We start from the raw sequence: 72089 nt of genomic DNA on the forward strand, positions 1-72089 counted from the left end.
TCTGTCATCCCCAAAGCAAAATTAAGATCTCCGCCAATTATAAGGTTTGGGTGCGCCAAAAAATATTTAGCGGAGAAGGGGTTCTAGAACCTCTCCCGATCCAAAACAGGACCATAAACATTAAGAATAAGAAAGGGGATGCATAGTTCATTGGAGTATAGTTCCACAACCAATACATTTTCCGATCCCCAAGAGGAGATCTCTCGAAGAACCTTCGCATTGAAACCCAGAGCCACCCCTCCCGAATGACCATTAGCATCTATGACATGAAAGCTCCAGCCCAGAAGAAGCTTAACAAGGCAACCTGTAACCTCTTCCCCCTTCCCCAGAGTTTCTTGGAGAAGAATAAGATCAGGTTTGTTGGACCTGACCAGTTCCTTCAGAGTTAGATTTTTGGGTAGATTAGCTAGACCCCTACAATTGTAGGATAAGATGATCATCATAAACTCGCAGATGGTGTCTTCTTTGTTCTAAGCACCCCTGGCAGAGACATCTGCTTCCCGTTAGCAATATCGATGACAACCTTCAACTGTGCCTTTGACAAATTATATTTCCTTCCTCTTAGCTTCCTCGGGCCTGTTGACACCATATCCAGCTCCAGACCTCCCACAAAAATACCTTTCTCCTTTCTGTTGGCCAAAGGTCTAAGATTATATGGGGGGTCAGGACTCCAGACATTAGGAGGAACTGAAAAGACAACGTCCATTGGAATAGAGTTCATCAAAGGGGAGGAAGGAATGGCCATGATAACACTGTCTAAAGAGGCTTGACCCTTCCTCAGATCCGACATATTGTTCAAGAGCTTCCTGAAAGGGCCAGACTCATCACAGCAAGACTAAGATAAAGCAATAGGAGAGCATAAGGAGAAGGAAGGGGAAAGAAACAAACTCGCCTGAGCCACCCCTGCCCTTTTAGAGACTGCTGAGGGTCCCATGGAAGTCATCGTGGTTGTGATAGATTCACTCGCTGCAAACCCCGGCTGTTCCTGATCATCAACCTTCCCTTGCTCCGGAACCAATCCCTGAGCGATTGCCTTGAGGTTGCTTTCCTTGGTCTGCGCCTCTTCTTCCTGTGTGAACACCTTCTAGTTTGCCTCCAGATTATTTCCACTTCTCCTTTGTCTTCGACGAGGACGGTGTCCGAGAGGACACTCCCGGGCCAGATGTCCATATTGATGGCAATGATGGCATCTGAAAGGGAGGTTTTCATAGTCTAGGGTCTGAATAAACTCAAGAACTCGATACTTCAGGTTCATAGCATCCGCCAGACCTTCTCTGGGGTTTAGACTTACCAGGATACGAGCAACTCCCCAATCATGAGTTCGCAGATATGATCTGTCAATGTTGATAAAATTCCCCAGGGTATTACTAATTGAAGTGAAGGCCGAGTCAGTCCAGAATTGCATAGGGAGACCCGGTAATTTGACCCAGACTGGAGACTCCACCACTTTTTCATTCTGGGCGTCAAACAGGGGCGTCCATCTTCTGAGTAAGATTGGCCTCTTCCCGAAGCTCTAGTTCTTTCCCAGCACCCAATCGACATGCTCCTTTTGTCCAAACTGAATGCAAAACCAACCTCTGTCCAAATTCTTGATCTGTTCTGGCTGACCCAGTGCTTCTTTCCATTCTGACTGTTCCCAAACCTTGATGTAGTCTACCGAGAACTTTCTTCCACGGACTCTGCCAACTAAGAAGGTTTTCGAGGCTTCCATCACCTGATCAATATGAATATCCACTCCAAAAACACAGCTGGGGCGCTCCTCCTTTATTCTGATAGGTTTTTTCTTCTTCTGCTTTCCACCCTCGACATCCTTTTTCGCTTCTCCCTCTCCTGTATTATTTTTAGCAAGAGCATCTGCCTTTTCTTCCCCAAGAAACTCAGTTCTTCTTTCAACAGGGTCTTTGTTGCCTTCTTCCGCCTCCATTGCCGACCTATTTACCCCAACGCCTGAGGTGGGGGCCAGTCTTCTCACTTGTCCCTCTTCTCTAGATACTTTCGGCTCCCCTCCTACCTCTTCATTGGACGAAGCCTTCGACAGGATGAGAGGAAACCCTTCCAAAATAAGATTTGAGACAGGGACCCCTTTCTGAGCTCCTATTTTCAAACCCCCTTCTCCCACCACCTTGTCAAGAAACTGAGGGTACACTGCACTATTTGGGAAGAAGTGTTGTATATTTTTCTCGGATACGTCATGACCCCAGCAAGCGATAAGGTCTTCTAGCGCTAGTTCTATGTCGACGGACTCACATTCAGAAGCCATCTCCCATTCTTCACATCGACCTAATACCACCATTTATTATTCGTTGCAGAAATCTGACTTGACAACCTCCAAATTGCGTAGCCACACCGATGTTAAACCCCAACACTCTACCTCGAAACTCACATACTGCTCTGCCTCCAAACTGCGATATCACTGTCATTCGAAGCCCTAGCACTCCGCCTCACTTTTTGGCGTTGTTGCCGGGGAAGCGTCAAACTATTTTGTGATTACTTCTTTCTTCTATTTTCTATCGCAACATTCTGCTAAGTAGTTTATTTTAGCAAAAGTAGACTAGTCATTTCTTTCCGTTTTTGCATTTCCTTGCTTTCCTTTTCAATTCTGCAAATTTCATTTCAGCAAGTTCATTTCAATTAGTTGTAATTTGTGTTCAATCCATTTCAATTTTGCAGGTACAATCAATGAAAAAAAAACAAAAACCAACCAAAAATATTTCCTTTCATGCCTTGTAGGAATAGAGATAATTCAGGAAAATTCTTGCCCAACACCCCCACTACATCACACAGCCAACCTTCTCTCTTCTTCGGTGGCAGTGATTAAGAAGAACCTTTAGGTGAACAACCAAAGATATTTGAAGAACCTATAGGAGAAGAAGAAGAAGAAAACATCCCTCCTGAGCAAATGGCTAAAAATATAAATGCTAGGGGAAATGGAGAGAGAATAGAGGGTACCTTTCCCATTCGGGAGACCAATGCGGACACCAAAATGAAGAATATAAGTACTTCAAGCCTACCTCACTTCCATGGTTTAACTACAGAAGACCCTGACACCTTCTTGTTTAAGTTTGTTGTCATCTGTCGAACCTATGACTATGCAGAAGATGAGAAAAAGTTGAAACTATTCCCTTCTACTCTCAAGGATGCAACATCGCTGGTTCATGGGGTTACCTGACAATAACATAACAAATTTGGCTTAGATGCAAAAGGCCCTTAATGACAAATATCGAGACTACTGTAGGTCAAAATATACCAAAGAAGAAATCTTCCGAATGACCATGGGAAGTGATGAATCCTTGGAAGATTAGGAAGAGAGGTTCCAACTTAGTTACAAAAGGGCCAGGTGCACACTTGACCTTGAATCTCTGAAGTTGGTCCTACTCAGGGGAATCTCGGAAGACCTTATAGACACCATCCATCTACTGGCCAGGGGAGACATCTACCAACTATCTTATGAGGACATAAAAACTATTTTTAGAAACCATTCTAGAGCAGCTAGAAAGAAAGGTAGGGGGAGTCAACCCATATACAGTACCTCCTCTCCTAATTTATCCATCAAAGGCGAACTTGGAAACATGCTGGAAGACTTCAAGAGTGAGATGTTGCAGACTCTTGCCATGCAAATGGATACCTTGCGTATCAAAAGAAAACAAGAGGAAGCAGAGATGGCTTCGGCCATCTTTTGTCCTAGATGCACCAGGAGGCATCCTAGGAACGAATGTCCATTGAACTCTGTTATCACAAAATCACTACTGAGGGCTGCAACCAAGCAAGATTTCATGTAACTCTTTCAACCTATCTTTAGATCAAAGCTTAGCCTCTTTGATCAGAGAGGGCTCTCTCACACACTCTTGATAAAAATCATTCACTACAAAAGATGGCTAACTCTTGATTCATTCATGAAAGCAAAGCTGGTTGGAAACATATTAAACTAGTTCTCATTGGGCTATGGAGTCTCAAATATTAAGTAAACAAGGAAAACATAGTGATCTCATGGAAATCAAGGCTCTTTGCATTTCATGTCAAACATACTCCACCAAAACATAGCTTGCTGAACACACAGGAAGTCAGAGCATATGATTATGAATTCTGAGTGATTGTATTACAACAAGACTATAAAAGAACATAAAGTATAAAACACCATCATTATATTTGAACATGACAATCCATCGAGAATCTTGAGAAGAGAATAACACAGTTTTACTATTACTGTCAAAAAAGGTCTTACAATGGCCCAAAACAACTCTGTTTTTCTATAAAATATCCAACCTTTTTTACATAAGAGTTATTCCTATATATAGCCAATCAAAACACTACTACCTGAGACTCCTCAACAAGCATGAAGGGAGCTCGGAATTCTGTCATTAATGACCTTAACTATATCATAAACAAACTAATTGATTACAAGAGATATGGTGCTACGAAAACAGAGGACTCCATCACATTGGCACTTTAAGTCTATCTCCTCGTATACTTTGCTGCGTTCTTGGAGCTTGCCACCTGTAGCATTACAATAATAACCAAACCAAACTGAAAGCACATTCAATGTATGAACAGCTTCGGATGCCTGATGCATAGATGATTCATCAACCAATAAGAATATGAAGCCTATATTCACGGTTGCTGCCTCCCATCAGTGTTCATGTATTAATGATCGAGTTTCAAGCCATTTAATCCTTGGATAGTCCCGTGTGACTGAAGAAAACTAATGATCTGGCCATCCCATAACTAGACAGGTGTACCACTTAACACCTCGGCAGCTCTATCATAACCCTAAAAACTCGGACATAAAGTGAAACTTTCAACAAAAGACAAAACTTCACCTTTTCTTCGAATACTTACACCTGGCATCCTTTTTTAAACATCTGACTGACTTTCTATAGTCTCCATGCTGGCATTAAGTCATCTCTTTAAATATTTGCTGACCTCAGCATTCAAACTCAAGTTTTCAACATAATCAGTCATCTACAGCAGTTTCGTAGCGCGCTACGAAACTGCTGTAGGTCATCAAAATTAAACACATGAACCTTAAAGCAACAATAACTCAAGTCTGTGATTTCTTCAGTCATTCTACACAGGTGTAAGGACATCAAAAAGTCTCAAAAAGCTTTAAAAAGATGATAGCCAAAATATATCAAAATTTGGAAAACACATTCCTCCTTGGATCATTTAGCTAGTTTGTCTAGCTTCCCTTTCAGGCTGATGACTTCTTCCTTTAACATCTTGTTCTCTGCTCTTAAACTTGCATTCATTTGTTTCATAATCTTTGCCTGCTTCAGAGCTGGCACTGTCCACACATAGGCATCAGATACCGAGCTAGCTTGACTGATCAAACTTGTTTTACCTTTCATTACAGCTTTCTTATAACTTGTATATCTTACTGCCTTTTCTTTAAAAACATTTTGAACCTGAGGTATTTCCTTAGTTTCTCCAGCTTGTTTCTTAATAGCAATCACATTTCCACTTTGACTGATAACAACCTTATTATCCTTGTTCTTGCTTTTAGCTGCTTGGACTATTTCAGAGAAGATTTCAAGTGCCTCTGTCCTAGGCATTTCCGAAGGTGCTTTCTCTTTCTGAGCTTTCTCCACTTCTTTCATTTGCCTTCTAGTCACTGGTCTGCGTGGTTTAAAGGCATACTCTTCACTTGGTTCTTCAAACTTTAACCTTTTAGAAGCCTTTGACTTTTTAGAACTTTCAGGTGAGGATTGTGTTAGATCAATATGCATTGGTGATACCAATTGATCTTGCTCAATTTCAAGTGGTTCAATTTGGATTGGATGATCTTGCTCTAGTTCAATGGCTTCAAGTAAGTCATTTAAACTACCCTTTGAAATAGGACTTTCTTCCACAGGGGCTGACTTTCCTTTTTCTTTGCTTAGTTGGCCTCTAGTTCTCACCCTTGAAACCCTTTCAACTTCACTGGATTTAGCTTCATCTTTTCTTTTGTGAGTCTTCTGTTTTGATGACTGAGGTGTTTCCTTAGGAGATGACTTAGAGGTTTCCTTTTCAGATACTCTAGATGATTTTGAAGTTTTATCTACTGATGCTTCAGGTATTTCTTTAACTGCTGGCTTAGGAGTTTTCTTCATTGATGCTTCAGGTGTTTCTTTAACTGTTACAGACCTCTCTGATTTCTTTGTTTTAGCTTTGGGCTTCTTATGGTCTGTTATTTCTCTCCTAATTTCAGCCAAAGTAGTTTCCTCACTCCTTTCTTCTCTTTCTCTTACAGGTAATGGAGTGAGGCCTGTTTTACTTGGGAAACCGGCCATAAACACAAATGAATCCCAGTCTTTACCAATTTTTTGTAAGCTATCCAACACCAGCAATTTTACTAGACCATGATGAAAAAGAGATGTTTCATAAGCATCTTTCTTTAACTGAATCTTATCACACATTTTGCTAATACTCCTGAACAAGTAAAAAGGTATGTCTATTGAACTCTTACCAGTGAAGTGTAACAGCAGCTTGAAGTGGTATGAGTAAACTTTGTTGTACCTACCCTCACATGTCAGGTACTTCTGGATACATGTCAATAGCATAGCATAATTCTCCTTTAGATAGCTCCTTGGGATAGCTTTAGTGAGATCTTCATCTACATAAGGTGCCTTCAAGAACTCCTTACATGGACCCATGTCAAACTTGAAGTTCTTGAACCATTCTTGGCCACCCCTCGGGATTTCTGTGACAGTAGAAATAACTTCAGGGGACACCGGAAACTCCAACATGGCCACCTTCGAATTCAGTCCAGTGAAGTTTAATGCGAAAGCCTTGGTCACTTCTGCATGTCCACCCTTCAATTTTTCACAAAATCGCCAGCAACCAGCACTTCGAAATGCCTTTGCTACCTCCTCATCCCTGAGAGTTACATCTAACCCCTCCGGCTCTGTTCTCACACATTTACCAGAATGGTGTTCCTTTCTTTCCATGCTTCTTTGAGTATTTTTACACAAGGGAATGATGGTGGTTTGCAGCACGAAAACAATCTTCAGATTTGGAGAGCAGGCTCGCTTGCAGTAGTCCGTTTAAATCAAAGCTCAGGCTTTTCATATAACAAACACATTCATATGATATGAAGAACTCATTATGAAATGACCACCTCCTATAATGTCCTCCAAACTGACACACAACTACATGACTTCGGACCTTATGGCAAAATAATGGCTAATCATGACATAGAGAGGGTGTGAAAAGACAATCATGACCGGATTTGTGACTCACTACTCTCGGATTAGACATTCAGAGGAAAACGCTGCAAAAAACCCTGAAACCCCGATTTCGTAGCGCGGGCAGTTCAAATTTAAGAGGATGCGCTACGAAATCGCTGACAAACAGAGCGCTACGAAAACACGAAAATATTATTTCGCAGCTAAACTAACCAATCACACCCGCGCTGCGAAACTGCGCAAGTACCAAAAACATCATACCCGCGCTGCGAAACTGCGCAAAGTACCAATGACATGACATGCTTTAACTAACAATGATGGAGGGTGTCTAATAATCTTTCCTTTACACGAATTCTCATCAACAACTCTTGAATTTCAAATTTGAAATTGACATATACTAATAAACCTATTTACAAGACCTCAAGACTTTATAAAAACTTATGGATAATCTTATATACATGAACTATAGTTCCTAGTGATAACAAACTCTATAGAGGTTTGATTAGTCTGTGAAGAAGATCATTCTACAAATAAGTGCCCTTCCTTGCCCAGACTTAATGTTGTATACCAAGGGGCCGAAGTAGCCACTGAACCACTCTATTTCATGAACCAAAGGAGACTGCATGGACCTAGACCATACCAGCAGGGGATGCAAGGGACATCTCAGGCATACTACAACCCCAACCAAGTCACTTCTAAGCCTTCTTGGGGCCATCCTGCTCATCCTTCCTAGTCCATGCCTCCTCCTTGGTCCTTTCCATCTCAATATCATGCCCAACCAGCCGCTCATTCATTTCAATCCTATGCTCAACCGCAACCTCAGTGGAATGCATCTCATCAGTGGAGGTCCCAGTACAACTCTCCTTCTGCCCTTTTGCCTCCACCACCCACTCAACCACAACCATTACCTCCTGCTCCACCAAGGCAACCCCAAATGCCTGCCCATTTGAACCCGAACCCGAAAAACAGACAGGCTCAACAAGTATATAGTGGGGAACCATCATGCCCAACTTATGCTGTGGAGATTCAGGAGATTAACCTGTGATCTAGGAAGGTTCTCCCAGATAGCCAACCTCCACCTAGGGAGGTTGAGGAAGATAAAGAGGAAAGTGAACCTAAAGCAATTCCACTCTTTCCTGAGAGACTATCTGGGACAACATAGCCTACTCTAGAAGAAACTAAACTTCTGGGAGAATTGAAATAGTTATGTGTGAAGATACCACTTATCCAAGCCATAAAAGATGTGCCCATATAAAATAGGTTGATCAAAGAGAAGTGCTTTAGACATCTAGGAAGGCGCCAGAAAGATGCCCCAACCATTAATGTCATAGGACAACTGTTCGACCTGATGTTGGGGCAGGTAATCTGTCCGAAATATCTGGACCCTGGAATCCCAGTAGTTGATGTCCACATCAATGGCACCATGATCCCACATACCTTGATTGATTTTGGAGCTACCATTAATGTGATGACAAAGGACATGATGCTCAAACTTAACCTCCAGGGCTCCTTGAGGAAGACCATGACAGTACTGCAGCTAGCAGACCGCTCCATCGTGACCCCTAAACGGATTGTGGAAGATGTGATGGTCTCCATTGATTCTTGGGAGTACCCTACTGATTTCTTAGTTCTCCAGCTGAAGGCAAAGCTCACTGGGTATCCTCTCATCCTAGGAAGACCTTGGTTGGCTACTGTTGATGCCTACATCAACTGTCGAGCTGGGAACATGACCATAAAGAATGGGCATATGTCCAAGCACTTAATCCTATACCCTCCTGCTCAACCCTTGCTCTAACATGATCTACCTCTCCGGTTGGAGGAGGAGGATGAGGATGAGGTCTATTCTGCACCACTTTGTGAATTAGAAACTTCCATGGGGGGAAACTACAAGATGAGGATGATATGATTGAAAGCTTGATTCAGAATCCACCCCCCAGTATCTTACCATTAGAGGACATTGTGAGATAAACCAAAATCAACCCCTTAAATGATCTCTGTGTGGCCGACCCAACCTCTCTCCGTGTTAAGAATATAGAGCTTGGCCTAGAAAGAACCTTGAAAATCAATCCATCCCTATCCATTTCCTAGGAGAATGAGTTGTGCAGCTTATTGAGAAAACATTTAGATGCCTTCACTGGGAGTTATAAGGAGATGAAGGGAGTGCACCCTTCAGTATGTACTCATCATATATACATTAAGGAAGATTGCAAACCAGTCAGGCAGCCTCAAAGGAGGATGAATCCAGCACTTAAAGACATTATTAAGGAAGAATTGCAAAAATTACTTGATGCAGTATTCATCTACCCCATCTCTGATAGTGAATTTGTCTCTCCTTTGGTGCTAATGCCAAAGAAAAATGGCAAGTGGAGAATCTGTGTCAACTATCGAGGATTGAACAAAGCCACTAAAAAGGACCATTTTCCTTTGCCTTTCATAGATCAAGTGTTAGATGGTCTAGCGGGGAAAAAGTTTTTCTCCTCCCTAGATGGGTTTAGCGGGTACAATCAGATTCAAATCAGCCCAGAAGACCAAGATAAGACCACTTTCACTTGTCCTTGGGATACCTTTTCATACCGGGTCCTTCCTTTTGGTTTGTGCAACGCTCCAGCCACTTTCCAGAGAGCGGTATTGAGTATATTTTCTGAATTGGTTCATGATGCAGTGGAAATATATATGGATGATTTTACTCCTTATGTTTCTGACTTTCTGGAAGCTTTATCTAACCTAGGAAAAGTTCTAGACAAGTGTATTGAGATGAACCTATCCCTCAGTCCGGAAAAATGTGAATTTTTTATGACTGAAGGGACCGTGTTAGGTCATGCAATATCTCAACAAGGACTGCAGGTGGACCCCAACAAGATTGCCATCATCCAAAGGGTCCCACCTCCTCAAAAGGTGAGAGATGTCAGAAGTTTCCTAGGCTTAGCTGGATATTACAGAAGATTCATTAAAGATTTCAGTAAGCTAGCCTCTCCTTTGTTTGGCCTTTTAGGCAAAGATGTTGAGTTCATATGGTCCGAAAACTATCAAGAGGCCCTAGATACCCTGAAGAGCAAGTTAGTAACTACCCCAATTCTCAGAGGCCCAAACTGGGCTCTACCCTTTCACATTCACACAGATGCCTCGAACAAAGCAATAGGAGCAGCCTTAGGACAAATTGATGAAAGGTTACCTTATGCCATATACTTTATAAGAAAAAATTTGTCAAAGGTAGAGTTAAACTACACAGTGACCGAGAAGGAACTCCTAGCTGTTGTGCATTCTTTAAACAAATTCAGACATTATATCGCAGGCTATCAAACCTTCGTGCACACTGATCATGCTACAATTAGATATTTAATGAACAAACCATATGTAAATGCTCACATTATTAGATGGTTATTTCTATTACATCAGTTTGATTTGACCATTATTAATAAGCCTGGTAAAGAAAATGTTGTTGCTGAGTTTTTGTCTAGAGTAAATTTTCCTGCAGGTGAAGAAGGAATGGTGGATGACCAAATGCTAGATGAACATCTGTTTTCTATTTCAGTACTCTCTCCATGGTTTGTTGATATAGCAAACTAGTTGGTTTCAACATAGTTTCCACCACACTTGTCCTCAAAAGCGAAGAGCAAGATATTAAGGAAAAGCGCCCCTTTCACCTGGATTGGGGGTAATCTCTTCAAACTTGGCCCAGATCAGATCTTGAGAAGATGTGTCAGGGAGGAGGAAGTCTTTGACATTCTCTTGACCTGTCATGACGGGCCTTGTGGAGGTCATTTTGCAGCAAAGAGAACTGCCTTCAAAATATTGCAAGCAGGCTACTATTGGCCCACTCTTCATCAAGATGTGAGGAGATACACCAGCCAATGTGACTGGTGTCAAAGGATGGGGAAACCTACTCCAAAGGAGGAGATGCCCATGCAACCTCAAGTGACCTTTGAGCCATTTGAGAAGTGGGGCATGGAGTTTGTGGGTCCTATCAACCCTCCTTCAAAACAGAAGCAATACATCATTGTGTGCACTGATTACCTGACAAAGTGGGTAGAAACAAAAGCAATCAAAGCAATAATAGAGGAAAAAGTAGCTAAGTTTTTGAGAGAAAACATATTCTACAAGTTCGTATCCAAGAGAATTGGTCATAGATCAAGGCAGTCAGTTCACTTCCAATTTGATTGAAGACCTGCTCACACATCATAAAATCAAGCACAGGACTTCCACCCCTTACCATCCACAAGCCAATGGGTAGGTGGAAGTCACTAACAGAGCTTTGGAAGGAATTCTGACCAAGGTAGTGAGCAGCAGTAGAAAAGATTGGGCGAACAGATTAGTTGAGGCCACCTGGGCCTACAACACAACATGGAAGACCACCACAGGGTTCACACCCTATGAACTGGTCTATGGGAAGAAGGCTTTGCTGTCAATAGAATTTGAATTCAATACACTAAGGATGGCAGCTTAGCTGGACCTAGACCTCAGCCATGCACAGAAGGAAATATTACTCCAGCTCAATGGATTGGATGAACAAAGATTGCAGGCCCTTCTCCACATAGAGGTAGTTTAGCTTCAGAGGAAGATATGGCATGACAAAAATATCAAGGAGAAGTAATTCCAAGAGGGAGATTGGGCACTGCTCTATGATTCAAGGTATAAAGACTTCAAAGGCAAGCTGAGGACAAGATGGTTGGGACCCTACACTGTGGAAAAATGAAATGTCAATGGTTCAGTTCTGATTAGAACCATTGATGAGGAAGCCATCCCCATGCTTGTCAATGGACATAGGTTGAAAATTTACAAGAAGCCCCTCTCCAAGAGAGAGTTCATTGAAGATCTGAATAAGACAATGATGGTAGTGGAGCATGTCTTAGCCTCCACTTCACCCACTCACCGAAGAAACAGAAAAGAGAAATAAAAAATAAGGACTCAAGTGAAAACCTCCATGAGGCACTTGAGTCCCATCATTGGGTTGAAAACCTCTTTTTGAGGTGGCCCAGTGATGCCAAAAACAAAAAAAAAGAGAAAAGAAAAAGAGAATAAGATCCTTGGGTGAAAATCTCCTTTGGAGGCACCCAGGGCAGGAAATTAGGGTGAAAATCTCCTTGAGGCGCCCTAGTTGTTTTCAAAAAAAAAAAAGAGAAAAAGAAGAAAAAGAAAATTTAATTTTAATGTGCATTGCAGGTTTGCAGGAGGACCACAGGGAGCAAGAGAAGATGCCACAGAGCCCTGACACTCTCACCAGCACCTATTTCATCTCCTCCACACTCTTCTCCCTCATTTCTGACCTTTCTTCCACCCCACTATGCTATTTTTTCAGAAAATGTGTGTTCTACAGGAGGCTCCTGTAGGGATTACAGAGAGCCAGAAATGGTTCCAAAAAGCAGTTTGAGGGGTAGGGAAGCTTTATAAAGGACATGTAAACCCTCCTACAACTATCAACCCTCCTTGCCATCCATTCCACACCTGCATCACATCATCATCATCATTTTTTTCCTTCCTGTCATAGAAAAACACAGAAAACCAGTTTTTAGTAAAAAGAAAAAAACAAAAATAAGAGAGGAAGCAGCACCTCAAATCTCACCTGAAGCTTACCTAGTATTTCTCCATATCCATCTGCATCTCTAGCATCATCCTCATAGCTCCCAGCACAGAAATAAGCTGAAATTTCAAAGGGAGAAGCAGCTACAGGAGCTCCTGTAGGAATTCATGTAGCAGCTAATCCCATTAAAATCAAGCTACAACAGTAAAAGAAGTGCAACCATGAGGATTGAAGGAGACATCTGAAGCTTAGATCTAGCCAGAGGAAACCTGCACAAGGCAAATAGCCACACATTATAAAGTAGATAGCATGTGGCAAAGGAAATACAAGCATGCAACAGTAAAAGGAGCCAAAATACCTCACAGCACATACATTCGACTCACAGGTAAGTGACTAACCCGCTCCTCTGTTTGCATTTGTGTAATTGAAAGATATGCATGAGAAAATGAGATGGTTGAGGTTGAACAAGGAAAAGGTGGCCAGTTAACTTGGCCTCCTTCATCTAGTTCACTGCACTCATCCGAAGATGTCACCCACACGTGCGCATAGTCAACTCAGAGAAAGATACCAAGGACAGGTAGTGGAGGGTATGCAAAATCCAATGCAATAATGAGAGGTGATTGCGGGAAGAAACCATGATGACAAGGCAGGTGGGGACCAATGGTCCAAATATGGCCAACGTACATTTCTGCCAGCTCACCCCCATCACCGGAAATATCTAAAAGAAGTAATAAGTACTCCTCCTCGAGCACTCTCACCACCTTTTATTTCATTCTATCCTCGTCAACTTAGCTGCAGCAAGCTCCTTGTCACCCCACAGCCTCGAAACCATCATTCTCCATCGCTCTCACCCATCCTCCTGCTCTCGGCGTTGTCTACAGGAGCACTTACAGGTTCTACAGGAGCACCTACAGGCAGTTCTACAAGAGGGGTAGTGAGATGTTTTTAAGAAAACACGGGTTTTTTGCTCGATTTCTGGCTTGAGGAGGTAGGTTCCATGCATACCCACCTTGATTATCAATATGTGCAAGGAATGATATCATTTTAAGGAGGAATTGAGTCCATAGAAGAAGAGGAATTACATAAAAAAATTCTGCCTGTTTTAAAAAAAAAATCATAATTTTCCTCTGTTTTCCTGTTTTCTTCAAAATTCTTGTCTCCATCTCTACATTTGGTGTTCAAAAGGGGTATAAGCACAATGATAGGAGGATTCATGAGGAAGGAGCCCACTAATTCAACCAGGCTCCATGAACATCCCCAAGTAGTAGCCATATTCACAAGGGCAAATTGGATGACCTTTTTTGAGAAATTCCGAGGGTTTGATGAGGAAATTGCTAAGGAATTTGCCCTTTCTTTAGTCCCTCACTCAAGAACCCATGCCACTGTCACTTTTAGAGGTCTTTCCATGGAAATAACCCTAGAATTTATTAGTAGGGTTACTACCCTTCCTCTTGGATTACCTTGGAGCAAAGATGAAAAACCAATTGGACAGGCTGCCAAGAAAAACTTCTTCCAAAACAATGAACATCCTGTAGAAGATAAAAATGGCATTAGAAGGACAAGCATACCCTACCCTTGGGATGAGGTTAGTTACCAAATCATCAAATATATTTCCTGTGAGGGGAGGTATAGCATAGTCTATGGCTACCATTTTAGAATCCTTCATGAGCTGAGATATGGCATGGACACTCCAACACCCCAGAAACTTAGCATCCCCTATTTCCTCCTGCAGTCCCTCATAGACTCCAGCATTAAGTTTAAGGCAGGGAGTCCAGATCAGCTAGCTCACCATGGGTTAATCAAAATTTTAGTGGAAGAAGCCCTCCATACATTCACACTCCCTATAGCATGGGAAGTCTTCAGAAACATGACAGCAGAAGATGACATAAAGGCCCTCACCTATGATATCAGTCCTTTTGACAGTGAGGAAGAAGAGCAGAAAGGGGGAGAAGGTGAAGCAACTGATGACTCAGCAGGACAAGAAAAGGAGGAGGAAGAAACTAAGATAGAAGAGGAGAAGGATGAAGAGACAGAAAAGGAAGAAACAGAGCAAACAGAGATAAAAAAAAAAGAGACAGAAGGAGGAGAAAAAGAGGCAGCAGAGGAAAAACAAAGAGAAGGGTCCCCTGAGACTCTGGAAAGAGAGGCAGCAGCTGCCCTCACTGCCCTGAGCACACCAATTAAACCAAAATAAAAGAGAAAAAGGCAGGCCTCCATGTATTTCAAGGCCAGGAAAAGCACAAGGATAAAAACAAGAAAACCCCAGCCATCTTCAACAGTGCCCATTACAATTGAAGATTCACCCACTGTCAAAGGGGAAGAATCTCCCTCTAAAACCCCTATCACATATGAAAGAGGGACTCCTAGATCTTCCACCTGGAAGGAAAAAGTGCAACTACAGGACCCAAAAATAGTCCTACAGGAGGCACAGACAGTTCTACAGGAGACACTGTCAAGGCTACAGGAGACCCAACAGCTTGAGAAAACAATGGAAGAGCAGCCAAAGGGGAAGGAGGAAGCTACAAAGCCACAAGAACCTGATCCCCAGCCCAGCCTTGCCTCCTATTACCATTTCCTTGAAGGAGGAAGGATAATTCCACAAACATTTGCAATCCCACTATTCTTTGAATTAGAAAAGGAAAGAATAAGAACACATAGGTGGATGCAAATAGCCAAATCCAAGGGAGTTGAGGATGTTGGCCACATGGAGAACAAGCTTAGAGAAATGGGCAGGGAGTTAAGTGTTGTCAGACATAGGGAGGCAATTGCAAGAAGCCAACTCCAAACTGAAAATGAATTGCTAAGAAGGCAGCTAAAGGAGAAAGAAACCCAGCTAGCATGTATGGCTGGCTTATCCATGGAGGCACTGCAATGTATAACACCAACAAAATCTTATGGATTATACCTCAAGGACCAATGGCTACAGTTTCAGATAAAGACTTTGGCACAAAGAGGTACAATGCCTTTTAAAGATTACAGACAATTTATGGACCTGTGTGACCAAAGCACAGTAGAAGATAAGGCAAAAATGGCAGAATTTTACCTGCATAATATGGCCCTCACAGACATGAATGTGTGGGATCCCAATGCTAGGCTAGGGGACCTACAACTAATGGCCATGGATTCATGGATGAACCATGAGGAGTTAAAGGCAACTGAAGTAAAAAGGTTGATGATTAGAGAGCAGAATGAGCCACTAATGATCAGATCTGAGCCATCAGATCCCATGGCTCTCATCAGCACACACCAGTTGCTTGCAAATAATCCTCAAATTTCCCCTAGATATATAAGTGATCAAGCACAAACCATTGCACATTTTGAGGACATGGAAAGGTTACTTGGGGATGACTGTGTGCATGCATGTATGAGGAGATGGAACACCTTACCACACAGTCTGAAGATCAGGGAATATCATTCCCCAATGAGGATGAAGGAGGCACTAAGGAGAGTGCCAATGTACAAGCACTCAATGCAGAGGCTGCAGGTCAATTGGATTGGCCTCAAACTGAGTCCACCACTGCTGTTAGGCATGCTAGAAGGGAGAACCGAAGAAGAAGAGCAGAGGCAGTGGGAAGAGATAGATAGAAAAGCATGCTTCTATGACAAGGAAGAGGAAACAACATCAGAAGCTTGGGATGCTAGAGAGGCCACCAGGGCCATCAAAGATGAGGAGATGGACTAAGTTGCTCAGAGGATGAGCAACACCTTCAGTAGGGGGGTGATGATAAGCCCCATAAATGGGTCATTATATGGGCTCATTTTCCCTCCTAACATAGTTAAATCGACCATTCTCTTAGCTTATTGCATGTTTTTTTATTATATTTATGCTTATGGAGTGAGTTGAGTTAGTTATGATGCCATGAGGTCTAATATGTGGTTAATGCAGATTTTTGTTGAATTTTGAAGACAAAGTCAAAGATTCAATGGACAATTGGCAGCAATAATTCGAAGTGGACAAAGGAGAGGATTTATAGGAGGGAATCCCCCACATTTATTACTCCCCACTTCGAATTCCCCTTTATGCAGCTCGGAGTACAAACAACGAAATCAATGCACTAGGAGGCAGCCGAGCAAGTGGAGGATAACTTATGTTTATCTCGAGTTTTGGGAGCCAAGCCTCCCTGATTTTTAGGAAGCTATTGGGAGCTATAGTTGTATAAGTAGATAGGCCTAGGGCCTCACTAGGGTCGAATTTTTGTCGGATTTTTGTTGTACTTTTGCTATTGTAAAACTTTGCTCAACTTCGAGCTTACTTTTGGTGACAGTTTCATGTAATCCTATTACTATTTTGATAATAAAGATGAGATCCTTTTTGAGATAGCACTGAGTTACCTTAGAGGGCTGAAGCTCTTGAGTTAGGGCCCAATCCAAGCAGCCAAGCTCCTCTTGTTTGTATTTATATGCTTTGTTTTAGTTTATGGATTAGTTGTTGTTAGATGAATTTCTTTCTTGGTTAAGAATAGGTTGCTTTTGGTGATTTAGAAGGTTGTTTCCATTTGTGTTTTCTATAGCAGATTAAGCAGTGATAGAAAGAAGATTAAAAAGGCTAGCAATAGTGCCTGGGCCTCTTTTCCTCCCTTTGGGACCATGAACTGAGGCAAAGACCCTCTTGTTGCCCCAAAAACACAGATTTTCCTTCTCCATAGGATTTCTAGTGTTTGTAGTTTGCTAGAAGGTTAATGCTTTGTTTTAGATCTCTTCCACCATGCTCATTTCTGTCTTTGCAATAAGTCTTCTTCCATGCTTTTTCTCCTTGTAGCATTTTTCAACATTTACTTCCATAGCTCATAATTTAGACTAGCTTGATGCAAAATTCTATTTTTTGATGTACACATTTCCTTGCTTGCTTGATCTCATTGGTTGACTGTCAGTTATTTTGTAGCAGATCTCTTTCACAGTAGGTCAGCCTATCAGCCATCACATTCTCTCCCTGATCCATGCCCTACAAGTTGCCCAAAGTTCACCTCAAATCTGCCTTATTTTTCTGCATTTTTCCATAAGATTTCTTCCTCTCTCCCAATCATCTTTCCCTCTCCTAGTGATCCTTGGTGGACCCCAAGTGCCCTAACACATCATCCCAACCTTCATCTACCTTTTCCACCCACTCTCACACCTTCAAAACCTTCAAAAATGCTCTCGGCATCCTCCTATAGACCTCTTGTAGATCCCCTGTGTCCTCCTGTAGATTTTCCGGTAGGCTTTCTTTTGAAGGCCGAGTGTTGGAAAAGCCTCCAGAAGGCTACCCGAGACCTCCTAGGACCCATCTACACCATCCTACATCTCCTAAAACCCCAAAGTCACCCTTCAACACCACCTATTCGCTTCCACCTTCACACACAATAAAATACATGCATGTCAATTTCACATAAAAATACATAAAAATCCAAAAAGATGTTTTTTGCTCATTTACTTCTAGAAATAGCTTGAGTAGATGTTTTTTACTTCCTTGAGTAGGTAATGGCATTCATTTCATGATTTCATAGTGCTTTCTGCAAAAGTAGGATTAGTTGGTTAAGTAGGGTTTGCTAGGTTTACTTTACATTTTAGTCTTTTTCCTTTCTGCAATTAGAGTAGCCTCTGTAGAGTAAGCTTTCCTTTCTTTCATCACATATAGAGATTCTTCTAGAATCCATAGAAGTTGGCTTGAGCTCCTAGTGATCTTGCGCCAGCTAACCAAGTGACAGCCCGCAGTAAGAACTAGTACTTGTGCATACAGCACCGTCGCTTCCAAGTTTGTTACGAACTACCGGGATGATAAGAGTAAAGTAGGAAGCCCAGGAGTTGCAGCATTATTGTTGCAATACTGGTGCTCACCAATAGCCCTGGCTCCCAAAGGAATTTACACTAGATCTCACCCTGATCCCAACCCTGCTGAGATTGTAGACAATCCTGAGAAATTGGTGAGAAAGAAAAGCTTTACCGAGAGTCAAGGTAGTATTAGTCCTCTGTCTAGATTCAATTCTCTCCCTAAGAATATTCCTTTGTCAAGGTCTAATTCTCTCCCAGAGAAATTTGAAACTTTACAAGATATAGAATTTGATTTATCTTTCTAGCAAAGTTTGTTTAGATCAAAGTTTGAGGCTTTTGTAGATCAAACTATCATAGATAAAGCCATACTGCAACCATATATACCCCAAACCAACTCCTTGAAACTGATCCTGATGTTGAAACTTTACAACAATTTGACAAACTTCAAGGTCTAGTTTCAGTGTTGGACCAAGCTATTGAAGAAGCCTTTATTCAACAGTCAGTTGAATTTTCTTCTCTAACAGTTGCAGCAGCATCTTTGTCTAGTTAATCCTCCCAATCAGTTCATCTACAACATCTCGGTCCTACTCACTCCATAGTATCAACCTCTTCACCTTTGGTTTCCCAAACTGTTGTGCCTACTATCCCTATAGTTATCAAAACTACACCTACATTAGGTCCATCTTCAAGTCAATATTCCAGAATAGTTATGGTAGGAAGGTATGCACCTTTGGTGTTGCTAGCCCAGTTGAATGTTATGCCTGGAGATTACCAATAAAAAATTGTGACCTTTGATAAAACTGGCGCTTATACTGCTGAGTAGCATGCAGATAGGATGAATGATGTGTTTGACCTTTAAGAAGTAGTTGAAGTTGATGTCAAAATGAGATTGTTTGCCCAAAGTTTAGGAGGTGATGTCAAGAAATGGTTTAGGGGTTTACTTGCAGGAAGTATAGCCAACCTTGATGCTTTCCATCAAACTTTCTTAGCTAGGTGGGAGATCAAGAAGAATCCACTTCAACTCCTAAATGAATATAAAAGACTAAAAAGAAAGCCACATGAAAGTGTGGAAGAATATTGTGAACGGTTTAATACTGTTTGCAATGCCATTCCACAAGACATCAAGCCCTCCCTTGGTCTAGCTCCGATTGATTTTCCAGATGGTTTCGATGTAGATATGGAATATCAACTTAGAGAGAGAGACCCCGCAACTTTGGAAGAAATGCAAGCAAATGAAATTAAAGTTGAAGCTAACATCCTGGCCAAAAGGGCCAAACTGAAGTCTGAGCGTAGAGTTACCATAAAAGAAGAACCTTCTACTTCTACTGTGGATCATAAGGTTGATAACTTAGTCAGAGTAGTGAATCAAATGATGCAAAGAGTGAACATTATGTTGGGTGTGGAGCCTGATTATCTTCTTTATTCAGAGGTATGGTCGCATTGGACCCCAGTTCGTAATGTGCCGCTCGTAAAATGTCCTCTGCCAGGGTGTTCCAAGCGGGGGGGGTGCGACGATGATTATTTGGAGCCCCCTCCTAATGGAGGATCGGGGGCAATTCCCTCGAAGCTAAAAATAGATGTAAAATTGCCTTGTAAAATGTTTTAATTTCATAGTCAATCTAGGCCATTCATTAAGCGAAGATCTGACGATAGAGCTTATGTTTAATGTAGGGTTTTTTTCCCTATAACGCAACCCATCACTATATATGAGGGAATTGTATTGTTCTATGTAGATCTGTATTCTGAGTGAGAAAGATAGAGGAGATTGTGTGAGAGAAAAGAGGGAATTACATCGGATCTGTTGTAGGTTGTATCTCTTCAGTTTGTTGGATAATATAAAAGGAAGGACTGGTTGTTTCTCCATGGACGTAGCCCAAATTGGGTGAACCATGTAAATCTGTGTCTCTCTTGTTTTATGTGTTTTTCGTGTTTATATTTCTGCAATATATTTTATGTGTTCCATTGCTCTGTAATATATAATTTTCTAACACATTAATGACCAAACTCAAGCAAGAGAAAACCAAAATGTCCCTCAAACTAGAAACTAAAACTTTAGAAGGAATGTTCCCCAAATTAAAAAAAGACAAAAAAAGGGTCCAGACCAATAGGTTCAGCCTCCTTTTCAGGAAGATTACACAGATGATGAGGGGAATATTGTGGAAGATTTGGATGATAATCAAATAAATTTTCTAGTGATAAATGATGATGAAACAGTTTTCCTCACTCGAGAGGAGCGGGAACTTTTTCTCATAGCCCAAACTGAATTGAATTCTGAAGAGTCAGATGAATATAAACAAGGATTTGAAAATGCCATAATGGAAGTCCATAGGCAGTACAAACTTAGAAGCAAAAAGAATACAGACACTCCCAATGTCAAAATCTCAGAACAACTTGCTAAGAAGTCATCTGAAAATGAACATAGGAAAACCACAGATAGTCTTCCTAAGAAAACTGTGGATAATTTTGGTAAGAAAAAGGTAGAAATCCCTGTCAAAAAGATTACTGGCAGCGTATCTAAAACTACTCAAACAGATTTCCCAACCACCAATCAACACAAATATCCTATCACAAAACAAATTACAGAGCAAGCTGAATTTCCCATCTTAAGTAAGAATCAAGAATTTTTCAATATTGAGAATGAATTGGCAAAATTGAAAATCCTTATTCCTCTCACAGAGTTAATGAACAAAAACATGTATAGAACCCAAGTAATGAAAGCCTTGAACATTGGGGAAAACAATGACTCTGTAAATTTGAATGATGATCAGCCTGAAGTCTTATTTGGGCCAGAAGTTGAAGGCAAACCTCAAGAAGGAGGAGTCCCTCCATTCTATGTTAGTTGAATATTCATGATAAAATTCTCCATAATGCTATGCTAGATTCAAGTGCATCCCATAATTTAATGCCTAAGGCTGTGATGGAGAAACTAGGACTTGATATTACTAGACCCTACAAAGACTTGTACTCCTTTGATTCTAGCCAAGTTAGATGCCTGGGTCTTATCAAAGACCTATGTGTTACTTTATCCGAAATCATTGCCAAAAGTCTAGTGATGGATATAGTGGTTGCAGATATTCCCCCTAAGTATGGCATGCTCTTGTCACGCTCATCGAGAGAAAAATTACAAGGAACCCTACAAATGGACATGACCTTTGCCATCATCCCAGTTTTTGGGTAGAAAAGGAGACTGTATAGGGAAATTTTAATGAAATTTATGGTGAGTACTCAAGACAGACCTCAAAATTATCCACTATACTTTGTGCATTCAAATTTAGATTCATTTATTCTTTACAATGATGGGGATATCAACAATCAAGTAATCACTATTGAGAATGAGGTTCCTAAAACAGACCTAGCCCAAACAGAAATAACATAAATGAAAACTCCTCCTGAACCTCTTTGGAACCTGAGTTTTGATGGCTCTTGTAGCAAAGATGGTGTTGGGGCAGGAATTGGGGTGGTTAATACCGGAAATAATCATGCTGAGGGTCACTCATATAGGCTAAAATTTCAATGCACTAATAACATAGCAGAGTATGAAGCCCACATTCTAGGTTTGCAATTGTTAAAAAGGTTAGGTGCTAAGAAAATTTCTATTCAGGGAGATGCCGAATGGATTATTAAACAAATTAAAGGATAATATTCGATCAAACATCGTAGGATGAGAGCATACAAAAATGTTGTGCTGGACTTCCTAGAAAGTTTCCTTGAATATGACATTTCTGCAATTACTAGGAAACAAAACATCATTCCAAACAATCTGGCTTTTTCAGCTAGCTCTTGTAAAATTCCTTATCCAAATCAAGAATATGTACTGGAGGTAAAACACAGACCAGTTGTACATGATAACGTAAGATATTGGCAGGTATTTGGAAATGATAAGCAGATTGAGAGTTTCATACAATCCAAAGATGATTTTCAAGATGTCAGTATTGATTTGGAATCTGAAGAAGATAGTCAAATTATTGAACATTTTGATCCAGAAAGGCAACCACATAATTTAGATGTAAATACTCCCTTAGATAAAGCTGTAGATAAACTAGAATGGCTTGAAATTGACCCAGAAAAAGAAGTGTTTGAAACACTCCATCTTAAAGATAATATTTTTCCTAGGGTTTTAGCTCCATTAGAAGAACTATTTGATTTCAATGATGTGGCTAAAAAGCCTAAGATTGAGCCCTTAGGAACAACAGTTGAAGATTGTAATTTAGGTACTGAAAAAGGCCCAAAGATTATAAAACTGTCTAAATCAATCCCAGTAGTTGAAAAAAAAAAGTATATTGCTTTATTCAAAGAATTTACTGATGTTTCTGCATGGAGCTATGAAGATCTTAAAACATACAACATTGAAATCATACAACATAAAATTCCAATCAAGTAAGATTAGAAACCTTTTAAACAAAAAATTCGTAGGATAAATCCGATTATGATGCCTTTAATTGAGAAAGAAATCAAAAGGTTGTATGATTCCAAAATCATAGTTCCTCTTAGGTACTCTAAGTGGGTTTCCAACATTGTACCAACTAGGAAGAAAACAGGTGAAATCAAATTGTGCATAGATTTCAGAAACCTTAACAAAGTTTCCCTAAAAGACAACTATCCCTTACCTAAAATTGATCATATTTTGCAAAAGGTAGTTGGGTCTTCTAGGCTTTCCTTATTAGATGGATTCTCAGGTTATAATCAGGTCTTCATTCATCCAGAGTATCAAGAAAAAATAGCCTTTACTACTCCTTGGGGTACCTTCATGTATGTGAAGATGCCTTTTGGATTAATGAATGTTGGAGCCACTTTTCAAAGAGAAATGGATATCTCTTTTGCTGATGAAATTGGCAAATTTATTGTGATCTATCTAGATGACATAACTGTATATTCTAAATCTGATGAAGAACATCTTATGCACCTTACAAGAGTTTTTTAAAAGTGCAGAAAGTTTGGGATCTCATTAAATCCTAAGAAAACAATGTTTGGTCTTGAAGAAGGAAAACTTCTTGGTCACATTATATCTAAGGAAGGAATCAGAATTGATCCCAAAAGGATTGAAGCTATCCTAAAAATAAACCATCCAAGGAATATTAAAGAGCTTCAATCATTTATTGGGAGAATAAACTTCCTAAGAATATTTATCCCTAACCTTGCAGAACTTCTCAAAAATATCACAAACATGCTAAAACGAGACTCTGAAATTAGGTGGAACATCGAAGCTAGGGAATCATTTGACTAGTTTAAAAAAGCATTAACAAAATCACCAGTCCTTATTAGTCCTGATTTTACCAAAGATTTTATAATTTTTTCCTTTTCCTCTATTGCAACTGTCCTTTTGCAGAAAAATGTTGATGGATATGAACAACCCATTGCTTTCTTTAGCAAAGCTTTAAGGGATGCTGCACTCAAGTACAACATAATGAAAAATTAGGATTTTGCACAGATAAAACAATTAAAGATTTTAGGATATACATTCTTCATTCCCATATAATTGCTTATGTACCTAATGTTGTTGTTAAATATATTTTGACACAGAATGGACCTGATGGAAAAAGAGGTAAATGGATTGCCATCATTCTTGAATATGACATGGAAATCAAGCCAACCAAGCTCATCAAAGGACAAGGATTAGCCAAATTGATGGTTGAATCTAATTTTAATGATTTAGATATTAACTTTGTAGATGAATTGGATGATCAAGTGGAACAGGCGACTCCATAACTTGATGAGGCTTTCTTGACCTCACCCTAGTATGCAAACCTTATTTATGTTTTATTTAATTTAAATGCTCATCCTGGTCTGACAAAAACAAAGGCTATATTTCTGAAACTAAAAGCAGCTAGATTTTTCATCTTAGAGAATGCTTTATATTGGAAAGATGTTGGTGGTCTTCTGCTAAAGTGTCTTTTGAGTGATGATGCATAAAGAATAATGGAGGAATTACATGAAGGTGGTTGTGGTGGCCATCTCTATTGGAAAACCACTGCCAATAAGATCCTTAGAGCTCGTTTTTACTGGCCTACACTTTTTCGAGATGTCCATGAGAAGGTAACCTCTTGCATAAGTGTGAAATATTTGAGGGAAAAAAGAGAAATTTTACATTTACCTTTGAAGCCCATATTTGTTGAGAGCCCTTTCCAGCAGTGGGGATTGGATATCATTGGAGAAATCCATCCTCCATCCTCTGTTCAACATAAATGGATCCTTACTGCCACTGACTATTTTACCAAATGGATTGAGGCTATTCCTTTAAGACTAGCCGCAGATGTTGTGATTATCAAATTCTTAGAAACCAACATCTTGTCTAGATTTGGTTGCCCAAACAAACTCATTACAGATAATGTTGCAGCCTTCAGGTCTAAGAAAATGATAGATTTCTGCAATAAATACCATATTACCTTGGGGTATTCAATTTCTTATTACCCACAAGGTAATGGGCTGGTTGAATCTTCCATCAAACGTAGCTGCTAGAAGAAAACAAGAAGTCATGGCACAACAAACTTATAAATGCACTTTGGGCTGATAGGATCACTACAAAGAAATCAATTGGCATGTCGCCATACCAATTGGTTTATGGAATGGATGTTGTTTTTCCATCATCTTTGGGAGTCCCAGTCATGAAGTTGATTTAGGAATTACAGGCTCAGCCCAATGAAATTCAAAGAAGGATTGATCAAATAATCCATTTGCAACAATCCAGAGAAGAAGTTTATAGCAAGGCTCAAGTCATTTAGGAGAGTATTAAAAAAGTTTTTGACAGAAGGACAAAGGCATATGATTTCACCATTGGTGACAAAGTTTTAAAGTGGGATTCAAGAAGAGAAGATAAAGGGAAGCATGGAAAGTTTGATAAACAATGGATGGGTCCTTATGTCATTTATGCTTTCAGGGGAAATAATGCATTCTTTATCAGAAATATGGATGGGACAGAATTACTTGGTGGACATGTAAATGACAGGATGCTCAAACATTATTTTTCTGAGCATTAGACATTTTCTTACCATTTATCATTGTATATATCATTGTCTTTATTGTATGGATTGGGTAACCTGTTAGCAAAAGTTGAAGCCTGCAGAGAAGGACTCGAGCTTCTATTTGATGAGTTAGCTTTAGTTTGGTCATACTACATAATGATGACTAGACTTCTTTATATTTTTTCAAATTAGATAGAGAATGAAGGTTTATCCAACAATTTAACCTGGATAAATCATTAGTTAGGTAGAAAATGACATTGACCCAGCTATTTAATCTGGGTCAACAGGAGAAATAAGGGATAGGTTAGATAGTTTTTATTTCTACATAAAAGAAAATAAAAATGGGTTTGCTAGTCTAAGTGCACCCTAGAGATTAAAATAAAAAATGCTAGTCTAGCTAAGGGTAGGTAGATTAGGTGGGTTACTTAAATGTCAACATGCATAAATTTTATCCTAAGTTTGAGGATAGGGAAATAGGAGTAAGTGAATGCTATGCATTATCTATTTCAAAAAGTTTATTTTTAATCCCTTATCCTAAGTCTAGAGGATAAATATGTGCAGGGATAAAGTATTTCATTTCCCTATTTTTTCCCTTATCTTAAGTTTGAAAACAAAATTATGTGAGCGCAAGCGAACAAAGCATTTTGTCGTTTGTGGTGAAATTTTCGTCACCTTCGACACTTTGGTATCAGGTCCCCTACTTCATCCACAACCAACATTCATTTTCGGCCCCCCCTTCGCATTCTCCCTTTACCGCCAAAGGGGGGGGGGGGGGGGGTTCGGAAGACAGTTTCTTCTGTCGGGCCCTACTCCCTACGTGGTGCACCCCAAAGATTTCGCACCCCCCTTGTTGGTACCACTTAACACCCTTCACCCCCTCTGGAAACTTCTTGTCTTGCATCCGCTCCTGCCGCACCCCCACCACTCCTCCTCTGCCACTCTCTGCCCACCACCTGTCCTAACCGTTGCTCCAATTAAATGCTTTCCCGCATGATACTCATTCCGCATTTAATTTTCTCGGTAACCGTTCAGTAACGGCCCCGTGCCATTTCCTACGGAAATGTTCCTCTGTGTTTAAAATATCCAGAGCCCGTCATTTCCATCTTTCGCTTCTCATTCTCTTTCTTCCATTCATGATTGCTTTTTGCAGTCTCTATCAGAGTGTCCTCGCCACTAGCATCCCAACATTCTCCGATCTCCTTGTTCTCTTCACCTGACAGACTATTGTTTCAGAGCCCAGTAAGCCTCCTTTGTCTATCCATTTTGCTCAGAAACTGCTCCAGCCATGCCTCCTAAAGCCAAGACCCAAGACCAAGCAATTAACCCATTGATTCTGCCTTCTGTAGACCTGGATCACACACCATTGTTAGACATAGATTACTGGATCACTAAGACACTTTGTGACTGTGATTTCCTCGAGTTATACTACTGGTTAGAGGAGAAACACACTGATAAAACATATGAGATAGGACTCTGGGATTCAAACCTTCCCCACTATATCTTTCCTGTGACCTTTCAAGCCCCAGAATTCAGGAGGATATGCCAAGCTTGTTGTGTCCTTGCTCAAAGAGCTATAATTTCACCTACAGGTGACATCGTTTCCACCATCACATCCAAATCAATTGACCAAATGATGTTGGCCCCTTCTATGGAAAATGCTGCCCCTTTCTCCCTAGAAGCCCTCACCCAACTTTATCAAAAGTTGGATTTTGCCACCAGAGCTAGGATTTTTGAATTTTTCCTTCCAGAGAATGCCCAATTGCCCAAGAAGAATCCACCTTATCCTTCTTCCATTTTTCCCACAGAGAAGGTGTTCAGCTACACTTCAGTTTTGATTTACATGTTCATCTATTATCAAGAAGACAAGTTTACTATTGCATTGCAGAACTAGATGATGCAGATGACCAACAACCAGTGATCTTTTGGACCTCACTGGTCATGAAAGAACAACAAGAATTCACCTACAAGCAATTTATAGAAGACTTTGTTCATTCATATATGAACATTCTCTACAGTACAGTGCAGCCCAGGATCAATGAGGATATCAGATGAATACTACATCTATTAGACCAAGCCAAGACCGGAGATTGGTACCTGTACCAAAATTATATAGAGATCAAAGTCTATGGATGTGAATTGACCCCCTAAAAGCTTCCCAAGTACCTCCCAATAAGGATCTTTGATTTAGAATACATCAGGAAAATTTTAAACTCAGATGAAATCCATTTTGTAGTAGCAAAGAAGAAGGCACAATTTAGGATTAAAACATAGGTAGGCCCATTTGTCTCCAACACAAGAACTACAGGGGAGGAGGTAGATAATATATTGATGGAGATGAAGTTCAATTTGAGATTCACATGTTCTTATGACCCCTGTGGCATTATTTCAAAACTCAGGGTGGACAATAAGGATACTTCTAGGCTAGAGATAGAACAATATGAAAATTAGTTGGAGTGGGTAGAAAATACCCTGCAAGAAGTTGGAGAGCAGCTGGTTTCCACTTCCACTTTACAGACTCCTGTTCCTCAGGAGAAATACAAAAAAGACAGAGAGAGGAAGGGTCTTCATCTATAACCGGGGGTGAAGCTAGAGAATTTAGAATCGGTTACAGAAAGAGGGCCAAGGTGACTCATAAACCAAAAATAGATAAAGAAATGGAAGGTAGCTATCATTATCATGGATACTCCACTAGAAACCATGAAGTTCACTACTTCTCCTTCTAAACCTTAATCTTCACAAGGTCATAAGGAGACCAAGCTGGAAACACATATTGTCCAAACAGAAAAGGAGAAAACAATGTTTGATAAGTACAAGGAAATAAAGCTCAGGAATGAGATATTGAAGAACAACACCTACAACCAATCTGGAAGCAAACTTCCAGTTCACAAAGTAGACTTCTATCAGTATTTGATACTGAGCATGGCAAAATGCAGATGGACTTTCTTAAGGCCAAGGCTTCACAACCTAAATCAACAATTGACTACAAGAGCACCACCTTTGAGTTCAACACAAAAGACATACATCCCATTGATCAAATGGAGATGCACAAACAAACTGGTGAGATGATATCCTCCACTCTCACTAACACTGCCATGTCTTTATCCAAATTTCAGGTTTCTTTTGCTAATGTAGAGTCAAATTTGAATATGTAGAAGGTCTCATCCTTGGCCAAAGACAACGGGATCAAGTCTTTAGAAGACTTGGTGATCAAGATAGGGTATGACCCTAAGGATGTTATTGTTGCTGAAGAAATTATTAAGAAGAAAAACTTGGACATTGCAGCATTGAGGAAACAACTCAAGTTGCCAGCTATAGAGGATCCAATGACTAAGGACATTGCAGAAGGTGAAGCTCAGAAAGCTGACATGATGAAACTACTTATTGACCAAAACATACAAATCAGGAAGATGGAAACAGAGTTAGAAAAGCTGATAAAGGAGAAGGAACAAGTACTGCACCTTTTAATTCTACTCAGACTCCCAGGGCTGAACAAGTAGCATAGACACTACAAAACAAGTCCTTGCAATCAAAGGAGATTGAGACCTTACAGAGCCAACTTAAATCTATGGAAGTCCAGAAGGCCAAATTCGAAACCGCTCGGGCTATCGAATTGTACAAAAATCAAAGACTTCTGGAAAAGCTGTGCCAGGTAGAGAGAGACACATCTATTGGCCAGACCTTGGACCACACTAAGGAGACAATTTGGATGAACATACTTGACTTAATGAATAAAATTTTTCCTTCCATTTATATTATATGAACAGAAAGAGTTAATAGAGAATGTCACTGAGACCATTGTATAAGGAAAGAAAAAGCTAGGAGAAATGCCAACTGAAGCTGAAAATATTATTAGTTTCTTAAATTCGAAGTCCAGATATGAGCTGGAGGAAGTGGGAGTCGGTGACAAAATACCACCATTCTGGAGGTCAAGAAGGTCTTGACTAAGAGAAATCTTATTGACCAGTTGGAGGAAAGGTGTGAGACCTTGGAGCTGCAGGTAAACAGCTACACAAATAGGATTGAAGCCTTGATGCAGAAAGGATTGTCCAGTATTCATGTCATCAATGACAAGCTGATCACTCAGGATTATTACATCCAGAAGATGAAAGAGGTAGCCAAGAGGAGCATCAAGTTCAGTGGAATCAAAGCGAGTATGACAACAAAATATTTTCTGGAGACCATGTCAAATCACTTCCATGTGTAGAATGAGGTAAAACACATCTTTACCGTGAAGCCAACTTTTGCTCAATATACATAGGTAAATGAAATCTACCGCAGGGTGATAAAGCTAACAATTCCATATGAAAAGAGATGGGAAGAGTTACTTGATTTACTAGACTAAGCAGTAACTCAGGATCAGTAAGAGATTTTGCCAACACAGTAGCCAGTGCAAGATTCAGTTCAATATTGCATTCTGTTTTGAATGACTCAGCAACAGAAACCACCCAAACAGGGCCACCGCTTTCCTCAACAACCTACGTGGCCTATTATTTTGCCAACATTAGATGATATTAGTTTTTAATTAGGCTATTAATACACTGTGATTTTGAAAACTGCTTTTGTAAAGGATTATTGTAATTTTTATTATAAATACTTCACTGTTTGAAGTATTAGTTGTTGATTTTCTGAATGTAATTTTTGCTACATATTGTAATTTTGAAGTGTCAGAGCATCAATAATACAGGGATCTTTTATAGGATTCATGTTGTGTCTTGAATGGTGATGTGTTTCTTGTCTTTATCTATTTAAATATTGTTATTATTTTCTTATGTTTTTCTAAATCTGAGTTAATCAATAGAAACTGTGATAAATAGGATTCGTTGTCAAGAGCGCCCTATTTTGGTTGTTTTTAATTTTAATGTTTTCTACTGAAGTTAGGACAAATAATTATAAACTGCTATTTGTCGTCTACTGAACCTTACACTTTTTCTTTTCCACCATCCATTTAAATTATGAAAAGATCCCTTTACTACAACCTAGCTTGCCCTGTGAGAAATCCTTTAAAAATTGATGAACAAACTCTAGTTTTAATTTATAGACTCCACAGCCCAATGGAATTATAAAACTCAAATAAACCAAATCAATCAATCAAAACCACAAGTACAATCATAGCTAGCCTAAAATTTATCCATAAAACAAAGCTAAATTAAATAGAGAGATCCTTCTCTGAAGCTCGCAAGGCTAGATCCCAGCTTCCAAAGTGGTTTTCATGTTGTCCTATGTGTTTACTCCCTCAACCTAAAAAATACATAATGACAACACTCTCTAGCAGTAGGATTCTCTGAGGCGGTTATGGACAACACCTGCTCTTTGGCCTCCTGCAATGTGTTCTCTACCCAATCCTGTTGATTCATGTATTTCTCAATCTCTGGTTTTTGGGTATGTACATAGGGGGTTGTCTTTTGTTTCACCCTTTGCTTAGAAATTACCCCAAAGGGGTCATATGACCATGTGAAGCTAAGCAAAGAATTCATTTGTTTTAGTAGGAGGTCTGCATCCTCTCCTGTTTCTCTATTGTTGCAGATAAATGGCCCTATATGTGTTTTTATTCTGAACTAGGACTTCTTCTTGGCTGCCACAAAATTAATGTTATCTCATTGGATTATTTTCCTGATGTATTCTAAGGAAAATATCCTCATTGGAAGGTACTTTGGTAGTTTACAGGGTAGCAACTTGGAGCCATAAACCCTAATTTATGTAAATGACTGGTACAAATACCAATCTCTTGTCTTCACCTTCTCACTGAGATTCAACAACTTTTGAATGTCCTCACTAATCATGGGAATCTGCTAACCACTCAGCAAACAAGTTGTTGGATATACAAACTGATCTATAAAATCTTTGAACCTGTACTCTTATGATTGTTTTCTAATAATTGAAGTCCAAAATATTATGGACTAAGGATATTCTTGTTGATTGAGTTTCTGGAATGCAAAAGGAAACATGTATGTTTGGAAGAAAATAAACATATGCATAAGAATGGAAGAATATCTAAACATTCCTTCAGTTAAAAACTGAAGGAATTGTTCATGTATTACATCTACAAGAAAGTGACCATAGTCAAAGATGACTGGCAATCCTTCATCTATGGAAAGGGTGGATAGAAAGGCTAAAATAGGCTCGTCTACCCATTCATCTGAGAAGTACCCAAGTAGGCAAGACAAGACATAGATGATCTGGCTAGTTCTTTGGGGGAAACTAGAAGAGGGATAAGGGGGGTTATTCTTGGGCAATTAAAAATATTCTCACAGGAAAACTTAAAAAATCCTTGCTCTCCGGGGAAAAGTAAGCTTTTGGTAATTTTCTTTAAGAGCTTCAATGGAAAGGGGAGACAAGGATTCACTGTGTGGGACCTACAACATCAAGTTATATTCTCAGGGGTAAGGGTGAAAAGGATTTCACCATTAGGGGAAATGATGGCTCTTTTTCTTGAGAGATAAGAGGCATGGAACTTTAGGAAGAATTCAGGGAAACAATAGGATTGGGGAGAAACAAATAGGGGCAGTTTAGATTGCCATAGCCCAATTTCATCTGACTGGTCAAGATAGGTGTCACGAAACCAGCAGTGTAATTTGAAGAGGTTGAATTCACACTGTATTTCATTAATTTTATAGTCTCTGTCGGCTAAGGGAATGTGGTCTAAATCCACAAAGGGAGAAATCATTGGGTTTATCACAGTGGTATCAATTTTGGTTTTGGGGGCCATTGTGATAACAGAGAAAAATTGTAGAGGATGGCTATTAATTTCGCGAGAAAAAGAGCTTGTAACGAATTTCTCTGTCAGCAAAGTTGATAGGCAAGAAGAAATAGAGGATTGATAGCATAGTGAGAGTAGGAGAGTGAGGAAAGAGTGTAATCGAGGGTGGGAGTGAGGATTTATAGGTTCCTAGAGGAGAAGGAACGTTTGGCTGAACGGTTGTTTGGGAGGAGCATTTACTCTGCAATGGAAAATCGCAATTGGAGGAAGTGGCGAATGGGAGGGTGCAATGGTTAATTGACGTGGCGACCAGCGGTAGATGGAAGGAGGCACGGGACCGTTGGTGGGAAGGAGATACGTGTCAGTAGGGGAGTGGAGGTGGAGCAGAAGTGGAGGGTGACGTTACTGGGAGTGCGGATTATGGTGAGAGTGGCAAAAACCCGATTTCAGAGGGGGGTGGGAGTGGTATATGGTATTAAGAGGGGGGGTGCGAAATGCCGCAGTGGTGACACATAGGGGTGGGACCAGTAGGAAGGAAACCACTTTTCGGAGCCCCCCACTGCCGCTAAAGGGAAACATGGATGGGGGAGAAAAATTCCTGGGAGCCAGCAGATGGAGAGTGGTCATGATCGGGAGTGGGGAAAAGCGTGAGGTTTAACGCCAACGACAAAAAATTTCATGCCATGCATATATTTTTATACAATAAGGTCAGAACTTTGGACAAATCACACTATTACATATAGCCTTCATTATGATAATTTCCATTTTCCCCTAAGCTAATCTAACTATTACATTAATCCAAATTACACAGTTGGATTAATTTATTCACCTAATCTACCTAATCTACTCTTAGCCAAGATTGCACTGTTTGGCTAAGGTATTCATTCTAATCTAATTAACATAAATTGAAATTTGCTTGAACATGATTAAACAATATGTTTCAAGCAAGAGGAAGTATTGTGGAATTTTGAACAAGCTGCACACAATTTCATGAATTTATTCTCCAAAAATTATTGTACTATCAACGACACTTCAATTGACATCACTTTCACATTTTTTCTTTTCTGTGGGGTTCTTTTATCATTTTTTCTTTTCCATTTTCTTATTTTTAATATATATGCCCTCTTTTCATTTTTTATTTTTATTTATATATTTTTTTTTGGAAATCACTTGGAATATACATATTATTTACAATTTGAAATAATGAAAGAAAATATCCAATCATCATTTGATCCTATGAATCATAGGACCCTAAAAAATATGAGGTTATTTCTCCTTGTATTTCTATGAGTATTATACTGGACTATATGTGGTTTATATGGCTGTGATTTCATCAGTATTTCTGTTGCTATTATGTTGGTTATGTATGTGTTTTATGATGGTATCTTAGATCTCGTCATGTTTTTACTTGTAAATGAATGGACAATGTATCTATGACCTAATGGATGAAAGGATAGTTAATGTGTTGAGGAATCAATGCTACTTAGTGATTCTCAACTAAGTATGAGACCCCTATGCTCAGATCTATTATTTACACTTATAGATTACATATTCGTGATATGTTTGAGGAAATACCTGTCATGGCTAGCATGGGTCCAGTCAAAGTCTCATTCAAGTGATTTCATTTATACTTTGATTTCCTTGTTATTTTATGGTTCTGAAGATGTGATTCAATTTTGGGTAGTGACCTGGGCTCTGGGCCTGAAAAAGTGGCTGAAATCACCAGGATGTTGGCATATCACTGTGCAAAAGAGTCCCTAGACATTGGCTTCTAGGCCTGTGAGAGTGTCCATAGGTCCCTGGATGCTTGCATGCCCATAGAATGAGAACGTTCAGAGATCAAGTGGTCCAAAATCTTAGTGGGACCCAGGGGTTGTTTTGAAGAAAGGTTGGATTGGTTCCTGAGGGTCTTAATGCTGAGGTTGAATGTCTGCATGGTGTGTTTCCATTGGTTCTACTTCCTTAACATGATTTAGGAGGTCAGATTATATCATAATGGCATCTCGTCACATGTTTACCCCAGTTGGCCAGTTGCTTGGGTAGATGCGGGAGGAAGGGGTTATAGAGACTATTTATAACTTTATGACATTCAAAATGCTAACTACTAGTGGTCCCTTGCATAATACAGTTTAACCACTTTATTTATTAATGATGGATAATTTATAACTAATTGTGGTCCCTTTTTTATAATGAAAGTCAACCACTTATAATTATTGTTAATGCGGATAACTTCTTATGGGATTTATTGACTCAACTAACTAACTATAACTTTGACGAGGCCCCTTGGGCTTATTACATAAATAAAGGGGTTAGGGTTGGACCCTAACATTTAAGCATGACCGAGGTTGAGTTCAATGTTGCTATCATGGCTAGCTATGAGGTAGGTTGAAGAAAATATTTGGAGACTTATTTTGAACAATTTAATGATGTGAAATTGATACATTGCAATGATAAAGAGTGGGATCCAATTGTTAGAGAATCCCATATATGTTTTGGACTGAGATATCTTCATATATTGAGATAATGTTGCGGTATGCGACAAGCTTACGCTTGTGGCTTTTGCCTCTATGAGAGGGAGGATGAATAAGGTATCCTTTTATGGTGTATATATTTATTCTAATATAATATTTGATTTGATGTCCTGCATGAACAAGAGACTGTTGCTATTGAGACATTATTCTTGAACTCTTCAATGAGTTGCTTAAGTTGATACTAGATATGGGCATGATGATATTTTTTTGATCTATAGAAATAAAGGCTAATCGAGGATACTCGGCCAGCTCTTCCCCCTTGTTTGAGCTACCAGGGTAAGGAATTGAGATGGAGGGCTCTAGAGTTGAGGGATCTACGGAAAATAGGTAATCACCCCTATATGTTACTGATGGGGTCGAAGATGTTGCTCCTCTATATTGGTCTATGCAGAGTATACCTCATTTTGCATCATACCCACAAGCTGGGCATACTGGGATTACCGCTCCATGTCTCGCCAATGAGTTGAGAGAGTGCTTGGAGATGTGTTACCAAAGATGGTTATGATGAAAGTGTTCTACCACATAAATACTAAGTGTCATTGTTGGAAATATCGACAGGAAATATGATGGTTGTGATCCTTACTTCATATACCAAGTGGTATCTTGCCCATTGATTACATCATGGGATGGTTTTGATCCTTGCTTGGTAATTTTTTTCTCGCATATTGCTCAACAATATGACATGGGGAGAGAGTGTCTAATAGGAATTTCCCCACTCTCATGGACATGAGGTGAGAGTGTCCAATAGGACGTTCCTCATTGTCATTGGATTTCGAGTTGAGATGTGCTCCCTGATGTGGTTCCAAGTTGAGTAATTCTCCCTGATGATATGTTCTTTCATGTTTCCTTGGTGGTAGCATTGGGTTACCCACTGGTAGTGATTTTGGGTGGTGGCATTGGCACCTTGATGGATAGAGGGTGGTAGCTTGGGCTCCCCTCCAAAGTCAAATTAGTTTTCTTTTAGATTCAAGGGTGTTCAATATACAAGCAAAGAGAATGAAGAGATAAGCAGGAATAAGCAGAGATGAACTGAGATGAACAATGATGATATTTGATGACAAGATACTTGAGATAGGACATGATATGATGACAAGATTCAAATTTCTCCCTAGCTGAGATGGAGTGTTAATTTGGCACCTCAGTGACAAATTCTAATAATGGGACTAAATTCCTCTTTTCGAGAGGCCCAATTTTGACTATTGGACTGCTTAATTTGGACAAGGGAAAGTGTATTTTTGAATTGAAGGCCACATGTGAACAAAAGTATAGGTCGACCCAAAAGAGAAATTGGATACCCATGGATGGATATAAATACAAGTCAAGTGACCCTCATTTGGACATCATCGTTATGATCATTCTTATTTCTTTGGGTTTGGCTCACTCAGGTCTCAGGCTGGGTCATGGAGGTTGTTTCATACATGTCCGAGATTGCAAGGCCTGAAGCTTGCACATGTGTTTAGGGTTTTGATTTCCAAACGTAGACATGCTTCGGGTAAATTTCAGTCGCAAACATAGGCACACAAGCTCATTTGTGTGGTTGAAGGGTTTCAGTTGCATGCACATCACTCTCTGCATGTGGTTTGGAGCTAGGGTTTGAATTTTATAGTAGATCGAATGTTTCGTTATTTGATTGCAGAGTTCGACAGTTAATTGTAGACATTAACAGTTGACTGTAGGCTTATGAATCAGGGTTTTGATTATTAACATTGTTGGGTTCATCTCATGGATGTTGTTTAGTTGATTTTGGTGGATAGGATTATGGATGAAGATATGGATCATTGTACTCGCTTTTGTTGAATCATTTAATGACAATCTAATAAGAAGAAGAATTTGAAGGGGTTTTCCTTGTAGTGGGTTTTGCCCTAGTCTCTGAAAAATCCTGGTGTCTCTATGTGTGAATGTTTTTCTCCTATTGTTCCTTTACATTTCGCTGCATTGATGATGATATTGTTCTTTCTATATAATTGCATATGTTTTTGAATAATGATGTAAATTTGAATAATGATATGATGTTGTGGGTTGAATTTAATATGCAAATGAAGTAATGCAATTATCTAAAGCAAAGAATAATATTGCCCTTAGAAAATTTAACACCTTTAAAGGTTGGTATATGAAATTTTACAAAACTAAGGTAGTCATATAAATTAAATCGTTGATAAATGCAGATAAGCATCAATCTATATTCCATAATGAACATCAAAACACTTACTTCATTATACATCTCACCTTGTTAAAAATTAAAAATACCATAAAAACTAATTAAACTATAACTTTTAATTATTATTATTATTATTATTATAATATAAGTTCCCCTAGGGGTGAAACTTGTTGGCCATCGAGCGTACTATTAAGGCATTCATGCCTTTGTGCAAGTCACAAGTTCAAACCTCATCTTATTCGTGCAGGTCACAAGTTCAAACCTGTCTTACTTGTGCGATGTGCTTGGGGGCGATTAAATAATTTAATAGTATTATTTTATTGAATAGGTGGACAAAGAAACTCCATTTTCTAACATATCTTGAATCAACTAAGATATGCATATTGTTATCGGGAAAAGTGTCTATTTAGAACTGCTCTATCCCACTAAGGTGTGACAGCTGCCTTAGAAACAAACAAAGAAAACTACTTTTGTATTTCCTTTATGAATTAAAGATAGAGGGGGATAGAAAGAACCGACCTGTGTCTTGCGCTAATCCTTTGATCCAATCCCTCTCTTCTTTGATAGCTTCCAGCTACTTGCTCCCTTACTTGCCCGGCTTCACCAAGTACCTGTAAGATCACAGAAGAAGAAAACTATACAAAGAGATGGATCTATATTCATAAACAGCTTAGGATCACATTTAAGCTAACCATACAAATGTAACAAGCATCAATGATACACAAGAATGGAGGAAAAACTCAAATAGTTTTTATTGATATAACAAGAAGATCTAGGAGGAGTTACAATCGATGATTCCTAACCCAACATCAACCTCCCAGCAAAGAAGCCCCTCTTCACCTCCAACAAAGCATAAATCACCCAATACTCTGATCTCTGTCTCAAAACCAACAACAATTCCTTACAATGTGCAAAATTCCAGCCTCTGGATCTCTGGGATGAGGGATCCATATATAGATGTATGCAAGGAGGATGAGTCAGCTTATGATTTGATTAGTGGCTTCTCTCTATCAGTTCTTGCTTCCACTTGGAGACTGAAGGCCTCTTACTCATCCTTGGTCGAATTCAGTGAGGCAAGTGTCATAGGAGAAGATTCTGGAAGCTTCCATTGTCTCTCCACCTCGCGGAATGACACTGCCATTTGTCATTTCCTGCTCAACGCACCCTGATAGTGCATTTAGGTGCGTTGCAACGCACCCAGCTAGTGTGTTTAGGTGCTATCCAACGCAGCTAGCCAGTGGAGCAGCTGAAATGATCCTGTTTTGACTTATTCTGAGCAGTTTCGGGTGGAGAACTTCTGGGAGAAGCTGTAATTTGTTGACCTTGTTCCTTTAGGGGTTAGAACAACACTTTTAGGGACTTAGGAGCCCTTGGTTTATGGACATTTCATGCTTGGAGCTGCAAGGCACAAAAATGTCTATAACAGTTTCCCCCTAAAGTATGAGGCCGTTAATCGGGTGAAATGCTTTATTATGAGGATCCGAAGTTCTTTCAATGCTGGGAGGAGACCTGTAATAAGATACAATACAATACATTATCTTCATACTGTTTTCATGATCTAGCTGAGGTGGGCATTCCCATGCTCGGCTTTATAAATTCATTTTCATGTACATAGGATAGACAATTGTTTGATTGTAGACTGATGATTCTGATAGAGCCACCATCCTTTTTGTCGGATGATTATCTGTGCTGCAATGCTGTACATTTAATGTCTTTATTTCCCTAAATATATATTGCAGCCCGGATGAATGAAACTAGATCCGGGGTCTTCAATCTTGTCCGATCTTCACTCGAAGTACAAGTCGATCCATGTGAGAAATGTTCTGAAGTCGAACATGGAAAGACATCGCTTGATTACCAGTCAATGATGTAAACTATTAACAAGCGCGAGAGGAATCACCGATAATGATAATGACCCTCAAGGTACTACAGTACAATTCACGTGGTGTGAATAAAGGACTTTGCGTCGAACACCACGCAAAATCGTTCGGTCGAAGGCCATTGATGTAAACTTGTCGCCGGAAGTGAGAAACTTGCCATTGAGGCATGCAAGCTTCAAAGTACTGAATGGGGTGTTCCTAGACCAACTTCTTGGATAATGAGCTGATGTCGACAAGAAGTGATCCGTCAAAGGAGGGCCTTAATGAATCCCACATCAATGACACGGAATGGAGCAAATGATTTTGATGGAGGTGAAAACGATCTAATGATATACGGTTCAGGGTGGCGGTCATGAAAGTATGGAGTATAATGTATGGTAGTGGGTGGGACACAGGTGACTTCTTTGGATGACTTCTCTTGAACATGTCGGCGACACTTATGTGATGGATTGGTAGCATTAACCCCAAATGTGGATGGTATGGCGTGACCATGGTGATGTGACCGGTGAATGAAACAAACCAACCCGACTCGGACACGGAGTGGAAGTGTCATGTTCAAGAGCGACTTGCTACCAATAAAGATTCTTTGAGTTTTCTTCCCAATTTTTCCCCAGTCATTGCTGACCAGTACCTCTTTATTTTTGTCAAGCTTGAGGAGGATAACATATGCTTGTTCTATAATTTTCCCTTCGGGCAAACCCATCACTATGTTTTAACGAGCCTAGCGATAGTGAAACTCGTTCTCATCTAAAGACAAGTTTGTCGCTATTAACCTTTTTAACGAGTTTAACGACAAAGATAACTCAGTCCTTTTCATTTTTAGAGAGTCTGAAAAGGTGCGTAAAGGTAACTCCAAAATTCCTTTTTTGTCATCTAATCCCTTAAGTCCGAAAAAGTATAAAACAATATAGAAGGGATGAATTTTCGATAGCTTTAACAAGCCAAACAAAAAAAGCGCTCGATCTTTTTGTGCAATAATCCCTCAGGTCCAAAAAGATTAAAATCTAGAGGAGGGATAACACTTCCTGTCCCTTTAACGAGCTAGAAGGCCAAGGACTCGGCAATCTTTTCATATTTTACGAGTCAGTTGAAAAGAGCTTAAAGAAGACTCATCTTTTGAGGAACGAGTGATAAAATGGGTAGCAGCTGATTCCAGGTAAGGTTTGGAATTTTCCAATCACGGCAGTGTCACAAAGATGGCTAGTGAAATTACTCTTCGCAGTTGTTCCTCAAAATGGGTAAAATATCAAATGGAGGTGAATGATAGGCCATTGAAAAAGTGGAGGTGATGGTGCAAACACGACCAAGGCTTTAATGGCTGAAGTACTACATTCACGGTGGTTATTTACCAGGGGATAGTTCATTTTTTAATGAGCTTAAACGCGGGTGGAAACATTTGCTCGGTGCGGGTTTATTTTTTAACGAGCTTGAACCTTGCGGTAACACTGCTCGATCCGGATTTAATTTTTAACGAGCTTGAACCTCACGGTAACACTGCTCGATCAATCCAGTCATATGATAAGAATGTCTCATATAAAAATGGAAACTTTTAGAGTTTTGCCCCACTTCCTTTCTTTATGCAAGTTAGGTAACGACTAATCTAAAAAACAGATAAATAATCGCTTTTTGCTTGCACTCCAAAAGGTTTGCATGCCCCCAGGTATAAAACAGAGTTTCAAGGTTACCTCTACTTCTATCCGCCAAAACATTTGTTTTACCGAGAGAGGCATACCTCTTACAGGTTCCCCAATGATTGTTTTATTCACAGCGCAAACAAAACACTTCTTCGGCGATGTCTACCGAGATAAACAGAGGTGAGCGACGATGCCCGCCAACTCACATAACTTTGACAAGAGAATCTTGTTCCAGAATAACCCCCTCTTCCAATCACAGACGGGGGTACAGACTAGTCATATTCTCCTGCGGAAACCTACTCTATACCTGACGTTTTCCTGCCGAAACAGACCAGGATGCATGCCCCCTGGGTTTTAGTCATATCCCTCTGAATTACTCACGTTCATCGGGAGGACGGACTGGAGATTGAGACATTTCTTGCGTGAAAAGAACATTTAGGGATGGTATATGACTATTTGCTCTGCGTGATCCGGGAAATGAAAGTTGGTCTACGAGCTTGACCACTCTTCCTTCGTGTGGAAAACACATTACTCTAAAGAGTGAGGAGACAATTGCTCCCATGCAATAAATATAGTCTCATCCAAGTAGTAGATTGTAATCCAAGGGTCCTTGAACTACCATTACGTTCATGCGAACTATCTTCCTTCTCAATGTTATGGGCACATCGGGAAGGATCCCTAAAGGTCGACTGGTTCCTTTATCAAAGCCCGTCAGATTTCTCATCTTAGGCAAAAGCGATGGCAAACCAAGCGCTTTCCAAGCAGTTGAGGAAAGGATACTCACAGAAGCCCCCTCATCTATGATGGTACCAGCCATAACCATTCTATATATTTGAACGATAATTCGGAATGGTATGCTTGCTGGTAAACGGGGTCTGCCTAGTTGATTCCAGTCGAAGGAGACAACTAGGTTGCTTGGAGGTGGGACCGAATAGACGGCCGGGTATGGCTCTGACGAACTTCCTTCCTGCGGTAAAGGAACGGGTAAATTGCCCCCATGTTCGTCGAAGTCTGTGTTTATGAAGAGAATTTGGACGGTGTCATCCTTGTTCTCTTCAGTGACTGTATCATCTGAAGATGAAACCTCTGAAGGCAAGACCGGGTCAACTGTCGCCTCGACCTTTTGACTTTCATCTGGTATGGATCCAGATGGTTTATCTTCAATGATAGGTGCTTCAGCCGACCACCTGAGCAGGCCAGCTGGATTTTCAACTAGTGACAGACTCGGCAAGAGTTTTTTATATCCAGGAGGAAGTCGTAACGGTGAAACCGGACGATCATCCAGAACTCTTTTAGCTTTGTCTAAGAAGGGGCAATGGTGGACGGCATGATTTCCTTTGCACAGTTTACAAGGAAATCTACATTTCGCTTTTTGTCCTGGGGCTTCACTTTCACTAGTTGATGGTGTGCTTTCAACATGATCATCAGAGGTTGACGACACCGGGTTGTGCAAACGAGGAGACCAGTCCCTTAATATCCGAGGGATACAAGGACAATCTCTGTGAAAGTGGTCTCCTTTGAAAATGACACATGGCGATTTAGGCCTGGTCGGTGCGGTGTGTGGATTTTCGTTAGACGACACTCGTTTTCCCCCATTCGCCTTTGTCCCCTTCTTCTTCTTCTCTTTCTTCTTCTTTTCCTTCTTCTCCTTAGGAACTTGACTTTTGGCTTTACCAGCCCCATCAAGTGAAGAGGAAGGAGGAGAGGAAGAATTAGAGGAAGTAGAAGGCTGGTGGGCAACTCTAGACTCGTCTAATTGCTGATTCGATTGTTCAGGAATAGTGGTGTTCTGAACGATAGAGGTTGAGAAGAGCCATACTGGCAAACCAATTGTCAGCCCTGGAAGCGACAATGTGGCCATATGGGGTGCACCAACATCTCCCCAAGAGGAGAAGGGACTAGGATTTCCACCAAGGGGAATTCCTTGGTTGGTAGACTCCATTTTCTCAACCCAAGATCAACGTAGGAAAGGGGTATGAATATTCCGTTTAAAATAAATTTTTATACGCTTTGACACAACTTGTTTTTTCATTTTTTAAGAGTTGAGAAAAAACAAAAGATGACTCTAGTCTCCTTCGATTTTTAATGAGCCTGAAGTGACAAGTGCTCAAACGGACCTTTTCCGTTAAAGAGTCTGAAAAGGAACGAAAGGGACTGCTCTGGAGGTCTAGGTAGAGGGAGTACCAAACCAATCACAAAACTGCAGAATAATTTTTACGGTACGGCAGTCGATCTTCCCGAATGCTGTGTTCAGTGCATTGCGATCAGTAGGGCGGCCGACATGGCTTCCTATGGATAAAGGATTTAAGCCTATAGGGGTCTCCCAAAATATACTCGATGGTACGTGGGAGCACAAGTCCGTACTGGCACTTATCATCTCAAAGTGGAGGAATCACCCAACCATCAGTGAGGACAACAGTTACCAGGCTTTATGACGCCGGAATACGTCTCTAGCCTAGACCTCTAAATGTTGTGCGTTAAGTTCCAAAGTGTTGTTAGATTCATTGAATTTATTTTAAGTTGATCTTTCTTATGAAGTTTGCCTTTTGGGTTCACCACGAGATGTAGATGTAATTCCTAAAATGCAATCTAAAGATGATAAACAAACTTTTATCTATTTTTAGCAATGAAAATCCTAGCTACTAGGGGAGAAGAAAGACACAATCTTTTCACAAAGAGCAAAGAGCACACTGTAAATGCACTTTCCTAAATCAAGCCAAACATACTGTCTATATGCAAATGCACATGCATGTATTTGTTTTTCACTTTCTTAGTATTGATGCTAAAAAGAAAGTTGATGTACAAATCTAAATTTGCTCTCAAGCGACAAACACAAACAAGCTTCTTTTCGAAATCAAAAGGTAGAGATGATTACGACACTTTATGATTTTGAAATAAATACTTGTTTTGACACTAGAAAGTCACAAATTCAAACCAAAGGCAATAGTAAAAGCATAATCGACCATCAACAACAAATAAACTTTCTCCTATGATCAAAATCGACACTTGCGACAGATCTAAATCAAAGGACGACAGTACAATTATTATGTTTTTGCAATGGAAAACTGTAAACGACTCAACAAACACACAAAAACATTTACAGTTCTTTTGTACAAATGAGGCGGAATATCAGTAAGGAAAAGGGGTTTGAAACAGTCATATACTGATCACAAGCTGCAAAATCAGAGACAAAACTGGAAAGAATGAAGCACAAGAACCTCAGCTGCACAGGGCTAGGTTGATCAGCGCACCTGTAACATAGAGAAACTGGATTGCAGCGCAGGTTGCCCTTTCGGGAAGTGCGCTGAAATGCAGGAACTCTTAACAGTACCTGCGCTGGGGCAGAAACGAGAATTCTATCCAGGTTCTGGGTCACAGTTTGCAGTTTAGTCTTTGGTTTTTGGCCGAGTAAAAGCAATCAGTAATGCACAATCAGGGGTAGATCTAAGGAGGATCTAAGAGCTATCACAAGGGCAATCAGATCATTTGTGGATCAGCTGTTCAAATCATAAAAAAATCCAATGAATGGATAGAAGCAGCAGATGTCTACTTTGCATTTGTTATGGCAAATGCAGTTCGAATGCTACTTATAAGTTTATGAAACAAACAACAAAGAGATACACAAACAAACTAATTAGACAATCATCCCCAGCGGAGTCGGCATTTTGTTACCGGGAAAAGTGTCTATTTAGAACTGCTCTATCCCACTAAGGTGTGACAGCTGCCTTAGAAACAAACAGAGAAAACTACTTTTGTATTTCCTTTATGAATTAAAGATAGAGGGGGATAGAAAGAACCGACCTGTGTCTTGCGCTAATCCTTTGATCCAATCCCTCTCTTCTTTGATAGCTTCCAGCTACTTGCTCCCTTACTTGCCCAGCTTCACCAAGTACCTGTAAGATCACAGAAGAAGAGAACTATACAAAGACATGGATCTATACTCATAAACAGCTTAGGATCACATTTAAGCTAACCATACAAATGTAACAAGCATCAATGATACACAAGAATGGAGGAAAAACTCAAATAGTTTTTATTGATATAACAAGAAGATCCAGGAGGAGTTACAACCGATGATTCCTGACCCAGCATCAACCTCCCAGCAAAGAAGCCCCTCTTCACCTCCAACAAAGCATAAATCACCCAATACTCTGATCTCTGTCTCAAAACCAACAGCAATTCCTTACAATGTGCAAAATTCCAGCCTCTGGATCTCTGGGATGAGGGATCCATATATAGATGTATGCAAGGAGGATGAGTCATCTTATGATTTGATTAGTGGATTCTCTCTGTCAGTTCTTGCTTCCACTTGGAGACTGAAGGCCTCTTACTCATCCTTGGTCGAATTCAGTGAGGCAAGTGTCATAGGAGAAGATTCTGGAAGCTTCCATTGTCTCTCCACCTCGCGGAATGACACTGCCATTTGTCATTTCCCACTCAACGCACCCTGATAGTGCATTTAGGTGCGTTGCAACACACCCAGCTAGTCTGTTTAGGTGCTATGCAACGCAGCTAGCCAGTGGAGCAGCTGAAATGATCCTGTTTTGACTTATTCTGAGCAGTTTCTGGTGGAGAACTTCTAGGAGAAGCTGTAATTTGTTGACCTTGTTCCTTTAGGGGTTAGAACAACACTTTTAGGGACTTATGAGCCCTTGGTTTATGGACATTTCATGCTTGGAGCTGCAAGGCACAAAAATGTCTATAACACATTTTTGCTAACATATCTTGAATTAACTAAGATATGTATTACGACAATATGGAAAGACTCCATTTTCTTATCCGAGCGACGCATATTTTCTGTTTTTTTGTGTGTATTATGACAATGGTGGCTGTTGGTCTTCCACGATATGGAAAAACTCTGGAAGTTTGGGCCACCCATATGAGAAGAAGGTGCAGGGAAAAACTTTGGAAGAATGTTTACTGGTCCTCTTCAATTTCATTTTAAATTAAAATTTGACAGTTGAGCGTGTTGGGCGAACAATCTTCAATGGCATCTAAAATTGGATGGTTTGAGCAAGGTTGGGCTAAGAATCTTTACGGGTCATCTTCAATCACGACATCTAAAAGTGGAAGAATTGGACGTTTGAGCGAGTTGGGCGAAGAATCTTTACGGGTCATCTTCAATCACATCTAAAATGGGATGAATTGGAGGATTGAGCGGGTTGGGCGCCAAGATGACACGAAGGCGTGGGGAAATTGTTCAATAACTTTATTCAAACTTAATCACATCCTCTCGCGTTGAGAGATGTTAGCCTGTCTAAAAACAAATAACGTCCCTCTGGCCCACTCAACTCTCATAGTCTTTGTTCGCCAAAGAAAATATTTGGCATGTTAAATACAGACAACTCACCCGGGTTGACACGAGTGGGTAAAGACTATTTGTAAATCTATTCTAAACACTAAAAATTGCAGAGATGAGATTTAAAATTAGTGATAGATTTATGAAACTTATAAATTATACCTCCAAATAAATTTAAACAGACAAAATATTAAATTAATTAGGGTTTATAAATTAATTAAAGTTTATAAACCTCCAATTTTTTAAAATAAATTAATCTTTAATTTATTTAAATATTTGATTTAAAACATCTAGCCATATAAAGTAATCTCATGCTAACTGGTGGCTATACGTAGAGAACTCACAAGATTTACAGAATGTTAGAAACACGAACACAGACAACGCCCCTCTGCCCCACTCAACTCTCAAAGTCTTTGTTTACCAACTTAATCGCTTCTCTTTTCGTTTTCTCGGCATATACTTTATAGGGAATCTATTTTTTATTCCCACTCACAGTGTTTCATGGACAAAGGATTTGAACTAGAGAAAACTTTTCGAGCAAAAGAAAAAAAATGAAGATCGACTATACCACAATCACATTATTTGGAAATTTTATCAAATTTATATATGACTGTTCTAGAAACGCATTATTGGTATTAAGAGAATTGGAACCTTAAACATTAAAAAAAACCATTAAATTATATTTAAAAATTACATAATTTTATTGAATATTTTAAATAAAAAATTAATAATAAAAAATTAAAATATTTATCTATATTTTACACATAAATTTTACATATACAATGTAAAATTTTCTAGACAATTTTCTCAACAAAAACATTATCACTGTAATTAAGACATTGATCTTATTGTCACTTAGTCCACAATATAGAATTATAATTACCAGCTACTATATAGCACTTATCATTAAAAATATCTTTATTAATCCAAAATTATAAATAAATAAAAATAAAAATTTATATTTATCTTTATCATAAATATATACATTTCTTAAAAAATAATATTATTCTTTATATAATAGATTTATTTGTACACAACTTTTATTAAATATTTTGAGGGTTATTTGAATATAACATTCAAGTATATAGGGTAGTTGCATAAAAAAATATTTGATGAAAGAATGTGATAGAAGAGATATTGTATCAGTTAAATGTTTTTTTTAAGGCATTGCTACATTCCACACCATTTATTAAAATATATGACATGTTTTTATATAGAGGCTTAATTGTAAAGGGTTATAAGTATTTCACGTCATGTGAAACCACTAGAGTTCTAAGAGTTGTAGTTTGATAGAAAATTATTTTATACGTACATTCCCTTAAAGGCCAGTAAATGAAATTTTACAAACTAGCATAGCTATATAATTTAAATAGTTCATAAACATAAATGGTCATCAATCAATAACAAACTGTTGGAAATAATACTGAGAGGGGGGGGGTGAATCAGTGTTATCAAGTCAAATATTTCCTTTTTCAATTCCAGATGATATACGCTACTTCTGTTAATAAAAACCGCGTATATACGCAACTACAGATAAAGAAACCCGCGTATACAAAGCAGACTTATAATTTGATTTATCTTTCAGATGTTAGTTATTAATCTGTGTATCAGAAGAAAATAAACAATACCAGAAATAGAGCAGAAGACAGTCACACACAAGAACACAAGATATAAGGAGGAAACCCAATGTGGGTGAAAACCCCCTGCTGCAATTCGTCTCTATCTTCTTTTTAATTAGAAACTCCTCTTTACAATGTTTTGTACTGGTGCAGTCTTTACCAGTACGCAGCCTGCAACCTGCAGAGAGCTACAACTCTCTCTCATTCTCTAGCTTTCCTAGAAGGGAGCTCCAACCCCCTAAGTTCTTGTACTAGCTTGAGATACTAGTACGCAGGCTCCTGCCTGCATAAGGCTGCAACCTTCTCTTTGCTTTCAGGGACCTCGTTTCATTAATTTTTAGACTGGATCCACAAGTAACATCAATCAAACATCAGGAATTTCTGCATAACCCAAACTCCTTTTCACCAATCAGAAGCTGAACCAAATAAACACTTCTCTGATTACTGTACCCAGAACACAGTAACTGTAATCAAACACCAATTCTGAACCCAGAACACTGTAGTAATAAAACAGAAGCAGCTAGAACATAAATCGAGATATATACGCTACTTCACTATTCAACAACCTGTGAGTATATGCCTCTGTACCACAGCCAACCTGCGTATACGCTTCTTTCACTCACAGAAAAAGCGTGTATACGCACCTGCAATTCACTGAACCTACGTATAGATCTATAAAGGATAATTTATTATTTTAAGCATTCAGACATCAGTTAACCCAGATTTATAGATCAAGAGTGCGCCACATATAACAGATCAAAATCATACAGAGATACCAATGTTCAAGCCTTGAGATTTTGATCCATCAATAGTCCTTATCCTTCTTGTGCTTAGGTTCCTCCTTCATTCAGATCTAGATCTGCAAAATAACCCAATCACCAGTATTCCAGATCTCATACATTATCAGATATTCAATAATAATTCAGATGATCCCTTGTCACATGATCTCCTTCCTCTTTTATAGTTTTAGGCCTTCCACAATACCACGGTCCAAAACCATAATAAACCAATACCAAGGGCCCAAAACCTGGGTTCAACACTTCTGACGAGATACCATGGTCCAAAACCATAGGTTCAAATTCCAAGGACTAACAACCATGGACCAAAAATAAGTTCCCACCATGTATGTGCTTTTCTGTGCATAAAAGTGTGTGTATACGCATACGCGACTTCTGAACATATAACCCACGTGTATACGCGTGTTTGGCAAGGTGAACCTACATATACAAGATTTCCTTCATTCTGAGTGCCTGAACTGAGATCTGTCACCAAAGAGAGTTGCCATCAGGGACAACACCTGTACCATAGCACCACTCTTGTGCCAAAATGCCAACAATCTCCCCCTTTGGACTTGATGGCAACCCCAAGATTCTCAAAGTCATTCTCCCCCTTTGTCATCAAGGGCAAAGGGCTGTGCTCCCCCTGAGTACATGTAGATATCTCTGCTCTGCTGTGCTAAACATGCTCCCCCTGACTGTAGGCAAGATTTGCAAAGGATGTTCTTCAAGAAGAACCAAGACATATACGTTATGAAAGACCTTCCTATCACCAAAAGACTCAATACATACATCCATCACCCAACCAAGTGGGGATACATCAGAAATTTACATATGACAACCAATCACATTGCATCAATCATCCCAGGCATAGTGGGGAAACCAAAATAGGTCGTTACATGACCTTGATAAAAAAGATATACATGACATAGACATGAAATATCAAGACTATGCAAATCACCAACAACTACTATCAGCAACATCTGAAAATCACTGTATATATCAGCAATCATGTTGTTCTTCTGTTCTCCTTTCTACAAAAACAGCTTGAGTACTAGAACCAAGAGCTTCTAAGGTAATGCCAACAATGCATTGTTAGAAGATTATCTGCTCCCCACGAACCTGTGCCTGATGGTCTCTGACAGACCCATATCAGACTCTCTTCAACCAGAGTTTATTCTTGCTGATTTTCTTCAGAATTCCATATACACGACTGCACCTGCATAAATCTGCGTATGTACGTGGATTCCCCTCATCCAACTCGCGTACACCAAATTTTCTTTGAAACAGACAAGCTTCAACAGCATGATGAAGCATCAACTACTCCCAGCTTCTGTCTGAGATATTGAAAAGTTTCCCTGGGCAGTCGTTTGGTAAGGATATCAGCAATTTGTTCCTTGGAAGGAACATACTCCAACTTGACTTTTTGCTCAAGCACTTGTTCCCGAAGAAAGTGATATTTGATAGGTATGTGCTTGGTCTTTGAATGCATGATAGGATTCTTTGAAATGCTTATTGCACTTGTATTATCACATAAGATAGAGACAGGTGGAGTACAAGTGATTTTAAAATCCTGCAAGGTTTGCATCATCCAAAGAAGTTGAGTGCAACAAGATGCAGCAGCCACATATTTCGCTTTAGCTGTAGATAAAGCAATCGAACTTTGCTTCTTGTTGAACCAAGATACTAATCTGGAACCCATAAAGAATGCACCACCACTTGTGCTCTTCCTGTCATCCACGCTTCCGGCCCAATCTGCATCTGTGTAAGCATGAAGTGTGAGATCTGTATCTCTATGGTACCATAAGCCATAGTTTTGAGTTCCTTGAAGGTACTTGAAGATTCTCTTGACTGCCTGAAGATGAGTTTCCTTTGGATTTGCCTGAAATCTTCCAACTATTCCCACTGCATGCATGATGTCTGGTCGTGTACCTGTCAAATAAAGTAGACTTCCAATCATGGATCTATAGGTTGGTTAATGTATTGTTGCCGATTCATCATTTGCACTGAGGTTGCATCTTGTAACCATGGGGGTACATACTTGTTTTGAATCTTCCATGCCATACTTCTTCAGAATCTACTTGAGGTACTTGGTTTGAGACAAGAAGATACCGCCTTCATTTTGTTGGATTTGCAATCCAAGAAAGTATGTCAGTTCTCCGAGCAAAGACATTTCGAATTCTTTCTGCATCACCAAGGCAAAGCTTTGACTCATACCTTCTTCGTTGCTGCCAAAGATAATATCATCTACATACACAACAAGTATTAGCAATTTGTCATTTTCAATTTTTATATAAAGATTGCTATCTGTTGATCCTTTTGAAAAACCTTGTTGATGAAGGTATTTGTCCAAGCGGTAGTACCAAGCCCTTGGAGCTTGTTTAAGGCCATAGAGAGCCTTTTTAAGTCTGCATACAAGATTTGGATCATTCCCAAGGATAAAGCCATCTGGTTGCTCTATGTACACTTCTTCTTCTAAGTCTCCATTTAGAAAGGCTGATTTTACGTCCATTTGAAATACTTTGAATTTCTGGAAGCTAGAGAGAGCAAGGAACATTCCGATGGCCTCAAGTCTAGCAACGGGAGCAAAAGTTTCTTCAAATTCTATTCCTTCCTGTTGAGCATACCATTTACAAACAAGTCTGACCTTGTTTCTAATCACTTCCCCATTTTCATTCAACTTATTTTTGAAGATCCATTTTGTTCCTATGACATTTTTGTCTTTTGGTCTAGGAACCAACTCCCAAGTGTTATTCTTTTCAATCTGCTCAAGCTCTTCATCCATTGCCTTAACCCAACACTCATCTTTGCATGCTTCTTTTACATTTTGTGGTTCAGTGGAAGAGAGCAATTCCAAATAGCTTGAAGCTTCTGCTATTGTTCTTCTTGTTTGTATACCTAATTCTTTCTGCCCCAAAATTTGAGATTCTGTATGATTCTTCTAAATGTACCTGGATGGAGTCTTTTCTTCTATCCTTATCTGTTCCTCTGGTGCCTCTTGGGGTTCTTCTTCATCATCTGTCTGATTTGGAGAGTAGTCTTCATCCTCATTGATATTTTCATGATTCACTTCCCTAGGGATGTATCCTTTTTCATCAACCACTACATCAATGTTGTCAACAATTCTTCCAAGTATTTTATTGTAACACTTATATGCTTTGCTGTAGGGAGAATAACCAAGGAGAATGCCTTCATCTGCTCTAGGTTCAAGTTTGCCAAGCTGCTTATCAGTATTCTTAATATAGCATTTGCTCCCAAAAAATTTGAAATGCTTTACCGAAGGAGTCTCACCATACCAGAGCTCATGAGGAGTTTGAGTGCTGTTCACTTGGACATTTGTTTTGTTGAGAATAATAACTGCAGCATATGCAGCTTCACCCCAGAAGGTTGCGGGAGTTCCAGAATCATCAAGCATAACACGAGCCATTTGTTGGACTGTTATGTTCATCCTTTCCGCCACTCCATTTTGTTGAGGATTCCTAGCTGTAGAGAATTCCCTTCTTATTCCATGTTCTTCACAGAAATCAGAAAATTCATTTGAGGTAAATTCCCCACCTCTGTCGGACCTAAGGCACTTAATTTTGTAATCTGATTCATTTTTAGCCAAGGCTTTGAATTTTTCGAATGCTTTGTCTTTGTGCTTCATAAGTCCTAACCAAACAAACCTGGAGAAGTCGTCAATGAATAATATAAGGTATTCCTCTCCTCGAGGTGACCTTGTCCTAAATGGACCACATACATATGTATGGACTAGCTCAAGAGGCCTGCTAGCTGATCCTTCCTTCTCAGGAAAGTTAGTTCTAGTTTGCTTACAAAACTGACATGATTTGCATATGGTGTTGTCTGGAATTTTGATATCTGGAAGACCACAAACTGCCTGGTATTTGCATGCTTTCCTTATTTGTGAAAAGCTTAGATTCCCCAACCTCCGGTGCCATAACCAGTGTTCATCATCCTTGCTTAAATAGCATTGTTGTTTTCCTTCTTCAAATATGTATAGATTATTTGGAGTTCTTCTGCCTTTGATCACTGTTTCTCCTGTATCAAGATCACGAACACTACATCCATTTGATCGAAATATTACTTCGGTTCCTTGATCGCACATCTGACTAACACTCAGTAGATTATGCTTCAAGCCATCAACATACAAAAAATTTCCAGCTTTGACCTATTCTTTCAACTGAGCAGTGCCTTTTCCTTTTATGGCTGCAGGGGTATCATTTCCAAAAGATAGCTTCTTTCCCTTTTCTAATGCAGTATATGATTCAAGTTTTTCTTTATCCCCTGTCATATGCTTCGAACATCCGTTGTCGATATACCATATATTTTCCTGTCCTTCTGCATAGAAGGCTATCCCACATCTTTCTGGTTGTGGTTCCTTCATTCTCCATGTTCTGGCACTTGAGGTATGTTCCTTCTGAGTTGTCTTCAAAAACCTGCTCCTGCATTCAGAATCTTCATGACCAAAGTTATTACAAATAGAACATTCAACTTCATTTTCAAGGGCCGAAAAGTTGTTATAAGTCCTTTTCGTGATTCCAGTCATATTCCTTTATTTTTGAGCTTCTCTAGTCATGATTGTCATATAGGCAACACATTGAGCTGCTTTGTGACCAAAATTATGGCAAGGGAAACATTGGCCATTGAAGAAACTCCTACGATTATCAAATCTATCATCCAACCGATTGTAGTTTCTACTGACATCCATTCTTGAGGCAAATTGGGAAGATTTTACCTGTCGCTGATTGTAGCTTCTGTTTGTCCTTAACGTAGGTTGTCCCCGATTTTATTGATAGTATTTATTCGTTCTTGAGGTAAACTGTCCCTGATTTACCTGATGATTTCTATTAGGCCTTTTCTCGCTCTTCTTTGCTGCATCAAGATAACTTTTGGAGGTAGAAGCTTGAGATGTTTCTCCATTATATCCCAGACCTGTCTTGATTAGTGGAGAACACTGCACATTGATAATCTCATCCAGAGTTTCAGATCCTTTAACAAATTTAAAATTAATAGCTTTTGTTTTCTCAATCTCCTTTCTAAGACAAACAATTTCACATTCCAATTTTTCAATATGTTTTTCCCTTTCAGCCAGTTGACATTGTAGGGAATCAATAATTGCACTTTTCTCTTCTAAGCAGATTTTGAGATTAGCCATCTCTTCACAAAAGCCTTCTACATCTATAGCATCCATGTATTCATCATCTTCAAAAGCCATTAAAATTTTATACTTATTACCTCGTTCATCTTCGTCACCATTTGAAAGTCCATCACTATCTTCATGAGTGTAATAGCTTTTCTTATTTTCATTCTGTTTCTTGTTCCATCTATCAGGTTCCTTCCCTTTGTCAATCTTATCCTTGTGAGGACATTTGGCAGCATAGTGACCGACTCTTCCACAAGCAAAGCATTTGAAAGGTAACTTACCTCGGAACCGTCCAGTACCTCGTTGAAGATTTCTGACAAAATTTGATTCTTCTTCTTCTTCTGACACGTGTCTTGACTCATAGTACTCGTCTTTTCCTGAAGCCTTGAAGGAAGCTTCTCTCCTGTCTGATGGTCCTCCTTTCCTCATTTCATAAGCAGTTAGAATTCCGTGCAGCTGTGACATTTTAAGGCTTTGTAGATTTTCCTTTTCTTCTATTGCAAAAACTTTAGATTCAAACGTAGGGGACAAAGATCTTAGAACTTTTTCAACCACAACAGCCTCTTTTATTTCTTCACCCAATTTTTTCATACAATTAACAATCTCATCTACACGAAGAAAATAATTAGCCACACTTTCATCATTATAGTATCATTTATCTAGTTTAAAACAAACAAACAGACAAACAAAGCACACTTATACCTTTTCTTACAATCATTTTATCTACTAATTATAATTAAAATGCACACACGCACGCACACACACACACACATATTCCATAACTATTTGAAGGCACACTCATTTATTTGGAGTTCAATGGGACAACTAATGTTTTTTGATTTAATTTGTCTTGGTATGGTCTTCCTTTTGGAATATCAGTGCACATACAAATGATTTCTCCTTTTCCTTATTTTCATTCTCTTTTGGTCAATGGTATCAATAGATTAAAAAAATTTATTTTGTTTTCAAATTAATGAATAAAAATAGCTTTTTGAAATTTATTTAAGCTATAATTAAATAAATATATATGTATGTAAAGTAAGAAATGTCAATTGGGTTTAGTTTGGGGTTTGGAAGGACTGATTGTTATCCTCCCCACTCAAGTTCAATTCCCACAACTGACATGTTGAGCTCATAATGAGTATATTATCATAATGACTTTGAGTCTTATTGTTAGATGACCTTGTACTGTAAAGAAGGTTCACATTTTAAAACAATCCTTGAAACGAAGGAAAATGCTCAATTTTTTCCCATACTTGTAACCTAGAAATATAAAAAATATATCCAGACAAAAAATCTATTATATTTATGGGATGGTAGGAGGAGGAAAAATTCTATTATATTCCTCGGGGCTTGGAAAAAAGATGAATAATTTGGCTGAAATGTACGAGTTCTTTCTCAGTCTTCAATTGCCCAAGTATGTGGAATTTTTCAACATACCAATCCTAGTAGATTTTCTTATTACCATTCAATATTTACAAAATGGCTCTCTCCCTAAGAACAACCATATAAGTCTTCTATTGCACATAATTCCCTGTATATTGGATTCCTTCCCTAACAAGGCCTTCTATCACATTCTAGGAACTTAAAACAAGGAAGCTGACAAGCTGGAAAATAAGCCTTGTCTCTTAGAAGCTAAAAATATAGTCATTAACAATAAGTCTTGATGGAAAACTATTCCGTGAAGAGTCCTATCCAGATCTCTTTCCTTTGCTTCAACAAAAGAGTACATGGGTATGTCACTGAGAAATCCATTTTTTGGTGGACTTTATGAATTTATTTTATAATTCCTTCCCTTCCCTCAACATTGTGAATTATAAATCAGTGGTTATGTGGTGTGGGTCTATTGCCATGGATGAGTTGGATGGCGGTAGGCATGCAAGCCACGCGTCCCTTTAATCCTTGCATGTAACAATCTCAACTACAAGACGACACCTTTATTTTTCGATCCTCATACCAGGATCTATGAAAGCTCTAGGGGGTGCAAGTTCATTGTATTCAAGGTTGATATGATTTTTGTGAGTGTGAATTTTTTGGCCTTGAGATTACACCCATGGAGCAAGGCAGGGTGATCAATATGAAGGATTTCGACCTCTGCTGTTTGTATGAGAGTCCCGTGTGCCTTTCTGGATGCCAAACATTCTCCAAAGGTGAAGAGGAATTTGAAATTAACAAGGGATTCTTTTTCTGTGTTATGCAACAAGTGTGGTCTAGTAATTTAAGATTTGGATCTCTGGAGCTTCTCCCACATGGTTTCGACAACAAAATTTTATATTGCTCAAAGGGGATTTGAGAACTATTCTTCATAAGCTTGCAAGTGGTGTCTCAAGTGGATCTTGTGTACAATCTTGGGGACCTTCACAATAACTTTATCATTCTCTCTATTGAAATGGGTGCCCCTCTGCCACTCCACGTGTTCCCATCCCTCCTTTCTTTAGATATATGAGTTTATTTCATATGGAAGTTTTTGTGTGATAGATTCCATCCCAATTTGGGCTCTCTGGTTTTACATAGGTGTGCAATTCTCAATTTCAAATTTCATTTCAATTATGCTCTTTGTAATGTCCTACTCTTGCAAGTTTTTTAGGGACTTTGCACCTATGTTTCCTCCTATCTGAAGAATTTGTTGCGCTTAAACCATCTTCATTATTCCCCAACTTTGATTATCCCTTCCTGACTCTCCCTCACCTCTCGTGTTGTTCCTTCAACTACTTAGGGAGCTTCCCTCTTTGCTTCAGGTCCTTTTGGACAAACACATTGGAGCCCTTGGTGGGTTGAGTTACTAGTCCTGGATCCTTGGTTGGAAAAATGCTTTGGAGCTCGGTAAAAGTTAAGGGTTGAGTTACTAGTCTTGGAGCCTTGGATGGAAAAATTCTCTGGAGCCCCGGAAGGCTTGGATAGAGACCGATCTAATGATGTTTTTGTGATGCCTGACCGTGAGGTGGAATCACTATTTGATGGGTTGCGGTGGATGGTCTTTGGAAACTCTGGATGGTTTTTTTATTGATGTGTTCTATGAGATCCCATGTTCATGATCTGAATATGGCACGAGGGTGAATGGCTGAAGATAGATTTGGCTCTGTCATTCTACAGTCGGGCAGAACCTAGAAGTCCCATCCCAGGTTTGGATTTTTTTTCATCAATATGAGGTTATTTCTCCTTGTATTTCTATGAGTATTATACTAGAATATATGTGGTTTATATGGTTGTAATTTCATTGGTATTTCTGCTGCTATTATGCTGGTTATCTATGTGTTTTATGATAGTAACATAGATCTCGTCATGTTTTTACTTGTAAATGAATGGAAAATGTAACTATGACATAATGGATGAAATGGTAGTTGATGTGTTGAGGCATCAATTCTACTTAGCAATTCTCAACTAAGTATGAGACGAGACGCCTATGCTCAAATTTGTTATTTACACTTGTAGATTAATATTTGTGATGTGTTTGACGAAATACCTATCATGGCTAGTAGGGGTCCATTCAAGGTGTGATTCAAGTTATTGCATTTATAATGCGATTTCCTTGTTATTTTACTGTTCTGAAGATGTGATTCAATTTTGGGCAGTGACCTGAGCTCTAGGCCTAAAAAGGTGGCTCAAATCTTGGGAACGCTAGCACATCACTGTGCAAAAGAGTCCCTGGATGTTGGCTTGTAGGCCTGTGAGAGTGTCTAAAGGTCCCTAGATGCTGGCGTGCCCATAGCATGAGAACGTCCAGAGATCAAGTGGTCCAAAAGCTTACTGGGATCCAGGGGCTGTTTGCTAGAATGGTTAGATTAGTTCTTAAGGGTCCTAATGCTGATGTTGAATGTCTGTATGGTGTGTTTCCATAGTTTCCACTTCCTTGACTTGACTTAGGAGGTCGAATTATATCATAGTGGCTTCTCTTCACATGTTTACCCTAGTTGGTAGGTTGCTTGGGTAGATGTGGGAGAAGGGGGTTACAGAGACTATTTATAGCTTTATGACATCCAAAACCCTAACTACTAGTGGTCCCTTGAATAATATTTTTTAACCACTTTATTTATTAATTATGGCTCATTTATAACTAATTGTGGTCCCTTTTCTATAATGCAAGTCTCCACTTACAATTATTGTTAATGTGGATAAACGCTTACGATATTTATTGACTCAACTAACAAACTATGACTCTGACTAGGCCCCTTGGGCTTATTACATAAATAAAGGGGTTAGGGTTGGACCCTAACATTCAAGAATGACCGAGGTCGAGTTTAGTGTTGCTAGCATGGCTAGCTATGAGATAGGTTGAAGAAACTCTTTGGAGACTTATTTTGAACAAGTTATTCATGTGAAAGTCATACATTGTGATGATAAAGAGTGGGATCCAATTGGTAGAGAATCCCATATATGTTTGGGACTGAGATATCTTCATATATTGGGATAATGTTGTAGTATGAGACAAGCTTAGGCTTGTGATTGTTGCCTCTATGAGAGGGAGGATGAATAAGGTATCCTTTTCTGATGTATATATTTGTTCTAATATAATATTTGATTTGATGTCCTGCATGAACAGGAGACTGTTGCTATTGAGACATTATGATTGAACTCTTCAGTGAGTTGTTTAAGTCGATACTAGATATGAGCACGATGATATTTTTGTGATCTATAGGAAGCAAGATTGATCGGGAATACTGGGCCAACTCTTCCCTCTTGTTTGAGCTCCCAAGGTAAGGAATTGAGATGGAGGGCTCTGGAGTCAAGGGATCTATGGAAAATAGGTAATCACCCCTATATGTTACTGGTGGGGTTGAAGATGTTGCTCTTGTATATTGGTCTATGTAGAGTATACCCCATTTTGCATCATACCCACAAGCTAGGCTTGCTAGGATTACCACTCCATGTCTCACTAACGAGTTGAGAGAGTGCTTGGAGGTGTGTTACCTAAGATGGTTATGATGCAAATGTTCTACCACATGACTATTAAGTGTCATTGTTGGGAAGATCAACAGGAAATATGATGGTCGTGATCCTTAATTTGTATAGCAAGTGGTATCTTGCCCATTGATTACATCATGGGATGCTTTTTGATACTTTCTTAGTCATTTTTATCTCGCCTATTGCTCAACGAGATGACATGGGGAGAGAGTGTCTAATAGGAATCTCCCCACTCTCATGGACATGAGGTGAGAGTTTCCAATAGGACATTCCTCATTGTCATTGGATTTCGGGTTGAGATGTGCTGCCCTGATGTGGTTCCAAGTTGAGTAAGGCTCCTTGATGATATGTTCTTTGATGTTTCCTCGGCGGTAGCATTGGGTTCCCCATTAGTAGTGATTCTGGGTGGTAGCAGTGGCACCCTAATGGATAGAGGGTGGTAGCTTGGGCTCCCCTCCAAATTCAAATTATTTTTCTTTTAGATTTGAGAGTGTTCAACATACGAGCATAGAGAATGAAGAGATAAGCTAGAATAAGCAGAGATGAACTGAGATGAACAATGATGATATTTGATGATGGGATACTTGAGATAGGACATGATATGATGACATGATTCAAATTTCTCCCTATCTATGAGGTAGTGTTAATTTGGTACCTCAATGACAAATTCTAATAATGGGACTAAATTCCTCTTTTCAAGTGGCCCAATTTTGACTATTGGACTACTCAATTTGGACAAGGGAAAGTGTATTTTTGAATTGAAGGCCACATGTGAACAAAAGAACAAGTCGACCCAAAAGAGAAATTGGACACCCATGGATGGATATAAATACAAGTCAAGTGGCCCTCATTTGGACATCATCATTATGATCATTCTTCGTTCTTTGGGTTTGGCTCACACAGGTCTCAGGTTGGGCCACAGAGGTTGTTTCATACATGTCTGAGATTGCAAGGTCCGAAGCTTGCACATGTGTTTAGGGTTTTGATTTCCAAACGTAGACATGCTTCAGGTAAATTTCGGTCGCAAACATAGGCACACAAGCTCATTTGTGCCGTTGAAGGGTTCTAGCTGCATGCACATCACTCTATACGTGTGGTTGGGAGCTAGGGTTTGAATTTTATAGTAGATCGAATATTTCGTCAATTGATCACAGAGTTCGACAGTTGACCATAGACATTAACAGTTGACTATAGACATATGAATCAGGGTTTTGATTATTAACATTGTTGGGTTCATCTCATGGATGTTGTTTAGTTGATTTTGGTGGATAGGATTATGGATGAAGATATGGATCATTGTACTCTCTTTTGTTGAATCATTTAACGACAATCTAACAAGAAGAAGAATTTGAAAGGGTTTTCCTTGTAGTGGGTTTTTCCCTAGTCTGTAACAAATCCTGGTGTCTTTATGTGTGAATGTTTTTCTCCTATTGTTCCTTTATGTTTCACTGCATTGCTGATGATATTGTTCTTTCTATATAATTGCATATGTTGTTGAATAATGATGAAAATTTGAATAATGATATTTTGTGGGGTGAATTTAATATGCAAATGAAGTAATGCAATTATCTAAAGCAAAGAACAATATAGCCCTAATAAAATTTAACACCCTTAAAGGTTGGTAAATGAAATTTTAGAAAACTAGTATATTCATATAAATTAAGTCGTTGATAAATGATAAATGCAGATAGGTATCAATCCATATTCCATAATGAGCATCAAAACACTTATTTCATTATACATCTCACCTTGTTAAAAATTAAAAATACCATAAAAACTAACTAAACTATAACTTTTATTATTATATTATTATTATTAAAAAAATAATATATAAGTTCTCGAGGGGTGCAGCTTGTTGGCCATCGAGTGTACTGTTAAGGCATTTGTGTCATTGTGCAGGTCACAAGTTCAAACCCCATCTTACTCGTGTGTTGTGCTTGGGGGCGATGCAATTGACCCTAGAGGTTATTGTCACACAGAATAGGTCGATCTTGCGGACAAGATAGACCTTCCTAGAATCTAAAGAAGACCTAATGACAAGCAAACCAACCAGACACTATCTTTCTCTAAATATGCTTTGATAAACAAATAGAAAACAAGTGTTTTTAGGGCCTACCTTAGGTCCAACACAAGCTTGTGGATGCCCTCGCTCCTTTGATCCAAGTGAGATCCTTTTCGCGAATCTGCAAACACAAACAAGGCAAACAAATTAAATAACACCTTAAAAGCCAATTGCATAAAACATATTTAACATGAAAGTCAAGGAGTCCATGAAACAAATAACATAAGATACTTTTTGAGAAAAATGAGTTTGATTGTATTAATTCAAAAGAAGAAGAACTTTACAACCTTTTCCTTGACGATGTACAAGCTCCTCCCAGGGTCCAACAAGAAGTCTCCTCTACTTTGACAAGTTTCATTCACTCCCCAATGAAGCCAAAAAGATGTGTGATCTCTCCTCTTAAGCTCAACTAGGAAGTCTTGATTTCACCAACATTTACCCTAAAAAATGTTCAGCTTCTAAACTCCCTATCAACCAGCCCAATGCCTGTATTTATAGTGCAATGGAGGGAGGTTACTAGGTCCTCCTTCAAAGGGATAAAGCCCTCCTTCAAAGGGATAGCTCCTCTCATCAAGGGATTAGCTCCTTCTCTTTTGGGATGCATGAACCACCTCAGAGCGAACAATCCATGTCAAAATTCCTTCTAGAAACCTCTAGAATTAACCCAAATATGAGTTTTTTAAGATAAAACTTGCGCCTTTTGACTTTCACAGATGTACGCACCTACACCGTTAGGGACACAGCGGGCAGGTCCGCAGTTTTTGTACACAGAAGGTGCGGGACCGTAGGTGACCATGAGAGAAAGTGCAAAACCAGAGTTACATTGATTTTTAATGTCTTTCTCTCATTTCCAAAGCTTGATTTGAAGAGCTGAAGTCTGAGACTTGCTTAGGAGGACAGTACAAGTGATGATAGACCCATACTGACTGCAAATAATCATGGTGACGATATTTTTGTGTAACAGATTGCCCCTAAAGTGCGAAGTATGTAGTAGATGAGGATTTCTTATCATTTAGGAAGAGTGAAGTACTTTACATTTCGAGGATCATCTTGTGGAGAACCCGGTTGGAACCTGTAAAAACATTCAATGCAAAATATATATATATGAGATCATATCATTGCTGAGGTAGGCATTCCATGCTCAGATCAAAACTAACTAGAAAAACTAACTACTACTCTGATACAGGAATGATCTTGTAAAACATCACAAGTATAGACTCATGTGGACACAGTATGGATGCAGCCATCTGTTTATGAATAGTCCATTATATAATGAATACAAAATTCCTCACAGCCTGGATTGTGGAAACTAGATCCAGGGTCTTCATTTCTACTTTCCCGAAATAGTACGATTTTATCCATGCGAATGAATGTGTTGATGTCGAACATGGTAGAAACCACTTGATTACCAGTCAATGATGTAAACTGTTAACAAGTGTGAGAGAAACCACCAATGATGTCAATGGCTCTCAAAGTACCCAGTACAATCCATGAGATGTGAATAAATGTGTTGATGTCGAAAATGTCACGGAATCCTTTGATCGAAAGTCAATGATGTAAACTGTCGTCAAAGGCGAGAAACCTGCCATTGAGGCATGTAGACTTGAAGGTACTGACGATTCCTAGATCATATTTCTAGATAATGAGTCGATGTCGATAGAAAGCGATCCGTCGTAGGCAAGCCCACAACACGAAATCATAGATCAAGTTGAAGAAATTTAGTTGTAAGGACTGACTCAGGGATGTTCAAGATGGATGATAGATATTTTGCAGATGAATGGCTTATTGGCAGTGACCTCTTGAACACATAACGACACGACAGATGGCTTGGTGACGATTGACCCAAAGTTAATACCCAGAAACCGGCTGAAGACTTTCAATGTGGTTTGATCAACTGTTAGGCAAAGGATTTCCCAACCCAGGTGAATGAAAGTGTCGTGTTCAAGAGTGGTTACAAAGTATGACAAACAGGGTCATTTTTCTCTCTTTTCCCCCACCATTTCTGGCAAGTACCTCTTTATTTTTGACAAGCTTGAAGAGGATAACATTTGCTTGATTATAAGCTCATCCTTCGGATGAGTCCAACTTAGTTTAAATTCGAACCCTAAGAAGGAGTGGTTTGTTCCTGTTTGTAATTGAACAGGTCCTTTACTGTCAAAATTTTAACAAGTCCAGTATAGGAGAAACTCGGCGTTTTTCAATTTTAGAGAGTCTGAAAAAACTTAAGAAGACTCCAGGATTGACCTTTTTCATAAATTTGTGTCTCCCAAGCCCGAAAAAGTATAAAATAATACTTGAGAGAACCGCTTGATCTTTTACGACCAAGGAGTACTTTTCGTCATTAGTGCCTTTGACCCGAAAAAGTAAAAAAGCGATCAATGACACGTCGTTTTATGACCGATATCGAATTTGAAACGACAAAAATCCGGCAATCTTTTCATGTTTTTTACGGTCGGAAAAGAGTTGTAAGTGGACCATATTTTAATTCCGTTTCAACGAGCTTAAAAGAAACACTCGGCAACCTTTTCATGTTTTAGGAGTCAGAAAAGAGCTTAAAGATGACTCTACATGTTTTTTCGTCGAAAATGATAGATTTCGCCTGAATAATCCTTTATTCTGCACAAGAACACGAACATTACTCATACCTGTTTGAAATGGATAAAAATGTCGCAAAATACCTTTTTAAAGTGAAACATAAACAAATTTGCAATTTATTTACTCAAAAAACTTATAAAAAGGGCCTTTGTCAATTCATTTTTACCATTTGAGTTTGGGTGAGAAAATAGTGCTTTTGCTCAGAAAACTTTCCGTGAAGATTGCGGAAAATCCAACCGTCGGAATTGAACGCCGTCTTCTCTAGGTAATCCACATCATCCCACTCTTCATTTTTAACCGTTTAATTTTCTGTTTTAGTCCTTTATTTCATTTTTGGGAGGGTTTTTAGGCGCAAAACCCGCGCGCGGGGGCCTGCAGGTTTACCATTGCGGGCCTGTGGACCTCGACTTTTTCTCCATTAGGAAAAAGCTCGGGGTCCGCACCTTCCATGTAGACAAAGTGCGGTACCCGCCGCAAGGGTTTTGAACCCAAAAATTCTCAAAAATGGACCATACAAAATATTTTCTAGCATTTTAATTTGTCTTTATGCTTGATGTAGAGTGTACATCATGCTAGATTGGTGTGAATAAGAGCATGAGGATGTGGATGCCACCGCATGGAATCTTCAGCCTTCACTTGATGCTTTGAGGGCATGCAGATTGTACAAATACTGGGCCATTCCTGGCATGAGGGCTCAGGTGGATTTCTTACAGTGGCTGGTTGACAGATGGAGCATACAGGACCAGTGCTTCTTCATTGGTGGCCACCAGCTCGAAATCGAGCCGGCAGACATATATTTCTTGACTAGTTTGCCTAAGAGAGGCGAAGACTTGACTCTGTTTGGGGCTAGGCCAGGTGGCCAGTCTGTCGATAGCCTCAGGTTAGAGTACTGCAATAGCCAGGCTAGAGACAAAGGGATAGACATAAAGACCATATCCTGTCCTGAGCTCATGGTGATTGCGTTCACTGTCACCAGACTTTGCGGAGCTGCCGCATTACATATTGCCACCGGATCCCAGATGCGTATGGCAGTTGATTGCTTTCGAGGCACCATCTTCAACTGGTGCGATGCCATGTTGGCCAATCTGAAAGGCCAACTGACCAGGGCCAAAAATGGACAACTAAAGACCTTTGGTTATGGGGCTTTGGTTGTGAGTTTTGGCCTGGAGAGGGTTCCTATGTTGATCCCACAACACCTTACTATTGGAGCTGGGCTTCCTCGAGAGCCCAAACTGATGCGATGGGTCACAGTCATGGCCCATCACCCGGACGAGAGGACAGAGGTTGCTCGATTCAAACCTGAGTATTTCCAATGGCTGGAAAACTAGGTCTTTTCCATTCAGGACTTCCCTTACACTGGGATAGATTTTCTTAGTGACCCAGACATGGTTCTTCCACCAGGAGAGCAGTGGGACGAGTCAGGTAAAATCCTTTTCAACATTTTTCCTACTTTAATTTTTTGTTATTTTTTCATCGTCTCAAAACTGATAGTAAAAATTTCAAATGCAGATGTGGGTCCACAGCAACCAGCCGCTCTTCGGCCTTACGAGAGGAGGCAACCAGTTACACCCATGCCAGCCCCACAGGATGAATCAGCAGAGGTTTTGGCCGAGTTGGAGGGTCATCTCGAGCGCTTGACAGGAGATATTCCTGATACCACTATAGACGACATTCCTCGTCGACTTCAGCGCTATGTGATTGGAGTCTCGGGACCTTTTAGGAGGTTCCTTTGCAAGGTGGCCCGTGCAGTGGTTTCTTATAGATATCATCACCAATGATAGGATGATCGCCTATTGTGGGCACATATGACATTTTTGTTTTTTGTACTTATCATTTTTGCCGATCATAAGGTGTTTTTTCAACCTATGATCGAGGACGATGTATTTTTTGACACACTCCTATATATATCTATATATATATATATATATATATATATATATATATATATATATATATATATCTATATATATATATATATATATCACTATTACCGGCTTATCTTGTAAATCACGTTATGGAATGGTTTTAAATTTACATGTATGATTATTGCAAATGTCTATTTAACATTCGAGAAGCAATTGCATCTGCTAATGTATTTAAAGACCGTGGAATATGCTGATATTCAATATAATCAAATTCATGTTCCAAGAGACGCACTCTCAAAAATAATCTTAATAACACTGGATTTCTAATGGCATACACTCTATTAAGCTGTAATACAACGAGTTCAGAATCTAACCTTACTATCAAACTCCGAATCCCAAATGAAATAGATTCAGATAATAACTCAATCACTGCACTATACTCGGCAATGTTGTTCGTTGTTTGACTGAGGCTTACCCCATGCATAGATATTAACTCGTCAGAGGGCGAATAGATAACCCAAGTTGCGGAAGAGATGTTCCGTGTATTATGACAAGCACCATCCGCGAAACCAATGTATGTTTGGAGAGGCATCGACATCTGTGATATCAAGAGTAAAACCAAGATAAGCAGGAATAATGACGAAAAAACACTCTCTAAGCTAAGCACACTGTTTAAACTAAAACACACCAGCTAAAAAGAGAAAACTATCTTAACTAAATCTCCATACCCATTCTTTTAAGCATAATACCTCTTCAAGTAAAGGCCATTTCTGGGTTTACCCAAAGAGTCCCCATCAAAGTCTACCAATTCATAAACCCCTTTGGCTAGCTTTCACTTTACAACATAGGGACCATGCCACATAGGAACGAATTTTCCAATGCCTAATTTATCATTAGCTTGATCATAAACTAAGACTAGATCTCCTTCCGAAAAATTTTGAGGGGTCACATTTCGATCATACTGAGCTTTCATGCATTTGCGTGAGTCTTGATCGCCAATGCAGCATCACGTTGATTCTCATCTAATTGAGCCAAGTATAACAAACGCTTTTCCTCTTCAGAAGTGGCTGGAAGTAACTCAATGGCCATTTGTAGTGACGGGATTTCACATTCAATGGGTAACACGGCTTCCAAACCATAGACTAGTTGGAAAGGAGCGAACCCAGTTGATGTTTTTACTGAAGTTCGGTACGCCCAAAGCGCTGAAAATAGCATGTTGTGCCAATTCGACTGATGAATCCCAATGATTCGTCGGATCATGATAACTAAAACTTTGTTGATGGACTCAACCAGACCATTCGCTTGTGGATAATAAGGGGTTGAACTATCGTGACGTAAACCAAGCTGGCCTGTAAGTTCGGTCATCATAACGTTTCGAAAATGACATCCATGATCAGTGATTATCGCTTGTGGGACACCAAACCTAGCAATTATATGATTGAACATGAAAATTGCAGCTGTCTTGCCATCTGCCTCGAATGTAGGCATCGCCTCGGCCCACTTAGTAAAATAATCTACCGCAAGGATGATATACGCATGCCCCCCGACCGAGTGAGGGTTACATGTAATAAAATCGATACCCCATTTGGCAAAAGGACCAACGGAAATTATAGGGTGGAGAGGAGCAGGTGGAGCGCACATCTTACGATCAAAAATCTGGCAGTTGCGGCATTTTCGGACCGCCGTAATACAATCTTTAAATAAAGACGGCCAGAAGTAGCCAGCGCGCAATATCTTTTGGGCTGTTGCAAACCCAGACATATGACCGCCACACGCTCCAGAGTGACATTCATTTAGAACCCTTTCAGCTTCCTCGTGAGTTAAGCAACGTCGAAAAACAGAATCCTCCCCACGGTGATAAAGAGTATCTCCAATAATCCTGAATTGTTGGGACTGGAATCGAATTTTTCGACGTTCTGACCTTGAAATTTCTGGCTGAAAGGATTGGGTCTGGAGATAAACGATGATATCCCCATACCACGGATCTAAAGTGCTGATTGAAAACAAGGATTCGTCCGCAATGGGCTCCTCCGCCACAGTTTCCGTGTCAGCACACATGAAGTCACACATTAATTCCGCAAAAACTAAAGATTTCTTAGACTTGGATTTCTCAAATTCCAAGTCGAACTCTTGCAGGATAACGATCCATTTAGAGTACTTGCCCCCTGGAAATTGCTTGGTCAAAATGTAGATCATAGGATTGCAATCCGAAATTACTGTAGTTTTACGTAGTAGAATGTAGTGACGAAAATGTTGGACAGCTTGAACGGCTGCCAATGCCAATTTCTCCACATGTGAGTATTTTAGCTCAGTTGGATTTAAAGTTCGACTAAGGTAATATATCACATGTTTAGTTCCTGATTCATCTTCCTGAACTAAGACCATTCCAATGGTGGAATGAGAAGCGGCGAGATACAAGAAGTAATCCTGGTTGTAGTTGGGAGGATGCAACAACGGTGCATGGGTCAACGCGTGTTTGAGTGCATCAAAAGATTTCTGAGCTATCTCGTCCCAATAGAATGGAGTATTCTATTTCAACAACTGGGTAAAACCCTTCGTTACCTCGGCGTAGTTAGGAATGAATCGTCGTAAAAAGTTTTCTTTCCCCTGCAAACTTTGGAGTTGGCGAAGACTCGAAGGAGGAGGCACTTTGATGATAGCTTCGACCTTTGAGGGATCAACGCGAATGCCGGCTTTCGAAACTACAAACCCCAGCAATCGACCCGTTTCTATACGGAAGACACATTTGTGTGGGTTCAACCGAATACGATAATGCCTACACCTCATAAAGATTGCTCGTAAATGGACAAGGTGATTAGCTCGATGTAATGAATGAGCAGGCAAGTCATCGAGATAGGGTTGCACAATGTGCTTGATGTCATGAAACGCATAAGACATCACCCTTTGAAACGTTGCTTCGGCATTCTTAAAAAGGTAATTTGCAATAAGCAAATGTCCCCCATGGAAAAATGAATGCCGTTTCTGGTTGATTGGCAGGTAGAATGTTGATTTGATTGTATCCGTAAAAACCGTCCATAAAGGAGAATATTTCGCTGCCACCACAATCATCAATGATTTGATCGATATAGGGAGTTGGGTAATTGTCCTTTGGACAGGCTCGATTAATGTCCCTATAATCGATGAATATTCTTATTGTTCCCTGTTTTTTGTTAACCAGAACAATATTCGATACCCAATCCGTTAACGGGATCGAATAAATGAAACCTGTTTTCAATAGTTTTTCAACTTCTGCTTTAATTGCAGCAGCTTTGCGTGGGTGAATCTGACGCAAACGTTGCCGGACGGGTTTAGCATCCGGGTAAGTCTTGATTTCATGAACAACAATCGCGGGATCAATTCCTGGCATTTCCTCATAGGACCAGGCAAACACGTCGCGGAATTTTTGAAATAGGGCCTTATATAATTGAATTTTGTCATCTGTACACGAGGCACCTATATGAATGTTCTCAACAATTCCGAGCTTAACCGAAATGTCAATAGGGATAGTTCGAGAGATGTTTCCCAAATTTAACTCTGAATCAGAATGTTTCATTGGATTCTGAGGTTCCTTGACATATTCAGTTGTAAAAATTGATAAGAAATCATTTTCAAAACGATCATCCTCAGGAAAAAACGAAGATCTGTGATGGAGATCTTCCCATGGTAAATCATCTACACATAGGATTTCACGAATTTGCTCATCAGAGTGAACAAGTTCAGAAAACGTGGTTAAATCCGAGGTTGATGTGAAAAGTGATTCCTCACAGACCACATTCATTAAGTCATTTTCGGTTGAACACGGGTCGGCAAAAGACTGCACGGCTTCATAGGCAATTTCATATGGACTCAAAGGCATGCAATTACCAAATGAGTCTATCTCAGATTCAGAAGAGGTGATCCAAGGATCATCATAAATAATGGTGTCTGATGTAATCATATGAATGGTTGCAAATGAAGATGATACGTTGATTGGAGGAAAAGGAAAAGTTCCCAGTAAACCGGCATCTTTAACTAATCCTACTCCAACATCCTTATATGGGATAGTCGTTTTACCAACATGCTGAATACTCTCCGAAGAGGTTGGGTCAGATGAAAAGTAAGCCAGCTGGTCTATTGTTACGATCTTTCCATTATGTGGAAACTTTATTACTCGAAAGACCGATGAAACGACCGCTGTCATAGCGTAAGACCAACTTCGACCCAAGAGAAGGTTGTAATCTAGAGGGGTATCAACCACCTCCACATCTAGACTAACGGTTTTTCCTTCAACCCCTATAGGAAAATCCTGTAGAATGCCAAAAGGATGAAACCCACGGCCATCAAAGGCCTTTAGAATCGTCGGGGATTGATTTAGCAAAGGAGAGCCAAGCGATCTCCAACATTGTATCGACATAATACACGTTGAGGCTCCCTCATCAATTACAGTCCGATGAATAGGCCTGTTTTTTACTATCACTGGAATATGGAAAGCCATTTGATGAGGCAAACGCGGTGTACTATTTTCTAGATCGAAAATTATTAGGTTTGGGTCCTGAACATCAACAGCTCCTATAGCCGACAAAAGTAATTTACGTTGTGCTGGGCATGATTGCAGCACTTCCAAAGCCGACATTGCTGAGGGTGAAACAGCTAAATCCTCAACAATGTTATAATTCTGAGCTGCTCTCGCATGTGGATTGAAAGCTGACTTTCGAAGTATACCCTTAGCGGGCGGTTTGATTACCAAGTCTGGATTAGGTTTCTCGATCTGTAGTGGATCAGAACCGGGAGCTGAGGTTGATGGATTAGAATGAGAAGATTATGCTTCTTTACCATCAACAAGACTCTTACTACCATAATCTTGCAATCGAGTCGCAATCCTAACATGGGACATCATCAGTATGGGTTCTTCATTGGCACTCGAGGATGAACCTATCATCTTACTGTCTTGAGCCGGAAAAGGATCCTTCAAAACAGCAGGAGTTTTGGAAACTTTGACAATCTTCGCAACCTCCGCACGATGAGGGCAGTCTCTTGTAAAATGTTCATCGTCACAAATGAGACAAGGATAACGAGGTTTGCGCTTTTCATCATTGGATTCTGCCTTTTCAAGTTTCTCCTTTGAACTTTTGTCCATTTTATTCTTCTTCTTTCCTTTCTTCTTCCCACCGGATTTTGATTTGGCTGTAGATGACTCTACAACGTGAATATCGGCGGAAATCTCTACAGAAGAATCTCCTGTTGGGGAATCAGGCAAGGTTATAATAGGAGAAGAATTCTTGGAAGACTTCTTCTTACTTTTAGTGTTAACCGTGCCAATCATACCATCAGCGGCATGATATCCCGAAGGAGCTGCAGTGATTTGATTTTGCTTGGGAAGATCGGGGATTTTTTCATGTAACGTACCCGACTGAGTGTAGACCAAGTCAAGGTACTGTGCTTGAGCAATGACTTGCTCCTCAGTAACAACTCCGGCTTTAGCAACATCTTCAGTGATCTTTGGCAACAAAGATTTTACAAACCACTCAGCCAAGATTTGATCTGGAATAAATACCTTCACTAAACGACGTCGACGTCTCCACTCATGAATATGATCTGAAATGTAAGTGGATGTCGATTGTTTTAGTGAAGTTAACAATTCCGTGCCATTGTCATATCGGACTGGCAACTGAAGTGAGTTAAAAACGAGGTAGCTAACTGACTAAAATTATAAAAAGTGCCTCGCGGTAACTCAATGAACCACTTGGCCGCGAGACCAATTAGAGTGCGCTGGAAAAGTCTAAGACGGATTGAATCACCTGTGATGGAGTTAGACGCACACCGGAGGTGGTAAGTCATCACATGGTTCGACGGGTCCTCTCCTGATTTACCTTCGAACTTAGGAATGTCACTGGGCAACTTATTCGGCATTGGCGGCCAAAACGGAAGATAATTAATGGGATCGTTCGTTAGGCGCGACAAGTCAGGTAAGTCCAAAGTTGCGATAAATGGTAACTGCTGATTAGAGTCCCTAAAACTCTGGGTTATGAGACCAGCCCCAGGAGGAGGATATCCAGGATGACTAGGAATAGGAATCGCGTTCGGGATATTGTATCCTCCCGGAAAACCAGGATTAACCGGACCGTACTGGGGTTGTTGAGGTTGTTGATAAGTGTACCCAGGATACGGTTGATACTGATAGACTGGCTGCCGCACAGCAGGACCGAATTAGTACTATCCCTGGTACGGTTAATAGGTGAGTTGTGGTTGACTTGTGACAACCGTACTTAAACCAGGTTGTCCTACAGGCATCTGAACCAAAGTTTGAATCATAGATCCAGACGGTGGTAAAGATGTCTGAGGAGTAGATACAGGAACAGTAGAAACCGGAGCTGTCGATACTCCAGAAGTAGGTGGGGTAGATTGAACAGATGTTGCGGTAGTTGTAGCAGTCGTTTGAGGCGGAGTACAAGGTGTACTGGGCCCAGGCTGAGAAACTACCGAAGGTACATAATTTTGAATGTTAGACTGGACTGGTTGCTGGGGTGAACCAGAAACTAAGGGTTGTCCAGCTTGAGATGACAACTGTACACTTGGTTGCAACACTTGTTGGGTTTGTGATGGATCCCACACTATATTCATTCCGGGGTACTGACTCATAACTGGTTGAGAATACTGAGGACCATAACCAGGTTGAGGGTAGGATTGATAATTGAAAGGTACATTTCCCGTTCCTTGAAAAAACGTTTGACCTTGGGGTGGTTGGAAACCTTGGTTCGAGTATTGACCTTGGGGTTGATACCCTTGAGGCACATACTGATACTGGGGTTGACCTTGGGGTACATATTGAGTCTGGGGTTGACCTTGAGGAACGTATTTTCCCATAGGTATGTACTGTCCCTGAGGTTGCCCCCCAGATGCAAATTGTGTACCTTGAGGTTGCCCCCCAGGCGTTAATTGAGGCTGCCCCCAGGCGGTAACTAGCCACCTTGAGGTTGAGGATTGGGAATAGAACCTGACATCATAAGAATTTCATCTACGCTCAACGGCTTAGTACCATTTCTTCCAGTTAATAACCCTTGCTCAATGGGTTGAGGAGATGCTCCCGAAAAAGTACCAGAAAGTGACTAATACCCGGAGGGAACAGAAGGGCCGCTGTACAAAAAAGATTCAGGCGATTGAGTAAACATGGATGACTTCCCTGCCATATTGATGGGAGTATAAAATCCTCTAGGTGTTGGGTGATAAGGAGCACGAGGTGGTGAAAAAATTAACCCTGAGTTTTCTAGAAAATTAGTCAAATAAAGATACCAAGAACTACTCCTAGGTGGACTGTAAAAAATTCATTCACGCTACCCTATTTCAATAACCAGTTGATTTTCAGGGATAGGGATGCCTACTTCGTCTTCTTCCGAAGCAAGTTCTTCAATAGCAATAAGTCCAGAAGGAAGATCTTGGGTGATTAATCTTTCTACCCTAGGTGAACTAGGACCACTAGAAGTTGGAGAAACAAACCTCGATGTCGGAGTAGCAGCAAATTCACTTTCAGGCTCGGATATTTTGGGTTCTTCACCTATATCACTAG

This window comes from Pinus tabuliformis, chromosome 3_2 (genome assembly GCF_031772625.1).
Source record: "Pinus tabuliformis cultivar Carrire ecotype Pingquan chromosome 3_2, CPIR1, whole genome shotgun sequence".
NCBI lineage: Eukaryota > Viridiplantae > Streptophyta > Pinopsida > Pinales > Pinaceae > Pinus > Pinus tabuliformis.